This window comes from Monodon monoceros, unplaced genomic scaffold, assembly GCF_005190385.1.
Source record: "Monodon monoceros isolate NGI ecotype Baffin Bay Population unplaced genomic scaffold, NGI_Narwhal_1 Super_Scaffold_1, whole genome shotgun sequence".
NCBI classification, from domain to species: domain Eukaryota; kingdom Metazoa; phylum Chordata; class Mammalia; order Artiodactyla; family Monodontidae; genus Monodon; species Monodon monoceros.
Window position 1 is genome coordinate 37,928,394 of NW_021703765.1, and position 55,499 is coordinate 37,983,892.

At 41.8% G+C, this 55,499-nt stretch overlaps 1 long non-coding RNA gene across 2 annotated transcripts; it reads right to left on the reverse strand.

The window, feature by feature from the left end:
- Positions 1-3,018: 3,018 nt before the first annotated feature.
- On the reverse strand, positions 3,019-43,826 carry LOC114895510. 2 transcript variants are annotated; one of them, XR_003793571.1, is made up of 3 exons: positions 42,645-43,826; positions 22,299-22,462; positions 3,019-4,246 (listed from the first exon to the last, which is right to left on the reverse strand). It is a non-coding gene; the product is annotated as an uncharacterized LOC114895510 (long non-coding RNA). The 2 variants fall into 2 exon arrangements; XR_003793574.1 differs by lacking the exon at positions 42,645-43,826 and adding an exon at positions 38,215-38,570.
- Between the last annotated feature and the right edge of the window lie 11,673 nt (positions 43,827-55,499).

The following is a 55,499-nucleotide window of genomic DNA, read 5'->3' on the forward strand; positions in this document are numbered from 1 at the left end:
CGCAGCTGCCGCTCGCTTGGGACCGCCTCAGCGCGGCGGTCCGGGGCCGCAGGGCCGCCCACGCAGGCCGCTTGGGCGCGGTCCTCCCCGCTCGCGGCGTGCTGGCGGCGGCGGCGGCCCGTGCGGCTGCGCGGGGGAGGCGGGGGCGCCGCGCGCTCACCCGGATGCGGCGCCCCCGCCCCTGCGGCGAGCCCACCTCGGGGCCGCGGCGCTTCCCTCGGGGCTGTGAAGGTTCCGGCTCCTCGGCGCCTCTACCTCTGCCTGTCCCACCCGCGGGGAGGCGCGGAACCCGGGCGCCGGAGCAAGGGCCTCCGGGCGGCGCTGCCGGTCCTGTCCCGGGCGGGAGCCTGGGTCTGCGACGGGCTCGGCCGTGAGGTCCGGCCCGGGTGGTCTCCACCTGAACCTGTGCACGGACAAAGGGGCTGCCGCCGCAAGTGAAGTACAGCTTGGGCCGATTCACGTCGAGCAGGTCGCGGGGTGGGAGGAAAGGACGGTGCCCTCACCGCGCCGACGAGATCTTCGGATCGATCCCGGGGCCGAGGCCAGGTTGTTCCAGACCCGCGAGCGGCCGACGAAGACTCGGAACTGGAGGACGGTCAGCGGCCCCTTGGTCTGGCCGGGCTGAGCGCTGCGTCCGGCGACAGGGATGCAGGAGGTCCAGGACCCAGGGTGGGCGGCGAGAGGGGAGGCCACCGACCGGCAAAGCCGGAAGAGGCAGCCAGGCCCTGGGGGACAAAAACAACCCCGGCCCCCGCAGGATGGGGGCTGTTTAGGGCAGTGTCTTCCTTGTAGTTCTGAGAGGGGCCCTTCCACTGTGCCCCCTTGGGAAACACTCTTCCTTGGCACTAATTCCAGTACCTAGCCGTACCTTAACCTGAAGAGAAGACGCAGCCTGGTCCTCTGTCACTCACTAGGCATGACCAACTGTTCTTTTAATAAATTTTCTACTTGAATCATTCAGAGGTTTTTGTGTCTTGCTTGCCAGCGATGAAACTAATGTTTATAATATTTAAATGGTCCCATTTTTATATTTTAAATAAAGGTATGTTCGCAGAAAGAACCAAAAGGCTGGAAGCAAATAATGTTACTGAAGATTATCTGTGGAATTTTACTATCCTATTTTGTGCTTATCTACATTTTCCAAGTATTCTAAAATAAAAGTTAAAAGTTGCTTTTTAAAAGTACTTACATAATATTTTGAAACAAAGTGAATCATGATTGGCCTGTTAATGTCACAAGGGAACTTCACTTTGAAGTTTTTATCTTTTTAAAAAAATAACCGTGTTAAGGAAAAAAAAAAGATTTTTTTGTTTCTTGGGGAAAAAAAGGTTTGCAAATCATATATCTGATAAAGGACTTGTATTCAGAATATATAAAGAACTCTTATAACTTAATAAGACTAATAATTGAATTTTAAATGGACAAAAGAATGAAATAGGCATTTTACCAAAGAAAATATTTACATGGTCAACAGTAGCATGAAAAGATGTTCAACATCATTAGCGACTAGGGAAATGAAAATCAGAACCACAATGAGAAAGCTCTTCGCACCCACTACAATGGCTGTAATAAAAACGACTGATGATAGCAAGTGTTGCTGAGGAGATTAGAGAGATTAGAACCCTAACCTACATTTCTGATGGATATGTGAAATGGTACGGCCACTTTGGAAGTTTGTTAAAAAGGTACTTAAAAAGTTATACATAAGAGTACCATATGACCCCATGATTCCACTCCTAGGTATATACCCCCCAAAACTGAAAACATGTTCATATAGCAAGTTGTATATAAATATTCATAGGAGCATTATTCATAATACTTGAAAAGTAGAAACAATCCAGATGTCCAGCAACTGGTGAATGGATAAACAAAATGTGGTATGTCCATACAGTGAATGCTATTCGGCAATAAAACAGAATGAAAGATACATAGAAGATATGTGGAAGATACAACATAGAGGAACCTCAAAAACATTAAACCAAGTGAAAATAGCCAGATGGGTGGTGATCATGGGTTAGGTCAGGCAGTAGGCATATGTCAGCATGGTGAGGGCAGTCCTGGGTGTGGTAAATGTGGATCATAAGCAGTCAGGAGGGTGCCTTGCTTTGGATCTGGTGATAAGAGCAGTACATTTTAGGCATTTGTAAGGGGCATGGGCAGGTAATGGTGACTAATTGTTGTATTACTGCACTGGATGTCTATATCCAAAAGCCCCAAATCCTGGGAGCTTAAAATTACACATTAGCTTCTGGCCCACAAGCCATGTCATTTGAGGAAGGGGGACGGGGGTGGGGGTGGGTGGGCAGGTGGTCCATCCCAGGCTGAAGAAGAATCCAGAGCAGCACATGGTTCCTCCTTGGCAGAGACAGAAGGACATGTGGCATATTGTACATGGTCTCGTAACACTTCCTCACCAAGTGTCACTTTTATGCATGCATTTCATTGGCCAAATCAAACGACCTGCCATATCTAACTTTCAAAGAAGCAGGGAAATGCAATAAATCCCAGCATTGTCCCCAGAAGGCAGAGAGCTGCAAAAATTTGGTTTATAACATTAATGACTATCACAAGTATCAAAATTGAAGGATAACTTTTTATTTTGAAATAATTATAAATTCATAGGAAGTTGTAAAAACTGTACAGAAAAGTCCTTTGTACCCTTCACCCATTTCCCCCCAATGGTTACATCTTATAACTGTAACTTATAAAAAAGCTATAAACTTGTAACTATAGTACAATATCAAAACCAGGAAATTGGCATTGGTACAATATGTGTGTATAGTTCTGTGCCACTTTATCACATGTGCAGTTTCCCATAACTATCACCAGCATCAAGATACAGAACTATTCCATTACCACAAAGATCTCCCTCATGAACTTCCTTCATAGTCACACCTACCCCTCCCCCATTCCCACTATCTCTAACCCCTGGCAACCACTATCTGTTTTCCATCTCTATAGTTTTGTTATTCAAGGATGTTATATAATGGAAGCATACAGTATACGACCTTTTGAGACTGGCTTTTTTTTTTTTTTTTTTAACCTGGCATAATACACTTCCATATGGTTGGGTTGTTTTGTTTGTTTTGTTTTTGCTAGTCACCTGTCAACTGGGCCGGGATGAAAGTGCTGGCTCCCCACTTGGTCTTCTCTGACATCACCCCAGCAGGGGTTAGAGGGGTCATGAGTGATGCCTTCTAACAAAAGGGTGAAGGTGGGAGTCCCTCTTTTCAGCCTTTGCTGACTGGGACAGGGGTGAGGTCACATTTTTTTTTCTGCAGGGTTTGGCTAGAATAGGGCAGATACTGGTCTAAAAGTTGTCTACGTTGCCCCTTTCCCAGTCCTTTAGCTAGTGAGAGCAGGCATTTCTTGGGGTTTTTAAAAAATTTGTTCCTGTGGTGTTTCTAGTTTTCCAGCTTCTCTAGCCTAAGATATATGAGGCAAGACAAACAAACAAACCAAACACACAAACAAAAAAACAACACAGAGAACTCATTGTCCTGTCATTCCTCAGATCCCAAGTTCCTTAGTCAGTTGTCTTCTTCTCTCTGCTTTTCACAGTTTTCTCTTGTTTGTTTCATATACAATGTCCAGGGCTTTTAACTGTTCTTAGTGGGAAATGTACTCCATCCACACTATTCCATCTTGGGCAGGAACAAGAAGTTGAGAATAAAGTTTTAAAACATAAATTACAGCAGATTGCAGATTATTCCTATAAAAAAAGTCACTCCCAGTTTTTTGCATTCCAATAGGCTTTTATGAGTCAGAGAGGAAAGGGAAGATTTATTGCTGGTTTATTGGGAATTCCACACATATACTCTGGAGACTTATATGGGCTATAATATCATACAGGAAAAAAATAGGTGAAATCCTGGGAACTGCTAGATCAGAGACTCAATGCAGTCCGAGGTCAGCATGCATGGAGGAGTGGAAAAGTTGAGACAGCTGGTGAGAAGAACAAGCCTGAGATTCTGCAGGTGGAGAAGGCTCAGCGTATGCCATTTGGGCACATGGCCAATGAAGGTGAAGAAGGCAGTGACAGAAATGAACCTAAGAAACTGAAAATAATACAGTCAGACCAGACACCAGTATGAATTTTTTTTAAGGTTAAGGAGAGCAGGAGTCAGAATAGCAGCTAAAACCTAAGTCAGGTACAAAAATCATCAAGGGCAATGGAAGCAAGTCTTAGTGGGCAGTAGATTTGGGTGGGCAGTCGTCACTTCAAAGGAAATCGAATGGAATGAACCTGAAATGAAGAGAAATGGAAGAGATGTTGGGTTCTCAGTTCAAGCGAGGTATTGTGGAGTAAGACAACCAGAGGGGTTTTTTGTTTGTTTTGTTTGTTTGGCCATACCCTGCAGCATGTGGGTTCTTAGTTCCTTGACCAGGGATGGAACCCATGCCCCCTGCACTGGAAGGCAGAGTCTTAACCACTGGACCACTCCCAACCTGAGTTTTAACACATGTGAATTCGTGGTATCATCAGATGGCATTTAGGAAGACTCAGTGAAAAAAACTTGGTAAGTAGCACAGGGTGGAGGAGAAGACTGCAGGTCTTTTCCAGCTAAAAGTGGTTTTGAGAGATTTATAAAATACCTTTTTGTGGCCCCTTCTTTCCCCTAGTCATAGCTTCCCAGTCCCCCAGGGTACAAGTCTACGTGAAAAATTATTTACACATTTCTAGCAAAGGAGTGAGGCACTGCTTTTATAGCTTTAGGCCCAAAGGAAGATGTGGTAACAGAAGCTATGTGACTAAGAGCAATACCCTCACATATGCCACACCACCTGGCTAAGTGACCCTTGAGACAGTTTCTACCAGCTCTGCGGATTCTGAATACAGTCTGTCTTACACTGCCCTGCCATGTTGGCCTTCCTGAAACACCAAGTTCATGAAGTCATTCTGTCCACACACACATTGCTCAAGCCATCCAAGCTCTTCACAATCTTGTCCCATTCTCATCAGTCCCAGCCCTCTTGCCCACAGCTCCCCCATAAGAATTCTCTGCTCCAGTCATACCACACCCACTTCAGTGTTCCCTCTCTCCAGATTTATTATGCTGCTTATTTCTTCCTTGCCTACTTTCCTCCACCTACCTTAATCCCTATGGATTCTCTCACAGTGCAATTTTCTTTACCATCTATCACCTCTTCAGTTGGGTTGATCTCTCTCTCTCTCCTTTTTTTTTTTGAATTCCTATAGTTTCATCATCTGGGGCATTTTTTTTTCCCCACACAAATGAGTTGCCTCATGATATGATAGCTGTAATGTTTTATGTGTCTATGGCTTATATCACCTCCTAGATGGTATGCACTGTACTTTGCACATTTTAAGTATAATAGTAACACATACATATATAAAATACATACATATGATAAAACATTCAAATAGGATAGGAAGATATGAAACAAAGGCTTAAATTTTTTCCACCAAATAGCATCCCCAAAGGTAACTACCTTTAACTAATTCTTTTTGGTGGTTGCCACCCCACCTCTCTGATGGTTATCTCCCCTAATTCTAAATAGTATAGTTCCAATTCTTGATTTATCAACTTTAGACAGTGTGTGTCAATTTTTGTGACCATACAAACAATCCCCAAGTCATTGTTTACAACAAACACTTATTGCAAGCTCACAAGTCATTGGCTGCCACCATGCTGGACTTGGTTTGGCTTGACTCTCTATGTCTTTTTATCTTGGGTCTTGGGCTAAAGGAGCGTCTATTATTATTTGGGATATGCTTTTCCCACAGCAGAGGGCCACAGCTGAAGAGAAGTAACTGAGGGCTTCCCTGGTGGCGCAGTGGTTGAGAGTCCGCCTGCCGATGCAGGGGACGCGGGTTCGTGCCCTGGTCCGGGAAGATCCCACGTGCCGCGGAGCGGCTAGGCCCATGAGCCATGGTTGCTAAGCCTGCATGTTCGGAGAGGACACAACAGTGAGAGGCCCACGTACCACAAAAAAAAAAAAAAAGAAGTAACTGAAACACATGATACTTCTGAAAACCTCTGTTCAGAGCTAACCAGTGTCACTTCCACCCACGTTTCATTGTTCAAAATAATTCATATTGCCAAGCCCAGAGTTGATGGGGATAGGCATGAAACTATCTATGCCCTATCAGGAAGTATGGCAAAAATCATATGATAGAGAGAGTGGATGTATTATCTACTACATAGAAGGAGCAAAAAGTTGGGAACAATAACATCTACCACACACAAGTTTTTTATTGATTTCCACATATCAAAGAATAGGAATTGGGCTCATTAACACCACCTCTGTCTCCCTCCTTTCAATATTTTGTTAGTTGTATTATAAGTACTTCTTCTACTGGCTTACTTTATAACCTTAAATTATAAAAAGAAAGTATTTTCTTGGCTACTCAACTTTAGGCAGTATCTCTCAAGTCTTCATTATAAAAAATGAGGATATGTATACCCTGAAACTTTTACATCCTCTCTTCCCTTTCCATCTCGTAACTTATACATTATAAAGGTTTATAACATTTCCTTCTGTTTTGAAACTACAGTTAGGTTTTCTATGCTTTGTGTATAAGTTGATTCAAAAAAGTGAAATCCAATAAAGGGTGCTTGAAATACTAAAATTGTGTACATATTATTTTCTGCAGAATCAAGAAATGTAGGTAGACTTGTGGAGAAGGAAATGTACTTAGGCTTTTCCTAAATATGTATAGATTCAAAAATAATATTTCAAAAACCAAGATAGAATGTTTTATCCTTCATTACACTCCATAAGCTATTCAGAATCATGTTACATTTAATTTGTTTTATATAGGCTGTGATTTTGCTATAGAGCTTTTTATTTTTCAGAGAGTTTCTGTTTGCCTTACTTTTTTCTTATTGACAGAAGAAACAATCACCTTCACTCTATCACTAAGTTCATATAACTTTTAAAATAATACTTATTTGTTGAGGTGAATTCATTTTCCTATCAAATACATTTGTCTGCAAGTCTTCTAACTATGTGTTTCACTTTGGACCAATTGCCTTTATACCTGCTGCCCAACGAACAGCCTAGGGATTCTTTTTATTGCTATTCTGAGTTGTGGCCATTAATTTTTGGATTTTATATTTTCATCTTTTTTATTTCAATTTTCATTTTCTTAAAGCATATATATACTCAAGTGATTTTTTTTCCATAAAAGGAGGTAAATGTTGAATTCTTTCAATGTGATTTGCAGACTGGTAAATTGGCTAGATATAGAATTCTATGTTCCAAACAATTTTCTGTTAGTATTTTGAAGGCATTGTTCTATGGTAGTCCAGCCTAAGGGTAGAAAATCTGAAAGCCAATATGATTCTCATCCTTTTCCCAATGAGTTGTTTTTGCTCTCAAGAACATTGCCTAATCCAAACATTGCCTAATCCAAGGTCACAAAGACTTGCTCCTGTTTTCTGTTTATTCTATTTAGAGTTTTCTCTTTAACTTAGTATAGTGAAATTTCAAAAGGATATGTAAGTTCACAATGAGTGCTGTTCAAAAAGCAGTCAACTATTTAACCAACCAGGATATTTTTGATATCCTGTTACATGATCAACAGTGTTGAAGACATGTGGGGTACATACAAGAGGAACACAGTTATTTCTCAGAGAGCTTCAATCTATAGGAGGACATTAGTGGTCAGGCTAAAGAATAAATCTTAAATGGCTCTTACATAATGGAATCTATTTTTTATTTATTTATTTATTTTTGGCTGTGTTGGGTCCTCGCTGCTGCGCGCGGGCTTTCTCTCTAGTTGCGACCAGCGGGGGCTACTCTTCGTTGTGGTACACAGGCTTCTCATTGTGGTGGCTTCTCTTGTTGCAGAGCACGGGCTCTAGGCATACAGGCTTCAGTAGTTGTGGCTCGCAGGCTCTAGAGCACAGGCTCAGTAGTTGTGGTGCATCGGCTTTGTTGCTCCGCGGCATGTGGGATCTTCCTGGCCCAGGGCTCGAACCCAGGTCCCTTGCACTGACAGGAGGATTCTTAACCACTGTGCCACCAGGGAAGCCCTGTAATGAATTCTTAGTAAGCCAGATTGCATTCAATCATTTATTTTGTGTCTGATGAGACTGTGTAAGGTAAAAGCTATTTATTTTTTCACCTCTGGTAAAAAAAAATTAAATTCTGTGACTTTGTGAGGAGGAAACAAAGTCAGCCTTTCCTTTGCTCTATTGCCTCTTTTTGCTGAAAATTACTTTCTTCCAGCCTAAAGTTACCTTTGTACTAATCATTGTCCATTATTGTCATTTAAAAATAATTTTTGAATAAATATTTTAAATTATTTATTTAGTAAATGATTACAGAAGTTGAAATTCTTTCTTTTCATTCTCTCTTTTTGGCTTCTCCTGCAACTTGATCACATTTACAATGAGCTTCTTGCTGGCTTGGTTTGTCTTCTTGAGACTACTGTTATACTTTCTTTTAGGATCATAGAACTCACATCCCCTAACCTAGGTATCTATACCAGCAAAGAAAATAAAACCATGACCATTTTTATCCTTTTCCTGTAGGTATACTCCTAGATCATTTAGACCACGAAGGCCAGATTCCTGCCATCACAGTGAGTAATGACATGATCTCCTTTTAAAGTTGATGAGAATAAATGAAATATGATTGGAAAAAAAGACCCAAGATGGTTTCACCAAAAAGTAAAGTGAGAATACTACCTCCAAATGTCTTTATAATCTGTGTCACCAATTAAAAAAAAAAAGACAATCAAGGAATATTTTAAAGAAATTGGTATTTAAAAGCATGGAAAAAGAGCTCACCTCTTTTATACTAAAATCTTGAGATACCTTAAATTCATGTTTCTCAATCTTTAGTGTGATTCAGAATCCTCTAGAGATGCTTGTTAAAAATAGGATCCCACCTATTTTTAGGGTCCCAGGGTGGGACCCTATTCTCTGGGTCCCACCCTGGGAGTATCTTGGAGCAGGTAGAGCAGGTTCTATCCACTCCCAGCCCCAGACATCTTCCAGGAAATTTTTTGAGAATTTTTTGGATAGATCTCTATCTGGCAGTTTAAAACCTGAGGATCTGTGTTGCAAAAGAACAGCTGAACGCTATTGCCAAACAGCTGCCACCCAGCCCACACCCTCAAAATGTGTTGTATGTTCTGAAGGCTTTGCAATGTTTATCTCTCTTTGCATATCTGTTAGTAACTCAAGACAACTAACTGTTGTTGTCTGTTAGATAAGATAGGACATTAATAGTTTCCCCTGGGAGTTTTCTCAACCTCCCTTTCAGACAAATTGTTAGAAGACAAATCTTAAAGCAGAGGAAATTGAAGTCCTAACAATGGACATGTGTGTACACATACAGCCTAACACACACATAAATCACACTCTTACGTATACACATATGTGCCACAGACTTTATACTTTAGAGATGAAGGTTCATAATGAGACAGGAGTTTCAGAACTTCCTTCTAATATGTAGCTAATCAGAAAATCTTGTAGACATGAGAAAATGAAATAATTTGAAAGACAACTGGAAAATGAGATAACATATTAGGATTTCAGGATACAGAGAAACTGTATGGTCATTAAATCCCAACCCTTCTGTGATGGTTTAATGTCCTCCCTAACACACTTACGAGTGGTCATCACCTCAGATTTGAATTTCTCAAAGTATGGAGAATTCAATGACTCCAGAGGTCACTCATTCCACTTTTCTTATAGGTCCCTTAGAAATTTCTTCCTTACATTGACAGGAAATCTGCGTCCTTTAGCTTCACTTTAACATCTATTTCGTCTGACATTGATACAGTTATACCACCTATTTTTGTGTTCTGGGTATTTTTTCTATCCTTTCATTTTTAACTTTCTGTGCCTTATGTTTAGGTATGTCTTTTGAAAATGGCATATAACTAGATTTTAAAAGTCTCTGCAGTAAACATTGTCTTCAAGACTGAGTTTATTCTATTTAGAATTATATTTGAATCTATTCCTACTTTTATTTTATACTTTCCTATTTTTCTGGTTTTGTTTCTGGTGTCCTTTTTTGTCTTTTAAAAAAATTCATTCTGCTTTTCTCCTTTCACTTTATTTTTACCCATCTAGTAATTTGGAGATTGTATATAATATTTCTATTTCTTCTAGAAAGTCTAACAATGTTTAGATTCACTAACTATGTTTTGATACTTTCACTGATGTATCTCTCTTTGAGAAAACTCTAGTCAAATCCTTTACCCAATTTAAAAAAATGGGTTATTTCCCTTTTTATTATTTATTATAAGAGATTTTTACATACTCTAGATACAAGTCCCGTATAAGCTATATGACTTATAAATATTTTCTTCCATTCTGTGGGTTGTCTTCTCACTTTCAGAATGGCCTCCACTGAAGCACATTTTTTTGAAAAGTTTTGCTGAAGTCCAATTTATCTGCTTTTTCTGTTGTCACATGTGCTTTACACATCATATCTAAGAAAACGTTGCCTAATCCAAGGTCACAAAGACTTGCTCCTGTTTTCTTCTAAGAATTTTATATTTTCAACTTTTACATTTAGGTCTTAAATCCATGAGTTAATTTTTTAATATGGCATAAGAGTCCAACTTCATTCTTTTGCCTTTGGATATCCAATTATCCCAGACCCATTTTCTGAAGAGATTATTCTTTCTCCTATTGGATTGTCTTGGTGCCTGTTATGAATTAAATATTTGTGTCTCCCCCAAATTCATATGTTGAAATCCTAACCTCCAATGTGATGATCAAGGGATGTCTTTCCAGTTATTTAGGTCTTCTTTAATTTCTTTTAGTAATATTTTGTAGTTCTTAGTGTCCAAGTCTTCTTTTGTTAAATTTATTTCTAAGTATTTTATTCTTTTTATTGTTATTGTAAATGTACTTTTTTCTTAATTTTATTTATGATTATTTATTGCTTATTTACAGAAATAGAGTTTTTGCATGGTGAAACTGTATCCTGAAATTTTGATGAATGTATTTATTAGTTTTAATATTTGTGTGTGTGTGTGCGTATGTGTGAATGTCTCAGGATTTTCTATATGTAAGGTTATGTCATCTGTGAATAGAGAGAGTTTTACTTCTTCCTTTCCAATGTGGATGCCTTTTATTTCTTTTTCTTACTTAATTGCCCTGGCTAGAACCTCCAGTATAATGCTGAATAGCAGTGACTTGTTCCTGATTTTGGGGGAAAACATCGTGTTTCACCATTGAAGATGTTGTTAGCTATGTAGTTTTCATAGATGGCCTTTAATAAATTGAGGACTTTCTCTTTTATCTCTAGTTTGTTTGGTGGTTTCTCATGAAATGCTGTTAGATTTTGTCAAAAGCTTATCTACATCTATTGAGATGATTGTGTGTTTTTTGTCCTTTATTCTATTAATACAGTGTTTTACGTTGATTGTTTTTCATATCTTAAGCCAAACTTGCAACCCTACGAAAGATCCCAGTTGATCATGGTGTACAATCCTTTTTATATGCTGCTGAATTCAGTTTGCTAGTATTTTGATGAGGATATTTGAGTCTATATTCACAAGGGATTTTGGTCTGTAGTTTTCTTGTGATATCTTTGCTTTATGTTAGTATCAAGGTAATACTGTCCTTGTAGAATGAGTTGAGATGTGTACCATCTCTTCTAATTTTTGGAAGAGTTTGTTAAGAATTGGTGTTAATTCTTCCTTAAAAGTTGGTAGAATTCACTAGCGAAGTCATGTGAGACTCGGTTTTTCTCTGTGGAAAGTTTTTGTTTGTTTGGTTGGTTTTCTTTTTTGTTTTTGTTTTACTGATAATTCCATCTCTTTACTTCTTATAGTTCTATTCAGATTTTCTTTCAGAATCAGTTTTGGTAGTTTGTGTCTTTCTAGTAATTTTTTCATTTTATTTAGTTTATCTACTTTGTTTCCTTTAATTGTTTGTTTTTTAATTTTATTGTTTTACTGAATGCCTGGACTTAAGTGATGGAACATACAACATTATATTCCCTTAAAAGCCTGTTTTATTTCTGAAAGGTTATAAGTGATATCTCCACTTTCATTCCTGATTTTAGCAATCTGAATCTTCTCTTTTCTCCTTGTTAGTCTAGCTCAAGTTTTGTCAATTTTTTGACATTTCATATCAATAAAACTTTTGGTTTTGTTGATTTTCTCTTCTGTTTTTCTATTAATTTATTTTCTCTTTAGTCTCTATGATTTTGTTCCTTCTGCTTGTTTTGGGTTAAGTTTGCTCTTCTTTTTCTAATTTCTTAAGGTAGAAGATTAGGCTCTTGATATGGGATTTTTTCTTTTTTCTTTTCTTTTTTTAAATATAGGCATTTGCAGGTATAAATTTCCCTCTACCCCTGCTTGTGTTTCATTTTCATTCATCTCAAAGTGTTTTCTAATTTCTCTTGTGATTGCTTCTTTGACCCTTTGGTTATTTAGTATATTTTTAAAATTTTAACATATTTGTAAATATCCTACATTTCTTCTGTTACTGATTTCTAATTTCATTCCACTGTGTTCGGTTAATATATTTTGTGTGATTTCAATATTGATTTCTATTATTGGGGCTATATCCACTTTTTTATTGATCTTTTGCCTTGTTCTTGAAACTTTATTATATTTTTCATTTCTAGAACTTCTTTTTGGTCTTTTAAAATTATGCTTGGTTATTTTTAGTTGCTCTTTTTCTCTAGTCATATTTCACTCCTCTTTTTTATTTCTATGTACAAATTAAGCAAATTTAATTTATATTTAGTATCTGATAATTCCAATTAATACAAGCTTTTATAGATTGAGTCTGCTGTCTGCTAACTCTCACTCAGGTTGCCTTGTTTTCCTGAAAATTCTGTAACACTTGACGGTGAGCTCCTGTTCTTGGGAACTTTGTGGAAATTCTTTAAGGTCTGACTTTAAGCTATATTCTCTCATAAAAGATTTGGCTTGCGTCTTTAGGGACCTGAGATTACTTTAACTTTTTAGACTGAGGTGTTTTAGAACCTTGTAGATAGTTGAATACAAGCCAAAGCTCATATGAGGCCTGCTGAGGGTTACACCTTACCAGGACAGACTTTTCTCCCTCTACCCAACGCCAAAGTCAAGATGAATTTCCTTGTTGTCTTTTTCATTAGGGTGAATTTCTTTGTAATTTATCATTACATCAATGCTATGTTCCTTGGGGTTCTCAACTTTATGCAGGATATCCTTTTAGATTCTACACTTGGGCAGGCCGTGGATTTTAGCTTCTGTTTTTCTATCCTGAAGGGCTACCTAGTGAAAGCTCAGGGTCACCAGGGTTGGGCTGATGGTCTCAAGATGAAAGCCAACCTCAGGGCTATCTTTCCTCTCTAGATTTAAATTTTGTTTCATTTTTGGCTTGTGAGGCCTTTTTCCTGCAAGCTCAGTGATGCATTTTTAAATACACATATTTTAAAATTTTATTCAGCAGTTTTAGTTGTTTCTTTGGGAGGGCTATTTAAGGTATGTAGTTCATCATACTGCCCCATATTCCCCATTAAGCCTCAGAAGCACAGCAATTTCTACAATTCAGAGAAAAGAGCATATTAAAAAGTTGCTACTGGGCTTCCCTGGTGGCGCAGTGGTTAAGAATCTGCTTGCCAATGCAGGAGACATGGGTTGGAGCCCTGGTCCAGGAAGATCCCACATGCCGTGGAGCAACTAAGCCCGTGCACCACAACTACTGAGCCTGTGCTCTAGAGCCCATGAGCCACAACTACTGAGCCTACATGCCACAACTCCTGAAGCCCGCGTGCCTAGAGCCCAAGCTCTGCAACAAGAGAAGCCACTGCAATGAGAAGCCTGTGCACCGCAAGGAGGAGTAGACTCGGCGCACCGCAACTAGAGAAAAGCCCGCGCACAGCAACAAAGACCCAACACAGCCAAAAATAAATAAATAAAATAAATAAATTTATTTAAGGAAAAAAGAGTTGCTACTTTTGGGAATTCCCTGGCGGTCCCGGGGTTAGGACTCTGTGCCTTCACTGCTGAGGGCACAGGTTCAGTCCCTGGTTGCAGAACTAAGATCCCACAAGCCACGCGGCAAAGCCAAAAAAAAGAGTTGCTACTTTTGACTACCTTCTTGATGCATCTCAATCTGAAAAGACACTGCTTTAAGAGGAAGTGCTTGGGGCATGACCATTACCACTGCTCACACTTAGCTTCTCCACTCTTGTGTCCACCCAATCTCCTTGACATCAAGGGCTCAGGTCAGAAAGACAATGTTCCCAAAGCTGAGAGCAGCAGGATGAACCTGTATGTGAAGATAAGCAACAGGAATAGAGTGGCAAGCTGAAGGTCAGGAGCAGGTAGATAGTCAGACAAATGTGAGTGAAGTGTGAACGTCAGAGTGAGGGACCAGGGCCATGGCTGTGTAGAGTTAGAACTCCACAGGTTAGCCCGCCAGTATTTGAGATTAGTTTCATGTCTCCTCCACTCCTTCTCCAAGCTGTGCCTCTATATCTTTCAAATCGTGGCATGAGAACTGCCACTTTGAACATTGCTAGCAGAGCCATACCCCCCATGGCAGACGCTGTCACCCTGTTAACAGAGTCAGCCAGGACTGCTCCAGCTTTGTCCTGTTGACTCATTTTGAGCCGTCACCTAAAATACTTAATATTAATTCATATCTCCCCCATTTCTTATCTTATTGGATGGTTTTTTTTTCAATCTGAATGCACGAACACACATTTATCACTTCACTTTGTTAGTTTCATTCTGCCGTTCTAGCCAGCAAGAGCTTTTAGTCCCGATTCTGTCTTCATTAGTGTTTACTGTCTTGTCTTCTGCCAATAGGATGAATACTTCACTATCTAGTTATCCGAATCACTGATAAAATATTTAGCTAGATCAAAGCTTCCTCTTGAAATCTCCTTCCAAGCTGATATTGATGCATCCTCAATACCCTCTGGGTATGACCGTTCGACTGGTTTTTCATCCACCTAGTTGTTCTTATACCCAGAACAAGTCTGCATGAATGCCATGTGTGTTCTTGTCAGTAGCCTTATTACAAGCGCACATCTTGCTGACCTACCAGTATAACAACCATCTCAAAAGAGTGAAACTAAGACAAGTTCAACAAGACTAATTCTTGGTGCAACCATGTTCGAGCATAGCCATCTCTGCTGCCTTTTTAAGTGACTCACAGCATCCTTTTATTGATCCACCGTAGAAAAATAACCCAATATTGTCATCAAACTCACCAGTTTGGGGTTTGTTTATGCCTTCTTTTTGAAGATTGAAAACAGTTATATCCATTGAAATCATTTAGCCTACCTACTTTAGCTCTTGTATACTATATTATGTAGGCAGCTGTAAGGAGGTCTAAAATAAGGAGCTTAAACAAAATCGATGTTTACTTCTCTCTTACGTAAAAGCTGGGTAGGCACCTCTGGTTGTTATGGCAGTGTCGTAATAATCAGGGGCTCTGCGTCCTTCTCTCCTGTTGCTCTGGCATTCTTAACCAGCAGCTTCTATCTCACAGATGAGGATGGGCATGCCTGTTCCTGCTCTCACTTCTTCATTTGAGCCAGTGGGAAGACAGAAAGGAAGAAAGAGGAGGGCATGCTCTTTCCGTGAACACCCCAGAAAGTTGACATCACTTTTGCTTTTATTTCACTAGTCATAACTTAATTGCATGGCCACATCTAGCTGAAAGGGAGCCTGGGAAATAATCATCTTCATTTTGGATAGCCAAGGACCTCCCTAGGTCTACCTAAGTCTTTCTCCCTAGGCTTACCTAAGTATTTTCTAGAAAGTCCTGCATCCTAGGAATCTCCTCAGCCCTGGGCAAAAAGAGAGGCTGGTCACCCTATATCGAACTAAAACTTGGAGATTCTAAAGAAAGAAGGGGGAAATGATTATTGGTGGACCACTAGGTCTCTACTCTCCAATGCATTTTATGGATCTGCTATTTCTTCCTATATGCAGGCTGCCACTCCTCCTTTTAGGTTGAAGATTTTCCCCCTGAAATAGAAAACTAAAGCAAGGTAAGAGTCTGCCTTGTCCTTACTATCCAGCAACACTGCATCTATGGTCCACTCTCCCTTCCCTTGCCTCTGAACATTTGCATAAGTCCCTTTTGCTGATCTTGGCATTAAAAAAAATCACTCAGACAATTCACAAAAGAATATATTAAAATGGCCAAGAAGGGCATGAATAGATGCTTCACATGACTAGTAATCACGAAAATGCAATCTAAACCCCCAGTGAGACCCCACTATACACCCAGTAGAATAACTAAACTTTAAAAAGCCTGATAATAGCAAGTAGTGGTGAGAATGGGGCACAACTGGCCCTCTCATACATCACCTTGGAAGGCAGTTTGGCCGCATCTTGACACACCTACAATGTGACCCAGCCATTCCACTTCTAGGTATTTGCCCAAGAAAAATGAAAGCTTATATTTCTTCAAAGACTTGATCCTGAATGTTTACAGCCACTTTATTTGTAATAACTATAAGCCTGGTGAAGTGATAAACAAATTCCGTTACAGCCACGCAATAAGATACTACTCATCCATATTAAAGGAACAAACCACTGACTTATGAAACGACATGGATGAATCTCAAAATCACTACATTGAGTAAAAGAAGGCAGACTTAAAAAAAAAAAAAAGAAAGGATCTATGATCCCATTTATTGTAGGATCCCGTGTGTATAAAATTCTAATAAATGCAAACTCGCATAGTGACAGAAACAGATCAGAGGTCATCTAGGGACAGGAGTAGTAGGTGGGATGGATTACGAAGAAACAGGAAAATTTTAGGGATGATGGAAATAAATGTTCAGTACCTTGACTGGGTGGTGCTTAATTTCACACTTAAATATGTGCAGGTTTTACCTGAGCAAAGTAGTTTTAAGAAAGTGAACTACTTTTGGCAAAAGTAAGGTATAGTGTTAGAAGTCGAGATAGCAGTTAGCCGTAGCCAAGGGTGCGGGATGGGGTGTGTGATGATTAGAAGAAGCCATAAGGAGGTTTCTGGAGATGCTGGCTGTGCTCTGTTTTTTTGATCTGGATGCTGGTTACATGGGTGTGTTCAATTTGTGAAAATGAACGAGTGATATAATTGTGATTGCTGTGCTTTGGGGTCATTCAATAATGTTTACTTAGAAAAAAATCAAGCCCCATCTTCTGTTGGACTTTAATCTTCCTGATTCCATTTTTACATATCTGTCTAACCGTGCAAAGTCATCTTTGGTTCTGCACCCTTCTTCCCCTCTTCTGTGTGTGTGTTTTCAAAAAAGACTGATCACATCTCAACTCCTTCAGAGAATTAACACAGCTTTCTTGCAGGTGTGTCCTTATTTACTCGAACAATTTGGGGTTATTTATACCTGGCTGAATTCAAAAAGCAACTTGAGATCATAGACTATAAGCTCCTTGAGAGCAGGTATTGGATTCCAATATCTAGAAAAATTCCTGGCAGATTACCCGTGCTTGATAAATACATTGACTTCATGAAGGTTGCTGCACATATTCATGGTATGCTACCTAATATATATTTCTTTGGAATAAAGAAAGCTCTTACATCATATTCCACTTTTGAATTTCAACATACCAGTCTTAGTTAATTAAAATTGTGAATTTACCTTATTGGCCATTCTCTGCACATCAGGGAAACTGAGGCCATCATAATCATCTTGTTTCTCAACCACTTTCTTCATGAGAATCATTGGGAACCTCTTGCCCACTTATTGCCCACCATGTCATACTTGGTTTTTTTCCCCCTCCATCCTCACCCATATTTTGTATAAAAACCTCTCAGGTACTATTTGAACTTTTCTCACAAGTGCACGGGTTATTTTATCTATTTGTTGTTTAATATTAAGATTTATTTTGCACAGTAGACTTCCGAATCATTTTTGTTTTCATCTTTGTACATCTCTTTATTTTAAAAAAAATGAATACACTTTACTTTAGAATCCTCCTGAGCATGTCAGCTAGTCTCTGAGCAAGTCTGTTCTTTCCTGTCTTTGTGGGATCCACTTCCCCTCTAGTTAGAAATACCTGATTCTAGCCCTTTATGTGAAAGTCCAGAATGCCAAATGCCCTCATACCATCTGGTAGAAAACCATTCCTGCCCTCAATTTCTCTCCCAAAGTCCCATAGATGGCTTGCAAGAAGTAGCAACAATACCATGCATATTCCTTAGGCCTTCAGTCTCCTGCCTAATAATTTACAAATATTAAAAATTCTTTCTGGGGACTTCCCTGGCAGTCTAGTGGTTAAGAATCCGTGTCTCCACTGCAGGGTGCATAGGTTCGATCCCTGGCTGGGGAACTAGGATCCTGCATGCTGCATGGTGTGGCCAAAAAATAAAATAAAATAGACTAAACTAAACTAAAATAAAATAAAAATTCTTTCTGGTCTCTTTTAAGCTGGGCCACTTGTCTTTCTGTAAGTCAGCAGGGGTGGACAACTGTGAGTGGGTCTGAGATAATATTCACTCAAGTCCATGCCATCTAGGAAGCCACCTTGGTCATGCCTGGATCCATTAATCCATATCTATCTATCTATCTATCTATCTATCTACCTATCTATCTACCTATCAGGTATCCTGTATTTGTTTCCCAGGAGGTCTTTTAGATTCTCATTCAGTTGTGCTTTTCACATACTACCCTGGTTCTTCACTTTCTTTCTTCTCTGCTACCTTTTTGTTCTAATAAACAATATTTTGACTCCAGTTTTTTTTCCATTCACTTCCTCAGAACCTTACATTTCCTGGTTTGTTTTCTTTCTGGAGTGTATATTATTTCTTCCAATGATCTAGGAATTTTACCTCTTCTCTCAAGTGGCATCAGAATAATATTAAATTGCTCTTGTGTTAGGGAAAATATGAATTTAGAAATATGAGTATCCCTTTTAAGAAAGGGATCGACTTTTGATGAAGGGGAAATGAAGACGCAACCTCATGAACCTTTGCTTATTCAGGTGCAGTACAGAAAATCGGCTCTGCTCCAGAATTTTTCCAATGCTCGTGAGTTACGCAGCTCACTTCAAAGCCAGCCCGAGTGGACTAGGAGAAAAAGCCCATGCAGATGGCGTTCTGCCGTACTCTGATTTTCCCTGTCATTCACTTTTTGCTTATTGTCACTCAAGGTCCGAGGAGATAAGAATGCTCTCAGATGTGTTACAGAGTCACCCTTTATCTTTTAAAATGAAACCCTAGCCCCCATGCATGCATGCGCTTCTAGGTCTGTTAACGCTATAGATAACTTCACAAAGCCATAAGCACAACCATGTAGAAGATAGTAGAGCGGCTGCCCGGCTCGAGTCCTGAAGCTCTAGTGGCTGTGGCCCCTGTTGTACACACTAGAGTGAGAGAATGAGTCACACACAGGCAGAAGCCGAGATATGAATGCAGAGAGAATGAGTTGCTGTTGTCTCTGAGGCCTGCTCCAACCTGTCTCATCATGGATTATTTACTTTAGCCAAAACTTTCTTAATTTACCTTATAATATCTGGGTTTCTGCCACTAGTAACCAAAAGAGCCTTGGCCAGCACACGTGCCCCTCATACCAGTGGGATCCCAGTCACTGACAACCTTTGTCAGTAACTGAACTTCTGGGAAGGTGGGGTCAGATCTGGACCCTCCAGACCTGCAGACCTGAACCAGAAGCCCAAACGGAAGTGGGGAGAGGGAAGAGGGTGGTTCCACAAACAGTTCAGATGAGAAAGTAGTGGCTTGTTCTTCCACATTCTGGGCCAAGGTCAACCTGGTAAACCAAGTGCTGGGCTGCATCCTGCAGACCTTCAAGGACTGTACTTGTCCAGCTTCAAGATGGAAGAAAGAGCCCAGAGTCAGCAAAGGAGACATCAGTAGATTAATGGAAGGGGGAAGGAAGGTTCTGGAGAGACACTCCACCGTGTGTGGCAGAACAGGGGCAGAACATGGCAGCAGTCTTCGCTCCCAGGGGGGACGGGGAGATTGCCAGTTACAGGGGAATTGACCTCACGTTGGCTCATCAGTTACCAGAGACTAGCAGGGGGGCACGCCCCTCACCACGCCTCTGATAAGAACAATCACCAAGTATGCAGGAAGGTCAGTCAGGTGAGGAGGGTGTAGGTGAAGCAGGCGCTGGTCGGGCAGGGGATGTACAGAGAGCAAGAGAACAGCCACCTTGAGTGGCCTGACCATACATCAAGTGATCAAAATCTACAAAAAGCAAAATGAGAAGTGTTCCCAAGCTGTAAGCAGACCCTCACTCCTCTTTTCAAAGCCCACCAACTGCTTCCGTTTCTGGGGGAAGTACCCCACAGAGGTGTTGTTTGCTCCAGTCATGGGAGACTCACCTTCCCCTCTTCCTCTCAGTAAGAAACTTTTTTGGGTTTTCAGATACTAACTCATAGTGTTGTATTAACAAGCAGGACCCTGTGGGACTCCAGGGCACGGAAGTCTTTCTGTCCCGTTTCTTGTTTGTAGGGGACAGACTCCAGCCTCCATGACCTTCCCTCAGTTCCAAAGGGCAGATTCGAAGAGTTGCTAATCAAGGGAGGAGCAGGCAAGAAACCACCTGAGGCCAGATTAAAGGAACTAGAGAAACTCATCAAGATTCAGGAGAGCCTGCACACACCCTAATCTTATCAGCAACTCCACCCTTGAACCATTGCTGTAAGACTTCTCATCAAATCCTCCCAGGTTGGGGGCACACAATTTTGAGAGGCAGGAGCCTGCTACATCCGCCTTCGCCTGGCAAAGCAATAAAGCTATTCTTTTCTACTTCACCTAAAACCGTCTCCGAGACTTGATTCAGCACCCGTGCACAAAGGCCAAGCTTTCAGCATCAGTAGTACTATTATAATAGCCCTGTTGCATCGGTAAGAAAACTAAGGCATAACGGAAGCAGTAACATGCGCAGGTCATGCGGCAGCTGACTGGAGAGCTGGGATAGGAGCCCCGCAGCCTGGCTCCAGAGCTGGCGCGGCAGAGAGATTCAACACATCACCAAAAGCCCCTTAGGAGCTTGCTGTTGTCCCCTCTTGGTGGATTGCTCTTCAAGGCCCTAAGTGGCAGACCAGTCTCAGGCACTGAACTCCGCTCCCCCTAAAATCCCACTAAATTATAGTAAATAAACGAGGAATACGTTCACCCATGAGGACAGAGAACATTAAAGACAACAATGGATGAGAAATTTGAATACATTTTTTTAAAAAGAGGAAGGAGAGAGAATTGATTTAAGGAAGTTCAGAGAGAGGCTGCTGAGAGGAGAGAGGGCTCGCCCAGAACCCAGCAGGCACCTCTTAGGTGGCCTCAAAACCAAGGGTGAGGGGATGGGGGGACTGCCTCCAGGCCAGAGGGACCACCGGGTTGATTCCCCTCTTAAATATCTCCATCCTACACCACCTCCCTCAAACGGGCAAGGGGAGGTTATCCTTTTGAGAAATTGAACCGCAAGGGTCTGCTTCATGTTCCTGCAGCTTGTGGATGAATGCTCTGCTCTTCTTATGTTGAAATTCTTTTTCTTTTTTCTTTTTTTTATGTTGAGTAAATCCCCTCATTCAATGGATTCGAAGAAAATGTTCACTCACTCTGTTAAGTCCAGACATAAATACTTTCTCCCTTGCCTGGACATTTTAAATACTTTTTAAAGCCTGGCCTTTTGGTGACTATGTTTCTTGCCAGCAGGAATTTGGATATAAAGGTTTAAAGATCAGATTTGATGTTATTACCACATCAACCTTTATATGATTTGGTTCATTATTCCCACCACAGTTACTTTTTTTTCAGCTTTGTCAAGATATAATTGACATACAACACTGCGTACGTTTAAGGTATACAATATGATGACTTGATACACATATATATACATTATATATTACAAAATTCTTACCACAGGAAGGTTAGTTTACACACCCTTCACCTCACATAATTGCCATTTTCTTGTTGTTGTTACGGTGAGAACATTAAAGCTCTACTCTCACAGCAACTCTCAAGTGTATAATTCAATATTGTTAACTACAGTCACCAGGCTGTACCTTAGATCTCAGCAACATAGTCATCTTATAACTGAATGTCTGTACCCTTTGATCAACATCTCCCCGTTTCCCCCAAGGAATTCTGAATACATTTTGAACAAGGGGCTCTGCATTTTCATTTTGCACTGGGCCCCATAAATTACGTGGTTGGTCCTGTGAACCTCTGAGGCCCACATGTAGGGGTGCAGGGTGCAGGGGTGGCTGGAGGTCACCCGCAGGCCTGGCAACAGGTGAAATCAAGTGAACAGCAAACACTGAACTGTAAGAAGCGTCACCCTCTCCGCTGCCCTGGCTCCCCAACACAAGAAACCACACATTTAACACACCTCTTACCCTAATTTTTCTCCTAACTTTTCCCACCTTTTATTACCTTATTTGGGTTGAAGGAATTCCCAGCCGTCACCATTTACATCACCATGTTCTTTGATTCCAGTAATCCCTTGACTGCCCGTTTTCCCCATTCTTTTCATCCATTTCTTGGTTGGGTTCATCAACACAGCTCCTCCTTCATTGATGGAGTCTCTCCTGGGGAGTCTGAATGATCCAAAGAAAAGGCTTCTAGAATCTTCCAGAAACCTTTGAGAGTAACCCCCAGAAAACCCCCATCACTCTATAATAAAGCCCATGCTCTCTGAAGTTTTAGTTAGTTCTTAAATATAAGTAACCCCTTCAAGTCAAGATCACCAGATACTTAAAGAATTCCTACAAATAAATAAGAAAATGGCAGGCAAACAAATAGAATAATAGCCAAATATCTGAACAGGCAATTCACAAAAGAGATATCCAAATTGGAAAGGTGCTCAACACCCTTAGTTACCAGGAAAATGCAAATTAAAACCACAGTGAGAAACCACTATACACCCAGGAGAATGACCAACATTTAAAAGCCTGTCAATACCAAGTGCTGGTGAGAATGGGAATAACTGGAACTCTCATACGATGCTGGTGGGAGGGTGAATCGGTATTACTGCTTTACCAAATGGTGGGCAACATCTGCCAAAGCTAAAACATACATTTATCATAGGATGTAGCAATTCTACTGGATGTGTACCCAAGAGAGATAGGTGCCTATGTCCAGAAAGAGACAGGCACAAGAATGTTCATAGCAGCTTTACTCATAATAACCCTAAACTGGAAAAAACACAGATGTCCATCCGTAAAAAAATGGATAAGTAACTGTTGACATTTTCAAACAATGGGATTCTGTACAGCAGTTAGAAAAAAAAGAATAAACTACTGGAATATTCAGAAACACGGATAAATCTGATAGAGCTAACATTTAGTGAAAGAAACTACATAAGAGTACTTGAGACACAGCTCCACTTATATCAAGATCAAGAATAGTCAAGGGAATTCCCTGGCGGTCCAGTAGTTAAGACTCCGTGCTTCCACCGCAGGGGGCACGGGTCGGGGAACTAAGATCCCCCAAGCCATGTGTCACAGCCAAAAATAAATAAATAAAATATTAAAAAAAAGAATAGGCAAAATTGAATCTGAAGAAGAACATAAATATATATTTTATATATATATACATATATATCTAACTGAATCTCTTTGCTGTATACCTGAAACTAACACAACACTGTAAATCAAGAAATCTTCAATTTAAAAAAAAAGAATAGGCACAATTGGAGGGGGCAAAAAGGAGCTTTGAAGTGTTGGAAATATTTTATATAGAGATCTGGAATGATGGTTATGTGGGTCTATACATATGTCAAAGTTCATCAATCTGTACACCTACGATTTGTGTACTTGTTGAATACAAGAAATACCTCAATAAAGAAGTAAAGAGAAAAAAATGATATTTACAAGAAATTCTAACGGCATGGGGAAAAGACCTGGCATAATGCCAAATTGGGATGAAAATATGACATAGAGAATAAATGTTTAAATGAACAACTGGAAGAAAATACTGAAAGTTTAAGCATAGGTCTCTCTGAGGTTGGGATTAAATGTTTTCTTCATGCTTTTCTGTGTCTTCAAAATTTTCTTCAGTGAACATGAAGAATTTATAATTGGGAAAAAATTATCTTAAAGAATTGAAGTGCCTTTTTTAAAATTTGCAAGCCAGAAATGAAAAGGAAAGGAAAGAAATAGCTGGCAAAACAGCGTTTATCCTAAATGCTTTAATATTGCTGTAATTGCCTGATTTCGAGATTTTAAACATAATTTTAAAGTAGGTCATATATTCAATAACTTTGAATTAGTTAATTTTCTCTTATTCTTTTACATCATAGGCAAAAATCAAAGGAATAAATGGATCTATAGTTAAGTAGTTAAATGTATTTGAGACTGAAAGGATTATATTGTACCTTTTTATTGCAGATATGTTCTTGTTTCATTTTGGCTATTAACGTGCACAGCTGAATTAAAGAGACCTTATTGGCTTTTAAACACTTCAGTGGAACTCCCATCTGTTAATGATAGCCTGTGTCTCCCCATCACCTTTGAGGGCACGGGCTCTGAGTACTCATTCATTTGAGGTTAAGTGGGCGATTATGATTGGAGAAAGCACCAAGTCTGGGGAATGCAGGCAATTGTCAGGCCCCGTTGGACCTTGCCTGGGGTGATGTACTCAGTCTTGTCTGACTGTCTTGTTACTGAAACCATGTTCACAATAAATTGCCTACGATGGAGCTTCGCAGAACTGCGGTGGCGGTAATCCAACCCTGTGCTGATCTGCCTTGCATTGTTTTCCTGCTAACTATGCCCCGACAGCAACAAACTCAGGCCCCCAGACTAGATGGAAAGGACCCCCATCATTAAAACTACAGCAAGAAGACATTGCGGAAAGGGGAGAATTCGGGCAGCAGGGTCTTGCTGCCCAGCTGCCATCTTCTAACATCACTGATTCATTCGAAAAACAGTTATTAGAGCCCCTCTATTTTCCAGCCACCGTGCCAGGTGCTGGGGTTAGTTCAGTGTTATGGGCTGAATTGTGTCACCCGCCCCCCTCATTCATATATCGAAGTTCTAACTCTCAGTGACTCAGAATGTGACTGTGTTTAGAGTCAAAATTACTTTACAGAGATAATTAAGTTAAAAGAGGTCATTAGGGTGGGCCCCCACCCCATGTGACTGGTGTGCTTACAAGAAAAGGAAGATTTGGATACAGACATTAACACCAAGGGAAGATGATGTGAAGACACTGGGAGAAGATAACCATCGATGAACCAAGGAGAGGCCTGGAACAGATCCTCCCCTCATGGCGCTTAGAAGGAACCAAACCTGCTGACCCCTTGATGTTGGACTTTCAGCCTCCAGAACAGGGAGAAAATACATTTCTATTGTTTAAACTCCCAGTTTGTGGTCCTTTGTTATGGCACCTCTAGAGAAACTAGTACAGAAGGAGGAAGAGGCAACGTCCTATCCTCTTGGAACTCACTTAAGAAAAATACAGAAAATAAAACCCTGGGAATTCCCTGGCGGTCCAGTGGTTAGGACTTGGCACTTTCACTGCCAAGGGCCCGGGTTCAATCCTTGGTCAGGGAACTAGGATCCTGCAAGCCGTGTGGCTTGGCCAAAAAAAAAAAAAGAAAGAAAGAAAGAAAACAAAACCCTTTCTATTATGGACATCTTCATCCTACACAAAAGTAGAGAGAATAGTATAATGGACCCCAAAGTACACATGGCCCAGCTTCAACAGTTATAAGCACATGGCCATTCTTCTTTCTTCTCTACTTCCCCATTCCCTCTGGATCTCCATCCATTATTTTAAAGCAAATCGCAATTATCATATCAGTTCATCTGTAAATATTTCCAAATGTTTGCCTAAGAGAGAAAAACTCTATTTTAAAAACAGAACAATACCATTATCGTACCTTTAACATTAATTCATTAATATCATCTAATATTCAGTGTTCATATTTCTCTGATAGTCCACAAATAGTTTTTTCTTCTCAGTTGATATACTGAAACCAGGATCTAAACAAATTCTATCTACACAAATTGGTTGGCTGCTAGGTCTTTCTTTTTAACAAATTTATTTATCTGTTTATTTTTGGCTGCGTTGGGTTTTCGTTGCTGCGTGCAGGCTTTCTCTAGTTGTGGCGAGCGGGGGCTACTCTTCATGGCAGTGCACCGCCTTCTTGCGGTGGCTTTTCTTGTTGCAGAGCACAGGCTCTAGGTGCGCGGGCTTCAGTAATTGTGGCACACAGGCTTAGTTGCTCCAAGGCACGTGGGATCTTCCTGGACCAGGGATCGAACCCGTGTCCCCGGCGTTGGCAGGCAGATTCTTAACCGCTGCGCCACCAGAGAAGTGCTGGTTGCTACCTCTTTCACGGTATTTTAAATTTCTAAATCACTCCTCTCCTGCCCCCTTTTTTCTTGCTATTTACTTATTGTAGAAACCACATCATTTATCCTGTAGAATTTCCCAGGTTCTGGATTTGGCTGATGGCACCCCTGGGGCATTGTCTAACATGTTCTTCTGTTCCTAATCTCTTGAAAACTGGTAGCTGGTTCTAGAGGCTTGATTAGATGCAGGTCGATTATTTGACAAGAATACTTCAAAGGAGGTACTGTGAGTTTTCTATTATATCACATATAGTATAATGGCTGGTTATCTAGGTTTTTGGTGATATAAGTAATCAGTGGTTTAGATGGTATTATCTTGATCCATTATTCTAAAATTTTTATGACACTGTAGAGGAAAATATGTTTCTGCACAGTTGGGGATTTCTGAACAAATTTCACTGAAATTTGCTTCGTTACCTGACATCCAACTTCGAAGTCAATTTTTGACTGACCAGATAGTGAGGCCCAGGGCCTTGGAAACATCTCTGACTTGTAAAACTGAACACACTGGCTTATCTTTTCCCTCAGAGATTTATTTTCATACCAAAGGGTTAGGGTAAGGATCTCTTCCATCTGATTTCCAAGGACACTTTCAGAAGGTGATGGGAGGAAAGTGGTGTCTTTATCCTTCACAAACAGAGGAAACCCATATTTTTCTGTATCTCACCTACAGAGTGAACCCACCAATGGTATACAGCATTTTCTCTCCTCTGGCTCTCACATGACCCTCTGTGTGTGTGTGGGTGGGGGAGTGCTGAGCATGAGGAAACAATGTTGCAATGTTCTCTGGCTGCTGAGCTTGCTGTGAGTATAAAAAGAAACCTGACTCTGAACTAAAAACCTCATATGTGGGCTTCCCTGGTGGCGCAGTGGTTAAAAATCTGCCTGCCAATGCAGAGGACACAGGTTTGAACCCTGGTCTGGGAAGATCCCACACGCTGCAGAGCAACTAAGCCCGTGCACCACAACTACTGAGCCCGAATGCCACAACTGCTGAAGCCTGTGCACCTAGAGCCAGTGCTCTGCAGCAAGAGAAGCCACGGCAATGAGAAGCCTGCGCACCACAGCAAAGAGTAGCCCCTGCTCGCTACAACTAGAGAAAGCCTGTACGCAGCAACAAAGATCCAACACAGCCAAAAATAAATAAATAAAATTTTTAAAAAAAGATCTCATATGTTACTCTCTCACTTTGTCCCAGCTTACCCTTCCCCCTCCTGTGTCCTCAAGGATAGGGAGGGGGGGATGGAGATGCAAGAGGGAGGGCATATGGGGATATATGTATGCATATAGCTGATTCACTTTGTTATACAGCAGAAACTAACACAACGTTGTAAAGCAATTATACTCCAATAAAGATGTTAAAAAATAATAAAAACAAATAAACAAAAAAAAGCCTCATATGTACAACCAGGGCAAAATTAGTAAAGATGAATATTAAAAACCTAAGAGTTCCCCACTGGCCTTTTACCTAGTGGCTTTTAGCAGCTGTTAGTAATCATTGCCTAGGTGCATTATTTCATCAAAACTTGCAAAATGGTAATATTCTAATTGTACCATTTATTTTACATTTAATGTCTTGAATTATTTGATAAAGGAGAAATTTCTCTCCTTAACTATCTGGTTACCTTGAAATACATTTCATACAGGAAAAGCTGATTTTTTCCATTTATTTACCAATTTTTAGAATGAGTTAATGCCCTAGCATCCTCCAAAGGTGATCAATGGGGTTTGCAAAAAGTATTATTATAAGCATGTGGATTTTAATATTTTTATATATCACAATGCACTGCAGGCATTATTCTTTTTGAAGTGTAAATTGCCCATCTTTGGCCAGTGAAATCCTTTGAGTTGTCTACTGAGTCCTTTCACAGGACCCAGCAGCTCTAGTTTTCTGTTATGAAAGATCTTTTGGGTTCATCTTGTACATGTCACATCTCATATCTGAAATCAGCCATTTCTCCATGGAGACCTAGTTCCCTTTAATGACAAATGGTCTTTAGAGACTCCAGTCCGAGTGTTAGAAATGTTCATTACTACTGAGTTGCTTATTGCTTTTACACTTTTTGGTGGACAGAACTGGGAAATATTTTTAAGAGTAAAATGATTTCATATTGATATTTCCAAATTTAAGATCACAGAAATTGTATTCAACTTCTTTGATTTTATGTTTGTCTCTTTTTGTGTGTGTGTGCTAAAAATCTTTGTTCTTACCAATATTAACGTATTTACCTATTTGTTTTTATCTTACTATATGTACATAACAGTTTACAAATGACACTAACAATATCATTACTAAAAGTATGATTATTGAATACTGTGCAGTTTTGTGTGTGGGCATGCAATTCTTTGACGTTACAATCTACCTCACCAGGCAGATACAAACTACTGTGAGGTTTTTGGTATGTTTGTTTTTAAGGCTTGGGACAGTTTTATTTTTATTTTTTCCATTTAATTTGATTTTTATATTGGCGTATAGTTGATTTACAATGTTGTGTTAATTTCAGATGTACAGCAAAGTTATATGTATACATATATCCATTCTTTTTCAGATTCTTTTCCCATACAGGTTATTACAGAATATAGATTAGAGTTCCCTGTACTATACAGTAAGTCCTTGTTGATTATCTGTGTTTTGAAGTTACAGTATTACCTGTTAGATTATATGGTTAAACCATCAGTCAGATATATAGTTAGATTTACTTGTTCTATTTTGGTTTTTTAATTTTAGAGTCATAGAGAGAGAGGGATGGAAATTAGACTTGATTGAAGGTGTCTTGTCTTATGGTTTTGACTTTGGAACATGCACACACATACAAAAACACTGTTTTGTTCACTTAACAATATATCCTGGTGATCACTCTAGAACATTTTATAAAGATCCTCCTCATCCCTTTTTATAGCTCCACAGTGTTTCACTGCATGGATGTACAATATTTTATTCATTCTAGTTCACTTGATAGAAAATTGGGCTGTTTTATTTATTACAAACAGAGCCATAGTTAATAGCTTTATGCATATGATATTTCATATTTTTGTCACTATATCTGTGTGAAAGATTCTTAGAAGAGAGATTGCTGTCTCAATAGGTAATTGTATATGTACTTTTGCTAGATATTCCAAACTCCCAACCCCTTGCATGGGGTTATACCTTTCTTTCCATTCCAGCCAGCAATGTATGAATGTGTAAGTTCTTTCATTGCTTCATCAACAGAATATCTTTTCCATTATTTGGATTTTTTGACAGAAAGAAATCTGACAGGGAGAAAAGTTATCATGTTTTTAATTGGTAATTCTGTTATGTAAGACTGAACATCTTTTCAAATATTTAAAGATGTTAAGCACTGAAAAGCATTTTTCTTTCTGCGAACTGCCTTCATATCTCAGGCCAATCTTTTCTACAAGGTTATTGGTCTTTTTTTCCCCTTAATATTTTAGCGTGAACTTACCTTTGAGAGACAAAATAAACAGAATAGATAAATCAGATGAATTTGACTCATGATAAATTCTAAGAAGGGAATGAATAGGCTGAGGTGACAGAGTGAGGGTGGGGGAGGGCCCCTTTATCTGGAGATGTCAAGGGAAGCCCACCGGAGGAGGTGACTTTTAAGAGGAGATTAAGAGAAGCAGGTATGTGAAGAGTAGATGAGTCTGGAGGTGGACTTGTGAATGATCCAGGCAGGGAGAACATCATGTGCCAAAGTCCTGAATTAAGAAGAATTTTAAATGTGCAAGGAATAAACAGAAAACCAGATGGGTTAGCTTTAGCATAGCTCCACCCTTGGGAAAAGTAAATGGAAGGAGGATGAAGGGAGGTTAGGAAGCCTGACGTGGGGCTCAGAACCTTCACTCCAGTGGGTGGAGTTCTCTGGTATAATTATTCTCCAGTCTGTGAGTCAGCCAGCCAGGAGTTATGGGATTTGATTTTACTGTGATTGCACCCATCCTACTGTCTCATTGTGGCTTCTCCTTTGTCTTTGGATGTGGGGTATCTTTTTCGGTGAGTTCCAGTGTCTTCCTTTCGATGATTGTCCAGCAGCTGGTTGTGATTCCGGTGTTCTCACAAGAATGAGTGAGAGCACGGCCTTCTACTCCGCCATCTGGGTTCAGGGCCCCGACCAATTTGTTTCTGATTTTTATGTTTATCTTAGTCTAGTTTTTAGTCCTTGTTATCATTGCTGGATTTGTTTATTGGTTTGGTTGCTCTCTTCTTTTCTTTTTATTTTATTATTTTTAATATTTTTTTCTTCCTTTTCTTCAGAGCCTTGTGGCTGACAGGTTCTTGGTGCTCTGGCTGGGTGTCAGGCCTGAGCCACTGAGATGGGAGAGCCAAGTCCAGGACATTGGACCACCAGAGACCTCCTGGCCCCACGTAATATCAATTGGTGAGAACTCTCCAAGAGATTTCTGTCGCAACACTAAGACCGAGCTCCACGCAATGTCCAGCAAGCTCCATTGCTGGACACCCCATGCCAAACAACTAGCAAGACAGGAGCACAACCCCATCCATTAGCAGATAGGCTGCCTAAAATCATACTAAGTTCACAGACACCTCAATACCCACCGCCAGATGTGGCCCTGCCCAGCAGAAAGTCAAGATCCAGTCCCACCCACCAGAACACAGGCATCAGTCCCCTCCACCTGGAAGACTATACAAGCCACTGAACCAACCTCACCTATGGAGGGCAGACACCAAAAAGAACAGGAACTAGAAACCTGCAGGCTGTGAAAAGGAGACCCCAAGCACGGTAAGTTCAATAAAATGAGAAGACAGAGAAATATGCAACAGATGAAGGACCAAGGTAAAAACCCACCAGACCAAACAAATGAAGAGGAAATAGGCAGTCTACCTGAAAAAGAATTCAGAATATTGATAGTAAAACTGATCCAAAATCTTGGAAATAGAATGGAGAAAATACAAGAAACATTTAACAAGGAGCTAAAGAATTAAAGAGCAAACAGACACTGATGAACAACACAATAAATGAAGTTAAAAATTCTCTAGAAGGAATCAATAGAAGAATAACTGAGGCAGAAGAATGGATAAGTGACCTGGAAGATAAAACAGTGGAAATAACTACTGCAGAGCAGAATAAAGAAAAAAGAATGGAAAGAACTGAGGACAGTCTCAGAGACCACTAGGAAAAAATTAAACGCAACAACATTCGAATTATAGGGGTCCCAGAAGAAGAAGAGAAAAAGAAAGGGACTGATAAAATATTTGAAGAGATTATAGCTGAAAACTTCCCTAACATGGGAAAGGAAAGAGCCAATCAAGTCCTGGAAGCACAGAGAATCCCATACAGGATAAATCCAAGGAGAAACACGCCAAGACACATATTAATCAAACTATCAAAAATTAAATACAAAGAAAAAATATTAAAAGCAGCAAGGGAAAAGCAACAAATAGCATACAAAGGAATCCCATAATGTTAACAGCTGATCTTTCAGCAGAAACTCTGCAAGCCAGAAGGGAGTGGCAGGACATATTTAAAGTGATGAAAGGGAAACACCTACAACCAAGATTACTCTCCCCAGCCAGGATCTCATTCAGATTTGACAGAGAAATTGAAACCTTTACAGAAAAGCAAAAGTTAAGAGAATTCAGCACCACCAAACCAGCTGTATACCAAATGCTAAAGGAACTTCTCTGGGCAGGAAACACAAGAGAAGGAAGAGACCCACAAAAACAAACCCAAAACAATTAAGAAAATGGTAATAAGGACATACATATCGATAATTACCTTAAATATAAATGGATTAAATGCTCCAACCAAAAGACACAGACTGGCTGAATGGATATAAAAACAAGACCCATATATATGCTGTCTACAAGAGACCCACTTCAGACCTAGGGTCACACACAGACTGAAAATGAGGGGATGGAAAAAGATATTCCATGCAAATGGACATCAAAAGAAAGCTAGAGTAGCAATTCTCATATCAGACAAAATAGACTTTAAAATAAAGACTATTACAAGAGACTAAGAAGAACACTACATAATGATCAAGGGATCAATCCAAGAAGAAGATATAACAATTGTAAATATGCACCCAACAAAGGAGCACCTCAATACATAAGGCAAGTGCTAACAGCCATAAAAGGGTAAATCAACAGTAACACAGTAATAGTAGGGGACTTTAACTCCCCCTTTCACCAATGGACAGATCATCCACAATGAAAATAAATAAGGAAACACAAGCTTTAAATGACACATCAGACAAGATGGACTTAATAGATATTTATAGGACAATCCATCCAAAAACAACAGAATACACTGTGCTCATGGAACACTGTGCTCATAGAAATGCTCATGGAACATTCTCCAGGATAGTTCATATCATGGGTCACAAAGCAAGCCTTGGTAAATTTAAGACAATTGAAATTGTATCAAGTACTTTTTCTGACCACAATGCTATGAGACTAGATATCAATTACAGGAACAATCTGTAAAAAATACAAATATATTAGAGGCTAAACAATACACTACTAAATAACCAAGAGAGCACTGAAGAAATCAACGAGGAAATCAAAAAATACCTAGAAACAAAAGACAATGAAAACATGACAATCCAAAAGCTATGGGATGCAGCAAAAGCAGTCCTAAGAGGGAAGTTTATAGCAATACAATCCTACATCAAGAAACAAGAAACATCTCAAATAAACAACCTAACCTTACACCTAAAACAATTAGAGATAGAAGAACAAAAAACCCTCCAAAGTCAGCCAAAGGAAAGAAATCATAAAGATCAGATTGGAAATAAATGAAAAAGAAATGAAGGAAACAGTAGCAAAGATCAATAAAACTAAAAGCTGGTTCTTTGAGAAGATAAACAAAATTGATAAACCATTAGCCAGACTCAACAAGAAAAAAAGGGAGAAGACTCAAAGCACAGAATTAGAAATGAAAAAGGAGGAGTAACAACTGACCCTGTAGAAATACAAAGGATCATGAAAGGTTACTACAAGCAACTATATATCAATAAAATGGACATCCTTGAAGAAATGGACAAATTCTTAGAAAAGCACAAACTTCTGAGATTGAACCAGGAAGAAACAGAAAATATAAACAGACCAATCCCACGCACTGATATTGAAACTGTGATTAAAAATCTTCCAACAAACAAAAGCCGAGGACCAGATGGCTTCACAGGCGAATTTTATCAAACATTTAGAGAAGAGTTAACACCTATCCTTCTCAAACTCTTCCAAAATATAGCAGAGGGAGGAACACTCTCAAACTCATTGTACGAGACCACCATCACCCTGATACTAAAACCAGACAAAGATGTCACACAGAAAGGAAAATTACAGGCCAATATCACTTATAAACATAGATGCAAAAATCCTCAACAAAATACTAGCAAACAGAATCCAACAGCACATTAAAAGGATCATACACCATGATCAAGTGGGGTTTATCCCAGGCATGCAAGGATTCTTCAATATGCGCAAATCAATCAATGTGATACACCATATTAACAAATTGAAGGATAAAAACCATATGATAATCTCAATAGGTTCAGAAAAATCTTTTGACAAAATTCAACACACATTTATGATAAAAAAAACAACTCTCCAGAAAGTAGGCATAGAGGGAACCTACCTCAACATAATAAAGGCCATATATGACAAACCCACAGCCAACATCATCCTCAATGGTGAAAAACTGAAACCATTTCCTTTAAGATCAGGAACAGGACAAGGTTGCCCACTCTCAGCATTATTATTCAACATAATTTTGGAAGCAATCAGAGAAGAAAAGGAAATAAAAGGAATCCAAGTGGGAAAAGAAGAAGTAAAACTGTCACTGTTTGCAGATGATATGATACTATACATAGAGAATCCTAAAGATGCTACCAGAAAACTACTAGAGCTAATCAATGAATTTGGTAGAATAGCAGGATACAAAGTTAATGCACAGAAATCTCTTGCATTCCTATACACTAATGATGAAAAATCTGAAAGAGAAATTAAGGAAAGACTCCCATTTACCACTGCAACAAAAAGAATAAAATACCTAGGAATAAACCTACTTAAGTAGACAAAAGACTTGTACGCAGAAAACTACAAGACATTGATGAAAGGAATTAAAGATGATGCAAACAGATGGAGAGATATACCATGTTTTCGGATTGGAAGAATCAACATTGTGAAAATGACTATACTATCTGAAGCCATCTACAGATTCAATGCAAACCCTATCAAACTACCAATGGAACTTTTTACAGAACCAGAACAAAAAATTTCACAATTTGTATGGAAACACAAAAGATTCCAAATAGCCAAAGCAATCTTGAGAAAGAAAAACGGAGCTAGACGAATCAGGCTCCCTGACTTCAGACTATAGTGCAAAGCTACAATAATCAAGACAGTATGGTACTGGCACAAAAACAGAAATATAGATCAATGGAACAGGTTAGAAAGCCCAAAGATAAACCCATGCACATATGGTCACCTTATCTTTGATAAAGGAGGAAAGAATATAAAATGGAGAAAAGGCAGCTTGTTCAATAAGTGGTGCTGGGAAAACTGGACAGCTACATGTAAAAGAATGAAATCAGAACACTTCCTACCACCATACACAAAAATAAACTCAAAATGGATTCAAGACCTAAATATAAGGCCAGACACTATGAAACTCTTAGAGGAAGTCATAGGCAGAACACTCTATGACATAAATCACAGCAAGATCCTTTTTGACCCACCTCCTAGAGAAACGGAAATAAAAACAAAAATAAACAAATGGGACCTAATGAAAGTTAAAAGTTTTGCACAGCAAAGGAAAACATAAAGAAGATGAAAAGAAAACCCTCAGAATGAGAGAAAATATTTGTAAACGAAGCAATGGACAAAGCACTAATCTCCAAAATATACAAGCAGCTCATGCAGCTCAATATCAAAAAAAACCCAACCCAATCCAAGAATGGGCAGAAGTCCTTAATAGACATTTCTCCAAAGAAAATGTTCAGATATCCAACAAACCCATTAAAGGATGCTCAACATCACTAACCATTAGAGAAATGCAAATCAAAACCACAATGAGGTATCACCACACACTGGTCAGAGTGGCCAGCATCAAAAAATCTACAAACAATAAATGCTGGAGAGGGTGTGGAGAAAAGGGAATCCTCTTGCACTGTTGGTGGGAATGTAAATTGATAGAGCCACTATGGAGAACAGTATGGAGGCTCCTTAAAAAACTAAAAATATAACTACCAAATGACCCAGCAATCCCACTACTGGGCATATACCCAGAGAAAACCATAATTCAAAAAGAGTCATGTATCACAATGTTCATTGCAGCACTATTTACAATAGCCAGGACATGGAAGCAACCTAAGTGTCCATCGAGAGATGAATGGATAAAGAAGATGTGGCACATATATACAATGGAATATTACTCATCCATAAAAAGAAATGAAATTGAGTTATTTGTAGTGAGGTGGATGGACTTAGAATCTGTCATACAGAGTGAAGTAAGTCAGAAGGAGAAAAACAGATACCGTGTGCTAACACATATATATGGAATCTAAAAAAAAAAATGGTTCTGAAGAACCTAGGGGCCGGACAGGAATAAAGACGCAGACATAGAGAATGGACTTGAGGACACAGGAAGGGGGAAGGGTAAGTTGTGAAGGAGAGAGTACCACTGACATATATACTCTACCAAATGTAAAACAGACAACCAGTGGGAAGCAGCTGCATTACACAGGGAGATCAGCTCAGTGCTTTGTGACCACTTAGAGGGGTGGGATAGGGAGGATGGAAGGGAGGCATAAGAGGTAGGGATATGGGGATATATGTATACATATAGTTGATTTACTTTGTTGTAAAGCAGAAACTAACACAGCATTTTAAAGCAATTATACTCCAATAAAGATGTTAAAAAAAAAAAATCAGGGGCACGATAAGGATGCCAACTCTTGCCACTTTTATTCAACACAATATTGGAAGTCCTAGCCACAGCAATCAGACAAGAAAAAGAAATAAAGGAATCCAGATTGGAAAGGAAGAAGTAAAACTTTCAGTGTTTGTAGATGACATGATACTATGTATGGAAAAACTGAAAGACAGTACCAAAAAACTATAAATTCAATAAAGTTGCAGGATACAATATTAATATACAGAAATTTTTTGTGTCTCTATACAATAGCAATGAACACTATCAGAAGGACAAATTAAGAAAATCCCATTTACAATTATATCAAAAAGAATAAAATACCTAGGAATAAATATAACCAAGGAGGTAAAATATCTGTACTTGGAAAACTATAAGATGTTGATGAAAGAAGTTGAAGATGACAGAAATGGAAATATATACCATGCTCATGGATTAGAAGAATTAATATTGTTAAAATGACCATATTACCCAAAGCAATCTACAGATTCAATGCAATCCCTATCAAAATACCACTGGCATTTTTTTCACAGAACTAGAACAAATAAATCTAAAACTGTATAGAAACACGAACGAGCCCAACTAGCTCAAATACCTTGAGAAAGAAGAACAAAGATGGAGGTATGATGCTCCCTGATTTGAAATTATACTACAAAGCTACAGTCATAAAAACAATATGGTACTGGCAAAAGCAGACACAGAGATCAATGCAACAGAATAGAGAGCCCAGAAATGAACCTACACTTACATGGGCAATTAATCTATGATGAAGGAGGCAAGAATAATTGATGGGGAAAGACAATCTCTTCAATAATTGGTGCTGGGAAAGCTGAACAGCTGCAGGCAAAAGAACCAAGTTGGACTACTTTCTCACTCTATATACAAAAAGAAACTCAAAATGGATTAAAGGCTAAATGTAAGACTTGAAACCATAAAACTCTTAGAAGAAAACATAGGCAGAGCACTCTTTAACATCGGTCTTAGCAATATCTTGTTGGATATGTCTCCTCAGGCAAGGGAAACAAAAACAAAAATACACCAGTGGGACTACATCAGACTAAAAGGCTTTTGCACAGGGAAGGAAACTATCAGCAAAATGAAAATGTTGCTTCCTGAATGGGAGAAGATATTTGCAAATGATATATCTGATAAGGAGCTATTATCCAGAATATACTGAGAACTCATGCAGCCCAACATCAAAAACAAATAACTCGCTTAGAAAATGGGCAGAGGAGTCCAGACAGGAGTGGGTCAGAGGTGCAGTCTGAACCTGCCATGGAGCAGCTCAGGAAGGCGGTGGTGGTGACAGGGTTTGGCCCTTTTGGGGAACACACTGTGAACACCAGCTGGATTGCAGTGCAGCAGAACAGAGGGATAGGATCCCCGGGACTTTGCAGATAGGAGTGTGTCTGAGGCCCTGCTCATTGCACCCGCTCCCTGGAGCCCCAGACAAAAAGGAAACAGCGTGTTTCTGAAGACGTGTGTGTCTGACTTTACGCGAGTTTCAGACAGGATTCTTCACGGGGCTGAGTGGACCCAAAGCCGTGTGTCTGAATTCCTGGGCCCCAGACACTATGATCTGCATATAAATAGGAGAAAAATCAATTAAACAATCTTTGGAAATCTCTCCGAGCTTTGGGACTCGGATGGTGGAAGATGGCAACTTTTTATTCTCCTGCTGGCAAGGAAATGCCCCTTATGTTTCAGTCACCCATCTCTCCAGACATCACCTCTAGAGGACTTTCAGTTTTCTTCCTCAACTTTATCAGACAAGAAGAGAGAATTCTCCACCATTCCCTAGCTTAAAAGATGCCAACCTTCCCAGATCCAATTGTTTCCCTTAAAAGAAACAACAAAAAACTGGAGTTGCACATACACACACTGAGTGTGCACAGCAGTGAAATTTTACACATGTGCACCTCCACAGCACCCGAGTCCAGATCAAGACCTAGAACATTCTCAGCCCCTTCTCTGTTCTTCCCCATTGCAGAAGCCCCTTGTGTCCTTTCCCAGCTACTCCCACTGCATCCCCCCACCCCCACTCCCAGGTGTAAACCTGCTGACTTTATGGCTGCCATAGGTGTGTTTTACCTGTTCTAGAACTTGGTGTCAATGGAATTGCACTTGGGTCCCGTGCCTTCTGTGCAGCAGAGCATCTGGTACTTTTCAGTTACTCTGGATAAAACAGATTTGCCCATGGGGAAAAAAAAAAAAATGGGCAGAGGACCTGAATAAACATTTTCCCAGGGAAGACATACAGATGGCCAACAGGCACACGAGAAGATGCTCAACATCACTAATAATTAGGGAAATGCAAACCAAAACTACAATGAGATATCACCTCACATCTATTGGAATGGACATCATCAAAAAGACCACAAATGACAACAGATGGTGAGATATGGAGAAAATGGGACCCTCATGCACTGTTGGTGGGAGGGTAAATTGGTGTAGCTACTATGGAAAACAGTATGAAGTTTCCCCCCAAAATTAAAAATAGAACTACCATATGATCCAGCAATTCCACTTTTGGGTATTTTTTCAAAGAGAACAAAAACACTAATTCTAAAAGATTCATGCACTCATATGCTCATTGCAGCACTAGCCAAGATATGGAAGCAACTTAAGTGTTCATTGATAAATGAATGGATAAAGAAGATTAGATAGATAGATAGATAGATACGAAATAGATATACAATAGAATATAACATAGCTTTTCAGCCCTAAAAAAGAATGAAATCTTGCCTTTTGTGGCAACATGGATGGATCTAAAGGGTCTTATGGTAAGTGAGGTAAGTCAGACAAAGAAAGAAAGAGGTATGCCTTCACTTATATGTGGAAGCTAAAAAACAAAAGAAATGAACAAACGAAACAAAACAGAAATAGACTCATGGATACAGAGGACAAAAGGTGATTGCCAGAGGGGATGGAGGGTAGGGGGATGAAAAGAAAAGAAAAGAAAACAAAACCCCAAAATGGTAACTATGTGAGGTAATGCTAATTAGCTTGATTGTGGTGATCACTTCACAGTGTGTATTTATATGAAACCATCACGTTGTACCCCTTAAATGCATACAATTTTTGTCAATTATACCTCAATAAAGCTGAGAAAAGAAAAAAAAAATGTATCCTTCACCTGGATTAAGCTCCTCTCCTGGTTAAGACCATACTTGGCTAGGAAACATGCAGTGGCTGAGGGTAGGTGTGGAGACCAGTTTTTTCTTCCTTATCTCCCCATCTTGTTGCCCTCTATTGCCCCATCCTGCCTCTAGCTTCTCCGTGGTTGGCTCAAGGAGAGAGGAAGATAAGCGGAAGAGAAAAGTTCTTACTAGATCTGTACTACTGTCACCTGGTTTGGTGCCTTCTGTGTGTGACTCATGTTCAGATGCTAATTTTCCCCCGCATAGATCTCTTCTGTGGGTTTGCCAGGATCCCTCTAACCACAGTTTTCTGTCCTGGACTATGCTTCTTCCAGCTGGCTACTTATGACTCCTTCCTGGCTCCTAAGTCTGCCCCACACAGACCCTCTGTTGTGTCATCTCACTCCTCTGGGCAGAGTCCTGTTCAAGACTATACAGTTGACTCCCTCTCAGGGAGCTCATGGCTGACCCGTGGTGAGACCTGTGTTCCTTTGCTTCTAAAAGTGCAGTTGGCTTCCCTTTTTCCTCCAACCTCAGGAGAAGCTTTAATTATAATGTCTCACCTTTAGATTTTTCTCAAACAGCAGCCCACCACCTTCGAGCAGACATGGGCCAAATTCTCTGCCCCGCTCCCTGCTACCTCTGCCTGGGAAACAACTTCCAAAGAAGGGGCCCCCAGTAGTTTTACTTGATCTTCTCTTATATATCCTAGAAGGGGGTCTTGAGCTAGTGGTTGCTTTTGTAGGTATAGTCTCTTAGTATGTACAGCACTGCTGATGTGGCCCCTGCTGCTGTGGATGCCAGGAAATGTCTCATCTACCGTCCTGTTATGCACTAAATTTCAGAATCTTCTGCATAACATATTTTTCAAGTTGAAGGTTCAAGGCTTGGAACCAACCCCACACTCACGGGTCCTGCTGAACTAGCTCAGGTCAAGTCCCCATCTGTGTGTGCTCAACTTTCTTTTCTGGGCCCCAGTAGGGACCTGACTTTCTCTCCCTACACTGTCCTGCTCCCAGCTCTTGGCTTGCCTAACACACATTCCAGCACATCTCCAGTAGGCCATGGAGAGGGGAGAGGACACTGAAAGCAGCCAGTGCACGGTTTCTTTGCTGGGTCAGTTTCCACCTGATGATGCTACGATGTTGCTCCTGTAACAGTGTCTGATGAGACTTGGTGCCTTAGTGTCTCATTACTGCTTATATGAACTTTGGAGTGTTGAGACCATGACTTCTGGTTTGGTTACCAGCTGTGCAGCCTGATTATTTGGTAACCTTGGTATCTGCTTCTTGTGCTCAGCTTGAATCTTGATGCTGCCTCGTAGAACTTTGCTCATGACAATAACTGGAATATGGCAGTTACTCTTTAGCGAGTGTGTGCCGAGAACTACTTTAGGGCCTTTTACGTGCATTAGCCCATTTATTTCTCCCAATAACTTTGAAAGATATACTACTGAGATTCAGAGAGGGTAAGGAACCTGCCCAAGCACAGCTAGTTCATTAACAGCACTGAGGATAACACTCAATTCTGCCTAATTTCAGAGGGCACATTCTTTCCTTTGCACCAGATTTAGGATTTTTTGCTCAGGGCTTGGAGAGGATGCTGAGTTCTGGGTGTTTTGTGCCTATTTTCACAAGCTCTCACTGACACTTGTGGGCAGGACATTTTCCTTGGGGAAGGTTTCTGGTTTGCTCCCACCTTCCCTGTGGGGCACCAACAGTCCCACCTGAGCCACTTCCCTACTCAGTATTCACAATTCAGCTCCTGTCGACGCCCCTGCATGAATACAAATGCAACTTGTCCACCCCTCACTAAGTAAGCCAGGTACGCTCCATGGAGAAAATTGTACTGATGTATTCGGAATTAACTAAGTTGATGACATTATATCTTAAATTATTCAAAATACATCAACATAGTTGATATAAAAGAGATATGGCTGTTTAAAAACATTTAAAGATGTTGGAGAGCCTGGGGCTAGAGTTTCGCTCAAACACGGCAAGTGGGGAGGAGCAAGATGTAGAATGCAGATTTCTATGAAAAATGTAGGGGAGAAGTGACTTTGCTGAAAAGCCTTGGTAGCCACGGGTTGCCATGGTAACGCCGGAAAACCGGATCTGAATTAGGAGGAAATTCCTATAGGCTGGACTTTAGGAAAGGGAGAGGAGATCTTGTGTGCGAAGGGGGATGGGAGAGGAGGAGGAAAGGAAGGGCTGGGCTGAGAGGAGAGGGAGGGAGGGAAGTAGCTCAGGACAGAGAGCAGGAAAGGAAGGGAGGGGCTGGGGACCACATCCAGGTAGGGAGCCATCTCTCCAGGGTTTTCTCTTCTTCTTTTTACAAAATGTCTATAACTGAAAGTAGAAAAGACTGGTCCTGGCCTGGCGGGTGAGGTCGTTTCCTGCCTCTCGGACCCAGTGACTCCCTCACTCAGCCAGCCCTGTCTGCAGGCCTGTTGCTCAGCGCTGGGACAGGAGCGCCCGCGAGCCTCCCAGAGCCTCCCCAAGTCACCTGCAGCCTGGAGCTGGGCTGGTGTCAGCTAAGCGCTGGCTGACAGTTCTGGAAGGCTCTCATTCAGAAGCTGCCTGGAGGGAACAGGTCAGGCTCTCCTATTTGTTTTGAGCTAAAGCTCAAAGATAAACCAAACTGGAAGTAAAGTGTTGTGTTAGAAGCACTTCCAATCCTCTAAGAGCAAAAACAGCAGAAGGCAAGTTACCACCTATAAATAAGTGCTGGGCTGCAGGGACACTGAAGTTCTAGAGTGGGAGGAAAGGAAAGGAGTCCAGAGAGTCTCCTAACAGTGCTATTAACAGGCCAGGTCTAAAGTGGTGCAAGCTTTACGAAAGATAAAAACGAAAACACTACGTATTAGCTGTGTGACCCTGGGTGAGTTACTTAACTTCTCAGTGCTTCGGTTTTCTCATCTGCAAAAAGACATCATAGTAGTTCCCATCTCACGGGGTTGCTGAGAGAATTGAAAAGAATAGAGTGTTTAAAACTGTTAGCACTTAAATAATAAGCACTCAATACCCAGTAATCCATGATTGGGTGTGTGATTACTATAACCCATCCGAGGAGCCACGGTCAGGCCCTTGGCCATCAGGCAGGGTGTCACAGAACCTTTGGAGGACACCAGGCATCACTGCCTTTCATTCTTCCACCACGGTCTGAGGTCTTGATGTTGAGAATGTGGCACCCAGGACTCAGCTGCACAGAGTTTCGTTACATCTGGAGTTAGATGATTATACCATTAAGGACAATTAATTTTTACTTGTTTTCTTAAGAAAAGTTCAGTTTGGTTAAGAAAATATAAACTTAAAGACTTGGGAAATTGTCTATAAATTTGTTCAGGAAAATGAGGCCTAGAACAGGAGCTCTCTAACTCACCACTCTTCTTGTTGAACTTGAGCCAGGAGATGGTCAGACGTGTTCTGACGCTTCAGACTAGAGCCACTTGAGGACCTGGTGGGATCAGGCTTGTTCATTTCCTTAGTCCCCAGCCCACCACCAGGCACATGGTGGGTGTTCAGTAAACACTAGATAAATGGAAGGAATGATAAAATGTGAGAGCTCACCTCCAGAGGCTGCATCTCTCTTCCCAAAGGTAACCCCTTCCTGCTACTCCATCAGCTGAATCCAGCATGTGATGGCCAAGTTAGTGCATAGCTAAGTTGTCCTGTGAGAAAAGGGGATTTCGTGATAGAAACTCCACAGAGTTAAGGTAGGCTAACATGAACTCTGATATCACCCAGTTGGCTCAGTCCAGGTTTTAAGCATGAAACAACTTTCCCAGGCACCCCCAGATCTCCATCCTCTCTGAAGGCTAGGCCTGGCCTCCTTCAAACTCCAGCTCTCAATATTCTTTTTTTTTTTTACTTTATTTATTTATTTATTTTGGCTATGCCTTGCAGCTTGTGGGATCTTAGTTCCCCAATCAGGGATTGAACCTGGGCCCTCGGCAGTGAAAGCATGGAGTCCTAACCACTGGACTTCTAGGGAATTCCTCAACATTCTTTATTCAAGTTGTTATCATCAAAAACAAACATTTATTGGAGACTGACTGTCATGTGCAAGGCTGAATTCCAAGAATTCAGGTAAGGTGGGTCATAGCGCAGCACCTGATGGAGTTTATGATGTTGTATTTGTTAGCTTTTGCTGCATAACAAACCATCTCAAGATGTCCTGGCATGTAAAAACAAACATCTATTGTTTGTTCACAATTCCTTGGGTTGGCTTGAATGCTTTTCTGTCCAGGATGGCTTAACTGGGGCTGGATGATTTAGGATGGCCTCATTCACACATCTGGCAGGCTGGTTGGTCTAGGGTAGCCTGGCTTTGGTTGATCAGCTGGGAAGATCCATCTCTGCTCCTTGTGTTTTCTAATCCTTTGCTGGCTAGCCCAGGCTCCTCACACGGTGGCGAGGATTATCTAACATTCCAATGGCCAAAACAAGTCATATTTACATTCAAACTCAGACTCAGAAGAGTGAAGACAAAGACTCTGCCTCTTGAAGGTAGAAGTGGCCAGGGCAAGTCATGCTGCAAAAGGACACACATGTAGGCAGGGGAGAAACTATTGTGGTTGTTTTGCAAACTATCTACCATAGGTCTTATTGGGACAACAAGGGTGATACATAAAAACATAAATAAGAATATAAAATAGCACAGGATACCTGCCAGGAAAACTGCACAGAGGAACACAGATCTGAGTTGGGAAGGAGAGATGGAACTGAGATTGGATGGAGGTCGGGGGATATTCCAGCTGGAGGGAGTAGCATGGACGTGGAAATGCATTTGACATGTTCAGGGGGCAGTGAATGTATGGCTGTGGGCATAGCAGGAAGCTCACTTAGGGGAAAGGGGAAACTAAGGACACCGGCATAGTCGAGACAGGGTCTCAAATCTGGCCTGGGTCTCGATGTAAGGCATTTGGGCTTCATTCTTTAGGCAGTAGGGAGCAGTGCAGGGTTTTGGTCCAGGGCGAAATGATACTTTACTCTGGAAATAGTGTGCAGATGGAAAGGAAGTTCTCTGATTTTGACCACGTCATCCTGCATAGATGCACATCGTGCCACGTGATCAAGCACAAGAGGGACTTTTTCGTGGTGGGTGGAGTGTAGTTCTTTGTTGTCAGGGTTTGCTTTGTTGTTGTTATTGTTTTTTACTCTATGGGTACCTGGGTTGCCCCACCATCAAAATGAAAACAATACTATACTTACCTTCTAGGGCTGTTTTAAGGGTCGAATTCGTGAATATATGTAAAGTGTTCAGCACAGTGCTTGGGTTTTGGTAATAACACAGAGTACAAAGATTTTAGAAAGGGAGTCACAATAAGCAGGAAAGAAGCTTGTGTGTATTGCGGCTACTCCCCTCAGAAGGTCCCAGAGACCCTCTGTCTGCATAAGGGAGACCCAGCCATCTGCCTCTCTGGATAAGCTTTCAGCTCTCTTCTGGGTGGAGGGGCAGGCTGGGGCAAGGGAGGGGAGGACTGGGGGAGCAGAAGTGACTGAGAACATGGGGTAGCGGGACACAAATAATCTCACAGAACACCAACATCAGAAAAGGCCACTCTGAGACCATGACAAAGTGAGACAACACAGGGCCACTTCGTACCTTTGTCCAAGCCAGGGCAAACCAAAATCACCGTGCCACCACAAACTTCCAAACAACACTCCCGTCAGCTGAAATGAGTGACTGCAGCGTCTTTACCAAGCATAGCTTTATCCCTGCTCTAGTTAGCCCTCCCCAGAGAGAAGGTATTTGTTGAGATAAACATAGAATTGTCTCACTTTCTGTCCTTATTTTTTTGTGCAATCCATTGCTTTCTTGGATCCTTCCCAATCACCCCCAAAGCCCAAATTCTATAATAGGTTCTTGCTATTCTTACAGAGATGCTCCACAGTTCCCCACAGTGAATGTTCTCCCTCAGTGTGATGCTGGTCACCCACAGGTGTGTTCCTGGGGGCCGTTGGTTGAAGGGCACTGACATCCTGTTCATCGTTATGGGCACTTTCAATCCTAACTGCACTTTTTTTGGATAGACGGGGTGCATTAGTTACAGTTCTCCAGAGAAACAGAACCAATAGGAGATTATATATATATATGTAAAAATATAAATACATATAAAACAAAGGCTTTTTTAAGATTGATACATAGGTAGGTAGGTAGGTAGATAGACAGATAGTAGAAATTTATTATAAGGAATTAGCTCGTGAGATTATGGAGGCTAAGTCCCACAGTCTGCAGTCAATAGCTGGAGACCCAGGAGAGCTGGTGGTGGAAGCTCCAGTCCCCAAGCAAGCAGTTTCCATACCCAAGAAGAGCCAACATTTCAGTTTGAGTCCAAAGGCGGGAGACCGATGTCCCAGCTCAAGGGAATCAGGCAGGGTGTGTTTTTTTCCCTTAGTCTTGAGAGGGTCAGCCTTTTTGTTCTATTCAGGCCTTTGACTGACTGGACGATGCCCACCCATACTGGGGAGGGCAATCTGCTTCACTTAGCCTGCTGATTCCAATGTGAATCTCATCCAAAAACACCCTCACAGACACACTCAGAATAATGTTTGACCAAATATCTGGGCATCCCGTGGCCCAGTCAAGTTGACACATAAAATTAACCATCACAATGGGGCTTAATGTTGGCTAGAAACCGAAAGAAAGGCCTGGGTGCAGCCAGCATGCTGAAGTGTAGACCAGTGAACAAGTAGATGCTGAAACAGGAAGAACCCAGTGTGACCCCTGCAGCCATGTCTGTTGCCTTTGTCCCGGGGTGCTGTGTTCCTATTTTTGAAAGTTTGTCATAGAGGAAGTTTTGTGCAGGCACAGTGTGAGATGGAAAGTGTGTGCTGGTTTAGAGACTGTCTGCTTAGCCAAATAGTGGTAGGACCCTGGAGACAGAGGGCGTCTCTGAGGCCAGGACCCAGAGGTGCCTTTCTTAGGGGCCCTTGGCATGGTCCACACAATGGAGGGAGGCTAAACGAAGGCACCTGGGAAATATGGACAGGAAATGGGACATGACCCAGGAGGGTCAATGCTGTCCAGCAGGTGGATGCCACGTTCAGGGCCGGCGTCATGAATGTGTGGCCTGTGCAGTAACACAGTATGGTCGCTCCATGCTTGATTTAATGCTCTGTTCCTCTGGGTTAGAACCTGGCAACTGAGGACCTGCTACTTTCCTTTTTTGCAGTTAAAGTATCTTAGTAAATTCAAAAGTAGAAATGTCAACCCCTCTGCCCCCTAAATCGTAACACCTTGTGTGTGGCCCTCATCTTTGCTAGAGAAAGATGGGGAGGCGTGTTAAGGGTGGGGTGGAGCCCCACCAGGAAGTGGTCGGTGGACACAGACGGTGGAGGAAGCCTAGCTCCGGGAAGTTCTAGAGGAGAAATGTGTGGGTTGCTCTGACTTGCTAGGAATTCCATCACAATTTTCCACCTCCCCTCCTTGTCTGCTTTATGCCCAGCACAAGGCTTCGGGATACAGGAAACAGCAGCATTCAAGCATATTAGTGGAGAATTTTAAAGTACCTGGATTTAAGCTAGTCAGTGTACCATTCACTTGGTCAGTTTTAATATAATATTTTTTCCATTTGGCCTCATTACCGCATTGTAACAGTATTGTTTTCTACTAGCTTGACTGCACATGAATCATAGATTTTGTTTTAGCACAGTTTTCATGTGAAACTGAATTCTGAGAGCCAACTAACCAACCTGCAAATCTACTTTTGGAACACAACTTGTTTGTAAGCTGAAACTATGCATATTTAAAATTAGTAGAATACTGTATTGCAAAATCCCAAAGACAGTTACAAAGCAAGAATGCCCTAAATACATCCTTCGGAGAATTACAGAGGTAACCAGTCTCCATAAGGGCCTCAGTAATTGGCAATGGTGACAACAGGGGATATTTTGGGTTCAGGGTGGCTTCCTGCAGTTTTCAGAGTTCCTCCTTCATGTAAGGCCATGAAATTGTATTTGATTTCATGCTACTTGGTGAGGTCACTGGAACCAGCTTTTGGTATCTATTTTGACAGTGGGGAAAACCGAGGTCCCCTGAGAGAAAGATTCGCTGGCTGGTCCACAGGCCAAGGGCGTGCATGAGCTGAAGGAGCCATCAGATCCCCGCCCCTTAAGGATTTCAGGAAGCCAAGGATGCCTCCTTGCTCGAGCAGCCCTCGCCCTGATCTCTGAGTATTTTTTGCTTTTGACTGGTGCGTCTGGGCTAAGGTTTCTTTTTGAGTAATCTCTACACATTTTTTGCTTCCTATATTTTCCCTCTTCCCAGCTTCTCGTCTGAGCTGGGGCTGGCCCTGTCCTCATTCCCTTTGGGAAGGATGTAGTGGGCAGGCGAGTACAGTAACCTCTAAGTCAGACTAGCTCTGTCTTCCAAAGATCTATGTTCTCAGGTCAGACCAAGATCGTCTAGAATAAACACAAAATGAGAAGGCTTTTCCCCAGGGTAGACAGTGTCTGCTGGGGCTGGAGGAAGTTGATCTATTTAGTAGCTGAACCTGCTAGGACATAAACAGGAAATGCTTTACTTTACCTTCTTTCTCTTTCTTTAAACATATTTAATTGAATTTCCATTCCTGACGTCTTGACATCTCAAGATTACTTTTACTTGGAGGGTGATAAACATCTAAGGCCACTTAATTTAAGATGCCAACCCCTCTCCCCCATCTAATCCTTAATCTCTCTGCTCAGGGCCGACATCCCAGCATCATAGGGAGAAAGGAGAGTGGACCGTCTTCACTCTCCCTCCTCCACCTCTCAGTGTGCTCCAGAGCAAGCAAAGGCCACTTCCCTCTCTGGTCACTGACAATTCTTCTCCTTCAATAGACTCTCCCATTTGAATGTCTGTCCTTCTCTTTCATCTGGACATGGGGCTGAAGGTGTATGGCCAGTTTACCTCTCTAGGCGGTTCTAGGGGGATGCCCTTGAGGATGTGAATGTGTGGAAGGGAAGGCAGGAGAGATGCACACACAGCACTCTGTGGAGGCCTGAAACTAGAGGGAGCTGTGCTGAAATGCTTGGCATCCTCTGGAGATGAGGCTGTGCCCTAAATATATCCTTAGGAGAATTACAGAGGGAACTAGTCTGTGTAGGGCTTGAATCTTTCCTCCAGAGAAAAAGCTGGCAACTGGGGGCCACAAGCCAGACTTAGTTTTAGATAGAGATGTCTTGTTTAGCATGGTGCTGTGAACAACTTGAATGTCACTCCAGTTTGTCCTCAACCCCGAGCTCTTTAGAGCTTGGCCCAGTGGGCCTGGCTCACGTCCACTCACAGCCTGGATCCTGGAGGCCTAGAGCATGTGACCCCACTTGGGAAACAGGACCACAGGCTGCCACGGCCCGGATGCCCACTCCCCGAGGCACCCCGGAACAGATGCTACAAAGGAACCCAGGTCCTGAAGAGGCCCTTTGGGGACAGAGGACAAGAACTGGTTCTCCCCCACTACACATACCCTGCTGCTGTGTAACGTGGGACAAGGATATTCAACATGGATAGCTCATGTTCTCCACCAGCCAGGAAGCTGTGGGACCAGGAGCCAGCAACTAATTTATCACTAAAAAAATCAAATGACTTTTCTTTGCAGACTTGAGTTAGTGAGAGGAAAAAATTAGAAGGTAACAATTTATCAGGTTATCTTATTCCTTATGCCATCCCTCACCCATCCTTTCAAACATCTAGTTTTTGTGGTTATCTTCACCATTAATCACAGTCATTGCTTTTAATGAATGGATTTGTTGATCCATTCGTTCTTTCATCCATTCATTAAAACCAGGCACCCACCACCTGCCTGTGATAAGGACTTAGGGTAAAAACAAGCGAAACATCAAAAAATAAAAATAAAAAAGTCAGAAAGCATCCCTGCCCTGGATGAGTCCACAGCTGGAAAGAGGAAAAGGTATGATCCTCAGAAACACACTCGCCTCAGTCACAAGCAGACACATCCTAAATCATGGCCATTCTGCTTCTTAATCTAAAAGTTACTTATTTAATAGCACCTCAGTGTGATGGGGATGAACTGGTCCAATGGCCACTATCCCCTACCCCCAACTTCCCATCAAAGGGAGATGGTGGGTGGAAAGGATTGAACCAGAACTGGTGCCACTCTGCCTGGGCAACAGAGAGAGCCACTGTTAACGGTTGGTTGTGTAGTTTGTGAGAGTGTATATATATATATATGTGTGTGTGTGTGTGTGATGTATGTGTACGTGTGTAAGATGGAATATGTGCACGTTATGTGTAACTGTGTACACGTGTGCATAAGTGTGCATGAACCTGTATGTATTATGTGTATAGAGGTGTATATGTATTTTGTGCATGTATGCGTGTGTGTGTGTAAGATACGATGCCAAACCTTGGGATGAGGTGGGTCATGGAGCGTTAAATGCTTCTCAGTGCACAGAAATGCAACCTGGGGCGGGGCTGCAGGGTCGGGTGAGGGTTAGGAAGGGCTGGGGTTGGCCAAGACTGGAGCTGCCAATAGGAGCAACTTTTTCACTCCCCCTGTGGGGTCAGCCCAGTGGCCTCTGAGAGCACGATTACTTCTCTCTGTGCAGCTCGTGTCTCTGATGCTCCGAGGCCCGGCTTGCAGCTCTCCTGGAGGCCTAGCCGAGCCGAGCCTGAGTGCTCTGCATTCCAGAGAGCGCTGTTGGGAACCTGGGGTGGGCACCCTGGCTGAGGGGGGCTGCCTGTTCCAGAGGCGACAGAGGCCCTCCTGTGCGTGGGGTCACGAACCCAGGGCAGGAAGGGGTCAGAGGGCAGGGCAGGCCTCGAAAGGCGGCCTCCTGATGGGGCTGCTGGAACCTCCAACTTCCTTCTTCCTTCACTGGGACAGCGAAGTAAATAACACTCACACAAAAACACGTGCCATAATGCGACGGGGGGAAGGGGGCTCTCCAAAATTCAGGGCTGTGAAACGCAGGGTGAAGTTAAGAGAAAATAACCAGGGAATCGGGGTGGCCTGTGAAGCCACCTGACATGGGTTGACCTGGCTCAGGTCTGCAGGTGCAGTCCTGGGCTGGGGAGGGGCCAGGCAGGGGCTGGGGCTGGGGACAGGGTGGCCCGGGAGGGGCAGAGGGCTCAGCTCTGCACAGCGGCTCCTGTGGCATTGCCATGATGACAGTTGGGGGGTGATGGGGGGTGCCTGGAGCCACCCCAATGCCTCTGTGTAGGAGACACAGCAAGATCCTACTTCCTGTTTGCTCCCTGAACTATAAAGTCACCCTGTGAGCAGTGAGAAAGAGGAACACTCATCTCTCCAGACAACATTTTCCCTCCATGAGACTCAACAGATGGGGCACTGGGCCTCTGAGAGGCCTATCACATGCTGGCAGGGAGCGAGTCGCCGGGTATCGTGGGGCAATCCTAGGCTCATAACTTGGTCACCTTGGTAGGTGAGGTAACCCGTGGGAAGGCCCATGTGAGTGATTAGTGGCGTCTCCTGCATGTCCCCTTCCAAGTGAGGGGCTGTCTGCTGGCCTTGACAGCCTGCGGGGACACCATGGAACCGGGGAGCCTAAAGCATAGCAGGTCTGGGGGCAGGTGAAGGAGAAAGACCAGCAGCCCCATCACAGGACTGAGCTGAGGATGGATGAGACCCTGCACGTGACACGCTGGGCGCAGGGCCTGGCATGCAGGAGGTCCTCAGGACACAGAACACCTGGGGACTTGCAGGTTAGGTTCTCAGGCTGAACCCCCGCCTTCCCTAAACTTCACCAACTGGCTGAGCAGAGGGGAATGGAGTTGCTTATACTGGTGGCATAAAACCACAACCTGACTTCTCCCTACACGGAGAAGCAGGGAAGAGTTTAAGATTGCCATGATTCCAAATTCCAGGGGTGATTTAAAACACGTTTCGAAACAACTTTTATGGTATTTACTCATTTCCCAGTAATTCTGCAATCAAAGCCATTAATCAGTCCCAACACAGGATCTGCAGTAATAGAACACTGAGTTTTATGGTCATTACAGGACGGTTGCATTAAAGAAATGCTGTATTTGAGATGCAGCTGCCTTGAGTGAAATCAAAGGGTTTCTCACCCAGGCTCCCATTTGAGTCAGTCACTCTCCTTTGTTATGAGATGTCTAGGTGTCTGCACCCAAATGTGCTTTGACATTGTCAACGTGCCATTACCTCTGAATGAGGATTTCAAACACTTTTTGAAATCTATCAGCAGGAAATCAACGGCACAGAGTTAGGAAAACTCATGAAGGATTCAATAAAGGAAGAATTTAAAGCAGCGCGGTGGGGTGTCAGGAAACCAGAAGGGAGAGTGCAGCTCCGGGAGTTGCTACAGAAGGAGAAAGCTTCACAGAGAAGTCTTCCTTGAGAGGACCTGGGTCCTCCATTTGAGAGCTGTGACCTTGCCCTGAGGGAGCTAGGGGAATAAATACCCTACGTCCCTCTCCCCCACCCATCTCCTGCTCTGGTTCCCAGTTGGCTAAACCCACCTGGGCAGCAGAGGGCTAGAGAGCCCTTGATCTGCCCTTGATCTGGGTCAGCCGCCCAGGGAAGAAAGCAGGAGGAAGGAGAGCAGAAGAGGGGCCTGGAAGATCATCTGTCAGAGGAAGGTGTGTTTTTCAAATTTAGATACACGTATTTGGGATGTAACATATAACACTTAAAGAAAAACTAAAAAATAACCTGAGTGGCTGGTAAGCTGAAGAGTTGCAAAAATGCAACATGGAACTTTAAAGGCTAAAGTGTTATTTTAACTCAAACTAAACTTCAATCTAATGGGAACAAAAATATAATCACATAAAACTCACATGAACATAATGTCAGTTAATCAACACTGTGATCTGGTACCCACTGGGCCTGGGTGTGTGTGTGAGCTAAGTGGCTCTGACACTCAGGATCCAGGGGTCCAAGGCACCTGCTGTGTGTTACTCAGTCTTAGGCTGACAGCTGGTCTCCAGGGATTAGGTAGGAAGGGAATAACTATGCAGACACGTTGCTGTGCTGGATTTCTCTGAGGCAAGAAGTGAAGATGGGGTGCCTATCACAACACCCTCACTAGGGCTGGGCTCTGTGGCTAGGCAAGTTTCTGAGAGTCACTGTCATTCTTGACTCCTGATTGCCAAGACCTGCTGTGACCTAATGTCCAGCCAGCCCAAGTTATGACAACAATAAAAGAATGAGGAAGGCAACAAAGAAAGGCAAGAAAAGGGAAGAGTAAACAAATAGCCAGGAGCCCTGGGCCAAGGCAGAGCCACAAGCAGATACAAAGAGACACTTGAGACTATAGCCAGGGAGAAACAAGGGTCACAAGAATGGGGAACTGGAAAACAGTGAGACAAGATGGCACTTAGAGACTTCCTGGGTTTTGGTAGTAGACGTGTTTATTTTAACAGTTGCTAATAGCTTGGGTTTGGGCCTTCAGAATCAATGCTCACTGCCCTTGGAAATACTGACAAACTCTCCAATGACGGAAATGACTATCAACCTGTTTATTTTTGAAATGAAGGCATATTTTATTAATGAGTTTGATTAATGAGTTCTAAAGATTTTAAAAAATAGAATGCGATGAAGCAGATAAAAAGGTGGTTTTTAGAAATTTACACTTGAGTAATTCATTCTGCTTGGGGGTGGGAGTGGATAGTATTCACTTGAGGATATGTTTGAATTAGACCCCGGTGGATTTCCAGGCCAAGTGCACAACGCGAGGCCTGGGGCACCGAACAGCACATGGGTGTGGGGCTCAGGGAGTGAGTGGTGAGGCCAAGTTCAGAGGAGGCAGGACAGGGCCAGGGCTGGAAAGACAGGCCTCTTAAAATATGAGCATGAGACTTGCTCTTTCCACCTCATGGGAGAGTGTAATGAAATGTAGGCAGAAACGCTTCCGATATTGAGACACTAACTTGTCATCCACGCTTCTAGAGTTTTCATGAAGAGAAAAAACTCAGGCCCGCCATTTTGCCAATAGGAAAACCGAGTAATGTTTAGGAGATATGCAGAACTGACATAGAACATATGCAGCCATTTATGAGACAAAGTTGTATATGAAAAGATGTTCTGCCTCGTATTTGTTTCCTAGCAGAACCACTGCTGAATGAGCAGACATCGTGAAGTTAGAAATTCATGTGCCATATGCTAGGATGACTAGCCCTAAATCAGTCAACCTTCCATCAGGTGTTTGAGGCAACAGAAGACAAGTAACTTATAATCTAGTTAGAGAGAAACATATAGAAGAATCAACAAGAAAATAACACAAGGCAGAATTTCACAAAGAGCTTAACTGGGTAGTTCTGGCTGTCAGGGTGACAGGAATTCAAAGACAGGCCCGGGTGGGGTGTTGGCAGATTCTCAGGGAAGTCAAAAGAGATGCCAGCTAAGCCTGGAAGGATGGAAAGAATCTGAACGGTGCAAAAGAGGTCAGGGTCTGGAAGAGTTAGTACTAATTCTCAGAAGCCATTGGTTTCTGAAATGTTTGGGTCGAATGAGAAAGAAGCTCTTGGTGACTTCAGCCCCATAAAGTACCACTAGAGCATCATTCAGATGCCAGCTTCATTCCTCCCGGGAGTTGTCAGGGATGATAAACAATAATGATGCCGTCTGTTGCTGGTGAGGATGCTGATGCCAACAATAGCCATTGGGATTGCCTGATGTTGACATTTTCTGGATTATGTTTTTTTTAAATCACAACCAAAAAGTATCAAAACAGCCACAGATAACTCAACAAAACATTTATGGAATAAATAATACACAAAGTCTTCTAGAAAATTGAAGAGAAGGGAATACCTCTAAACCCAATCTATGAGGCCAGTGTTACCCTAATACCAAAACCAAACAAAGAAATGACTAGAAAAGAAACTACAGACGAATTATGAACACAGAGGCAAAAATTCTTAACAAAATTTTAGCAAATCAAATCCAACGATATACTAAAAGGATAACACATCCTAACCAAGTGGGATTTAACGCAGGAATTCAAGATTGGTTTAACGTTCAAAAAGTACTCAATCTAATTCCTCATATTAACAGCTTAAAAAGAAAAACTATATGATGACCTCAGTAGATGCAGAACAAGCATTTAACAAAATCCTACTTCTGTTCCTGATTAAAAACTCTCAGCGAACTAGGAATGGAAGACAACTTCCTCAACTGATAAATGGCAGCTATGAAAACCCCACAGCTAACATCAAACCTAATGATCAAAGATGAACACTTTCCCCCTGTGATCAGAAAAAAGACAAGGGCGTCTGTTCTCATTCCTTCTGTTCAACATTGCACTGGAGATTCTTGCCAGTGCAATAAGCAAGAAAGAAGGATCAAAGATTTGAGTGGCTCAGACCTGACACTGGAAGAGGGACCGGGTCCTCCAGGAATGCCTCTGATGTCCTCCAGCACCCGACCAGACATCTGATAAGTTGTTGACTCAAACCAGCTTGGCCACTATGTAGCTGTGAGACCTTAAAACATCCCCTCAGTAGGAATAAAGACGCAGACCTACTGGAGAACGGACTTGAGGATATGGGGAGGGGGAAGGGTGAGCTTTGACAGGGCGAGAGAGAGTCATGGACATATACACACTAACAAACGTAGTAAGGTAGATAGCTAGGGGGAAGCAGCCGCAAGGCACAGGGATATTAGCTCGGTGCTTTGTGACAGCCTGGAGGGGTGGGATAGGGAGAGTGGGAGGGAGGGAGACGCAAGAGGGAAGACATATGGGAACATATGTATATGTATAACTGATTCACTTTGTTATAAAGCAGAAACTAACACACCACTGTAAAGCAATTATACCCCAATAAAGATGTTTAAAAAAAAATAAATAAATAAAATAAAATGCTATGGTTAAAAAAAAAAAAACAACATCCCCTCCCTCCCCTCCCTCTGCCTTTGGATATTATTTCATTTTATTTTTAATTCTCTTAGAGCTTCAGGTTCCTAAGTGATGGGGTGGGCATAACAGCCACCCACTGCAGATTTGTTGTGAAGACTAAATGGAATAAGCATATGTGTAAACTGCAAAGGGCCACTCCAGCATCTGGTTTTGCTACATTCATGCTGAGTAGCAACGGGAACTATGTGATCTGCTAAGAATGCAGGCTGGTAGGTGTGAGGGTTTGGGACTTGAGGAGCAAAGTGTAGAGTAGGAAGGGCTGGGGCTAGAGGTGTGGGCCCAGACAGGAGCGGGCTCTGGGGCAGCCAGCTGGAGCTGTGCCTCTTCTTCTCCTGGGAGGTGGGGGTGGGGTGGGGCATGGCGGCCAGTGGGAGGAAGGGATGGAGACTCCGGA